Source organism: Mustela putorius, unplaced genomic scaffold, assembly GCF_011764305.1.
Source record: "Mustela putorius furo isolate JIRA1106 unplaced genomic scaffold, ASM1176430v1.1 tig00001094_pilon_pilon_pilon, whole genome shotgun sequence".
Lineage (NCBI taxonomy): Eukaryota > Metazoa > Chordata > Mammalia > Carnivora > Mustelidae > Mustela > Mustela putorius.
In genome coordinates this window covers 3239579-3311667 of record NW_025421566.1, presented here as the reverse complement: position 1 = coordinate 3311667, position 72089 = coordinate 3239579, and the positions used below count along the sequence as shown (strand labels likewise).

At 38.5% G+C, this 72089-nt stretch overlaps 1 protein-coding gene and 1 pseudogene across 1 annotated transcript; one reads left to right on the top strand and one right to left on the bottom strand.

The window, feature by feature from the left end:
• Positions 1-29631: 29631 nt before the first annotated feature.
• Positions 29632-29732, bottom strand: LOC123393975 (annotated as a pseudogene).
• Positions 29733-48413: 18681 nt separating this feature from the next.
• On the top strand, positions 48414-66957 carry LOC123393968 (ubiquitin-like modifier-activating enzyme 1). Its single transcript, XM_045087325.1, is given in 28 exon segments — positions 48414-48518; positions 49495-49619; positions 50368-50484; positions 50613-50671; positions 50773-50941; positions 51038-51172; positions 52143-52249; positions 52515-52605; positions 52718-52850; positions 54332-54429; positions 54512-54658; positions 54789-54965; positions 55096-55200; positions 55288-55368; positions 55737-55892; positions 57856-58021; positions 58134-58330; positions 60234-60298; positions 60495-60651; positions 60653-60691; positions 62932-63006; positions 63121-63310; positions 65029-65117; positions 65322-65414; positions 65541-65735; positions 66216-66317; positions 66412-66512; positions 66658-66957. Coding segments are annotated over 26 exon segments (3180 nt in total). The 5' UTR covers positions 48414-48518; positions 49495-49619; the 3' UTR covers positions 66794-66957.
• The last annotated feature ends 5132 nt before the right edge of the window (positions 66958-72089 follow it).

The following is a 72089-nucleotide window of genomic DNA, read 5'->3' as shown; positions in this document are numbered from 1 at the left end:
TTGTATAATTCATTACAGATACATTTATTATTGATATATAGTGATTTACTATTGCCATTTATTGCTTTGGGGTGTTTTGTAGCTTCCTGTTCTTTTATTCTCTTGGTGTGAGTGGTGGTGGTGTGTTTTTTGGTTTTGTTTTGTTTTGGTTTTGATTTTTAAATTGGTGGGTTTCTGTGGAGATATGTTATGATCTCTTTTATGAATCTATAGATTTTGCTTTGCAGTTACCATGAGACTTGCATAAAATATCTTATGGCCGTAACAGTCTTCTTTACACTGACAACATAAAATGTATCTATGTTTTCTATAACATGCAAAATCTATGCCCTTTTATTACTACCGTTCTGCATATAGTGTTGGGGTTTGCCTTTTGTTATACTGTGTATTTATTAACAAATTATATTAGCTTTAGTTATTTTTGATAAATTCATCTTTTTTTTTACTGTATTTAAGTAGGTATTGTGCCTCCTATACAATATTCATATTTCTCAATTTGGCTATATATATTTGCCTTTACCAATGTGTTATATATTTTTATAAGTTTTAATTACTAGTTAGTGTCCTTTAATTTCCACTTGAAGAACTCCTTCCATTTCCTGTGAGACAGGTCTAAGCAATGATGGGTTCTCCTAGTTCTATATGGGAAAGTATTTATCTTTTATTTGTAAAGGATAGTATTTCTATATAGAGTATTTGTGGTTGGCATCATTTTTTCTTTCAGCACTTTAAGAATATTATCCCACTTTCTCCTGGCTTAAAAGGTTTTCATGGAGAAATCTGCTTATAGTCAAATTTTTTATGTGTATATTACAATCTCCTTTCTCTTGCTGCCTTTAGGATCTCTCCTTGTCTTTGAGTCTGAGCGTTTTATTACAAAGTGTCCTGGAAAATTCATTTTATCTTTTGAAATGGGGTACTGGGTATCTTCATGAATTTGGAACTCAGATTTCTCTCCCGTAGGTGAAATTGCTCACCAACTATTTCTTTTCTTTTAAAGATTTTATTTATTTATTTGAGAGAGAGAAAGAGGAGAGAAAGCAGAAGCAGAGGGAGAGTCTGAGGTAGAGAGAAAGGGAGAAGCAGAAACTAAGCACAAGCAGTGGAAGGGGCAGTGGGAGAGAGAAAGAGAGCCCAATACACGACTTAATCCCAGGACCACATGATCATTGCCTGAGCTGAAGGCAGCCATTTATGCAACTGAACCACCCAGGCACCCCCATGCACTATTTCTTTAAATGAACTTTCTGGTGCTTCTCCTCCTCTTCCCCTTTAATATTTTGAGGGACTTGGATATTCTGGGTTTTTTCGTGATGTCTCATAGATCTAGCAGGCTTCCTTTATTCTTTTATTTAGCTCTTCACGTGGTTGTTTCAGAGTTCCTATCCTGTCTTACTAATTCTTTCTTCTGTTTGATCTGTTCTGCTGTTGATGCATTCTATTGCAATCTCTATTTCATTCATTTGAATTCTTCATCTCCAGAATTTCTATACTTGTTTTTATGATTTCTATCTTTCAATATTATATTTGCATTATGTATTTTTTGTTGTTGAACTTGAACAACTCATTTGAATTCCTAAGGTGTCTCTACTATTTTGCATTCCCACCAGCAGTCGTTCCTTTTTATCTATAGCCTCACCAACACTTTGTTTCTTGTGTTGTTGATTCAGTCATTCTGACAGGTGTAATGTCATATCTCATGGTGGTACTGATTTCTTTGCTGTTCCCTGGTGATGAGAGATGTTGAGCATGTTTTCATGTGTCTGGTGGCCATTGGGATGCATTTTTGGGAAACAAAAATGTCTATTCAGATCCTCTGTCCTCCTTTCTTTTCTTTTTTATTTTAGAAAAACATTTTTTTATTTTTTAAATTTATTTTCAGTGTTCCAGACTTCATTGTTTATGCACCACACCCAGTGTTCCATGCAATGTGTGCCCTCCATAATACCCACCATCAGGCTCACCCAAGCTCCCACTTCCCACCCCTCCAAAATCCTCAGATTGTATTTCAGAGTCCACAGTCTCTCATTGTTTGTCTCCCCTTCCAATTTTCCCGTATTTCCCTATCCTCTCCATCTCCTCATGCACTCCGTGTTATTTCTTATGCTCCACAAATAACTGAAACGATATGATAATTGATTCCCTCTGCTTGACTTATTTTAGTCCCATATTGATACAGAAGTAGGGTATTCATTCTTTCTGATGGAGGTATGATATTCCAAAGTATATATGAATCATACCTTCCTTATCCATTCATCTGTAGAAGGGCATCTTTTGTTCTTTCCATAGTTTGGAGACTGTACCCTTTGCTGCTATGAATATTGGGGTACAGATGGCCCTTCTTTTCACTACATCTGTATCTTTGGGATAAATACCCAATAGTGAAATTGCAGGGTCATAGGGAAGCTCTATTTTTAGTTTCTTAAGGAATCTCTACACTGTTTTCTAAAGTGTGCCAAATATATATATATATATAAAATAATCAGAAAAAAAGATGGCAAATTTCTTTACATCCATAGGTTGGGTAAAACCTTTCTAATGGCTCTGAACTCAAAAGCCAAAAGGAAAGACTTTACCAGTCAGATCCAGCAGAGCATTTGGGGTCCTATCAGACATTTCTTAGAGTAAGTGCTCACTTGAATAGTACATGCAGTTTCCCAGTAGAAGGTGCCTCTGTTCTCAAAACCCAGTAATCTTTTGCTTTTCTGTATCTGCGTTATAGAAAGCTATCTGATCTCTATTAAGTGGTGCTTTCTTGTTATCATTACAAGGTGTGGGTTCTGATATGAGTTGTATCTGTCTGAAAGTCATATGTGCAAGCTCTAAGTCCTAATGTGGCTGTATCTGGAGGTTAGGCCATTAGGAGGTAACTGATATCAAAATGAGGTCATAGAACCTATGGTTCTAATCCAATAGGAATGTGGCCTTATCTAAAAAAAAAAAAAAAGATAGATAGAAAAAAAGAAAAATCCCTCTCTTTCTGTCACATGAAAATCCAGTAAGAAGTTGGCCATCTTCCAAGTCATGAAAAGTGTCCTCACCAGAAATAGATAAACCAAGATCATAACTGGTACTTTCCATTGTCCAGAACTGTAAGAAATAGTTTATGTATCCAAGTCTTGTTTATTCAGTTAAGGTAGCTTGTAAAATAATACAGCACCCATGGATGCCCCATTCATTTTAGTGTTCCGAGTCAGCCACACATAAGACAGTCCCTTAATACAAATCTTGCAAAGCTAGAAGATTTGACATGCATTCCACTCTTGTTCTTTCCTTGTCTAGGGAGAAACTTATATTTTTTTCTCTTGACTTTACTTCAATTTTCTAAGTGAGGGTGCTATCACATGTGAATTCAACAAATTTTCTTACCTACTTCATTTCAGCTCTTTTTAACTACACTTTTCCTCACTACTGCAACCTCTGAACTGGCTCCTAGCATTCTCATAAAGCCAATTTATTCCATGTAATGTTAAGTCAGTGTCTCCATAGTGCAAATAAAACATAAGGGTTTCAATTCCTCTATCATGTGGAGTTCACTCAAGCTGTGTGGTCTTAATAATGTCTAAATAAAAATCATCTGCAGAATGGAGAGCCAACATTTATGGGTAAGTAGAAGATTGTATCCAATTGTTCATAAGGAATCTCAAGGGATCTCAAATAACTAAAGCCATTTGATACAGAAAAAATTATGTTGTCTTGAATTTTCCTGATTCCAAAATTTACCACAAAGCTACCGTAAGGAAAGCAGTGTGTTACTAGCATAAAGCAGATATGGAAAAGAACAGACAGTCCAGAAATAGACCATTTAATATGTGGCCTCTTATCTTCTACACATATTCTAAGACCATTCATGGGCTCGTACATCTCTTCATCCACAAATACAAGGAAAACTGCATATCCAGATACAAAAGAGTGAATTTGTACTCCTTTACCTTATGTCATCATAAAATATTCACCTTAGGAGGATTAAATACCTAAACATAAGACCTAAAACTAGAAAACTAGAAGAAAACATAGGGTGAGTCTGCATGAGATTTGATTTGGTAACCATTTCTTGGATAGCACATCCAAAGCACTGACAGTAAAAGGAAAAATAGGTGAAAGGGACTACATCAATTTCTATTCATCAAATGACAGAGCCAACAAGTGTGAAAAGAATGAGAAATTATTTGATAACTATTCTAATAAGGAATGAGCATGTATAATATATAGGAAATGTCTACAACTCAATGACAAAACACAAAGCAATTTTAAATTGGGCAAAAATCTTAAGACACTTCTACAGAAAAGATATTCAAATGGCCAAAAGTACATGAAGAGATGCTCAAAGTCACTATTAGGGAAATGAAATTGAAACAAGAATATCACCCCATGACCCTGGTATTAAAAGTAACACAAAAAGAAATTTTGTTTGAAGAAATTGGAACCTTGTGTACTACTGGTGGGAATGTGGAATGGAGTAGCTACTATGGAAAACAGTAGAATGGTTCCTCAAAAAATTAAAAATGAAATTACCATATAGTTCTATAGTCCTACTTCTGTATGTCTGTGAATCCAAAACAATATTAAGGAGATATTTGTGTTCCCATATTAATTTAATTATTGTTCACAATAGCCAAGATGTGGAAAATACCAAAATGTCTGTGATGGATCAAGGGATAAACAAAATATGGTATATTCCTCTGAATGGAATAATACTTATTCTTTAAAAGGGAAGAAATTCTGACACATGATACAATATATGCTTGAAATAAATGTGCTTGAAAATGTGCTCAGTGAGAAAAACTAGTTGCAGAAGTACAAATTGTATATGAGAGTAAAATAATGTTTGCCAGTAGTGATTAGGGGACTAACAGGGTTATGGGTAGAGAAAATTTCAGTTTGCAAAATGAAAGAAGTACTGTGGATGAATGCTTGGAGTGGTTGCAGAACATTGGGAGTGTACTTGATGTCACTGAACTGAATACCTAAAATTTTACATGGTTAATTTTATGTTACATATACATACATTTTATTTTTTTACGATTTTATTTATTTATTTGACAGAGATCACAAGTAGGCAGAGAGGAAGGCAGAGAAAGAGAGAGGAGGAAGTAGACTCCCTGCAGAACAGAGAGCCGATGTGGGGCTCAGTCCCAGGACCCTGGGATCATGAACTGAGCTGAAAGCAGAGGTTTTAACCCACTGAGCCACCCAGGCACCCCAATATACTTACATTTTAAATAATAGTTTAAAATTCTTTTTTAAAAAATTATTTATTTATTTATTTATTTATTTATTTTTTTAATTTCTTTTTTTTTATTTATTTTTTATAAACATATATTTTTATCCCCAGGGGTACAGGTCTGTGAATCACCAGGTTTACACACTTCACAGCACTCACCAAAGCACATACCCTCCCCAATGTCCATAATCCCACCCCCTTCTCCCAAACCCCCTCCCCCCCCGCACCCCTAAGTTTGTTTTGTGAGAGTCACTTATGGTTTGTTTCCTTCCCAATCCCATCTTGTTTCATTGATTCTTCTCCTACCCACTTAAGCCCCCATGTTGCATCACCACTTCCTCATATCAGGGAGATCATATGAAAGTTGTCTTTCTCTGCTTGACTTATTTTGCTAAGCATGATACGTTCTAGTTCCATCCATGTTGTCGCAAATGGCAAGATTTCATTTCTTTTGATGGCTGCATAGTATTCCATTGTGTATATATACCACTTCTTCTTGATCCATTCATCTGTTGATGGACATCTAGGTTCTTTCCATAGTTTGGCTATTGTGGACATTGCTGCTATAAACATTTGGGTGCATGTGCCCCTTTGGATCACTACATTTGTATCTTTAGGGTAAATACCCAGTAGTACAATTGCAGGGTCATAGGGAAGTTCTATTTTCTACATTTTGAGGAACGTCCATGCTGTTTTCCAGATGGCTGCACCAGCTTGCATTCCCACCAACAGTGTAGGAGGGTTCCCCTTTCTCCACATCCTCACCAGAATCTGTCATTTCCTGACTTGTTGATTTTTGCCATTCTGACTGGTGTGAGGTGATATCTCATTGTGGTTTTGACTTGTATTTCCCTGATGCCGAGTGATACAGAGCACTTTTTCATGTGTCTGTTGGCCATCTGGATGTCTTCTTTGCAGAAATGTCTGTTCATGTCCTCTGCCCATTTCTTGATTGGATTATTTGTTCTTTGGGTGTTGAGTTTGCTAAGTTCTTTATAGATTCTTGACACTAGTCCTTTATCTGATATGTTGTTTGCAAATATCTTCTCCCATTCAGTCAGTTGTCTTTTGATTTTGTTAACCGTTTCCTTTGCTGTGAAAAAGCTTTTGATCTTGATGAAATCCCAATAGTTCATTTTTGCCCTTGCTTGCCTTTGGCGTTGTTCCTAAGAAGATATTGCTGCGGCTGAGGTCAAAGAGGTTGCTGCCTGTGTTCTCCTCAAGGATTTTGATGGACTCCTTTCGCATTGAGGTCCTTCATCCATTTTGAGACTATTTTTGTGTGTGGTGTAAGGAAATGGTCCAGTTTGATTTTTCTGCATGTGGATGTCCAATTTTCCCAGCACCATTTATTGAAAAGGCTGTCTTTTTTCCATTGGACATTCTTTCCTGCTTTGTCGAAGATTAGTTGACTGTAGAGTTGAGGGTCTATTTCTGGGCTCTCTATTCTGTTCCATTGATTTATGTGTCTGTTTTTGTGCCAGTACCACGCTGTCTCGATGATGACAGCTTTGGAATAGAGCTTGAAGTCCGGAATTGTGCTGCCACCAACGTTGGCTTTCTTTTTCAATATCCCTTTGGCTATTCGAGGTCTTTTCTGGTTCCATATAAATTTTAGAATTATTTGTTCCATTTCTTTGAAAAAGATGGATGGTACTTTGATAGGAATTGCATTAAATGTGTAGATTGCTTTAGGTAGCATAGACATTTTCACAATATTTATTCTTCCAAGAGGTGCATGGAAAATTTTTCCATTTCATTGTGTCTTCCTCAATTTCTTTCATGAGTACTTTATAGTTTTCTGAGTATAGATTCTGTGTCTCTTTGGTTAGGTTTATTCCTAGGTATCTTATGGTTTTGGGTGCAATTGTAAATGGGATGACTTCTCAATTTCTCTTTCTTCTGTCTTGCTGTTGGTGTAGAGAAATGCAACTGATTTCTGTGCATTGATTTTATATCCTGACACTTTACTGAATTCCTGTACAAGTTCTAGCAGTTTTGGAGTGGAGTCTTTTGGGTTTTCCACATATAGTATCATATCATCTGCGAAGAGTGATAATTTGACTTCTTCTTTGCCAATTTGGATGCCCTTAATTTCCTTTTGTCGTCTGATTGCTGAGGTTAGGACCTCTAGTACTATGTTGAATAGCAGTGGTGATAATGGACATCCCTGCTGTGTTCCTGACCTTAGTGGAAAAGCTTGTGAATGATATTTGCGGTGGGTTTTTCATAGATGGCTTTGATGATATTGAGGTATGTGCCCTCTATCCCTACACTTTGAAGAGTTTTGATCAGGAAGGGTTGCTGTACTTTGTCAAATGCTTTTTCAGCATCTATTGAGAGTATCATATGGTTCTTGTTCTTTCTTTTATTGATGTGTTGTATCACATTGACTGATTTGTGGATGTTGAACCAACCTTGCAGTCCTTGAATAAATCCCACTTTGTCGTGGTGAATAATCTTTTTAATGTACTGTTGAATCCTATTGGCTAGTATTTTGTTGAGTATTTTCGCATCTGTGTTCATCAAGGATATTGGTCTATAGCTCTCCTTTTTTTATTTATTTTTTTAAAGATTTTATTTATTAATTTGACAGAGAGTAATCACAAGTAGATGGAGAGGCAGCCAGAGAGAGAGAGAGAGGGAAGCCGGCTCTCCGCTGAGCAGAGCGCCCGATGCGGGACTCGATCCCAGGACTCTGAGATCATGACCTGAGCCGAAGGCAGCGGCTTAACCCACTGAGCCACCCAGGCGCTCTATAGCTCTCTTTTTTGATGGGATCCTTGTCTGGTTTTGGGATCAAGGTGATGCTGGCCTCATAAAATGAGTTTGGAAGTTTTCCTTCCAATCTATTTTTTGGAACAGTTTCAGGAGAATAGGGATTAGTTCTTCTTTAAATGTTTGGTAGAATTCCCCCGGGAAGCCGTCTGGCCTTGGGCTTTTGTTTGTTTGGAGCTTTTTAATGACTATTTCAATCTCCTTACTGGTTATGAGTCTGGTCAGGCTTTCTATTTCTTCCTGGTTCAGTTGTGGTAGTTTATATGTTTCTAGAAATGCATCCATTTCTTCCAGATTGTCAAATTTATTGGCGTAGAGTTGCTCATAGTATGTTCTTATAAGAGTTTGTATTTCTTTGGTGTTAGTTGTGATCTCTCCTCTTTCATTCATGATTTTATTTATTTGGGTCCTTTCTCTTTTCTTTTTGATAAGTCGGGCCAGGGGTTTATCAATTTTATTAATTCTTTCAAAGAACCAGCTCCTACTTTCCTTGATTTGTTCTATTGTTTTTTTGGTTTCTATTTCATTGATTTCTGCTCAGATCTTTATGATTTCTCATCTCCTGCTGGGCTTAGGGTTTCTTTCTTGTTCTTTTCCAGCTCCTTTAGGTGTAGGGTTAGGTTGTGTACCTGAGACCTTTCTTGTTTTTTGAGAAAGGCTTGTACCGCTATATATTTTCCTCTCAGGACTGCCTTTGTTGTGTCCCACAGATTTTGAACCGTTGCATTTTCATTATCATTTGTTTCCATGATTTTTTTCAATTCTTCTTTAATTTCCCGGTTGACCCATTCATTCTTTAGAAGGATGCTGTTTAGTCTCCATGTATTTGGGTTCTTTCCAAACGTCCTTTTGTGGTTGAGTTCTAGCTTTAGAGCATTGTGGTCTGAAAATATGCAGGGAATGATCCCAATCTTTTGATACCGGTTGAGTCCTGATTTAGGACCGAGGATGTGATCTATTCTGGAGAATGTTCCATGTGCACTAGAGAAGAATGTGTATTCTGTGGCTTTGGGATGAAATGTTCTGAATATATCTTTGATGTCCATCTGGTCCAGTGTGTCGTTTAAGGCCTTTATTTCCTTGCTGATCTTTTGCTTGGATGATCTGTCCATTTCAGGGAGCGGAATGTTAAAGACCCCTACTATTATTGTATTATTGTTGATGTGTTTCTTTGATTTTATTATTAATTGGTTTATATAGTTGGCTGCTCCCACGTTGGGGGCATAGATATTTAAAATTGTTAAATCTTCTTGTTGGACAGACCCTTTGAGTATGATATATCGTCCTTCCTCATCTCTTATTATAGTCTTTGGCTTAAAATCTAATTGATCTGATATAAGGATTGCCACTCCTGCTTTCTTCTGATGTCCATTAGCATGGTAAATTCTTTTCCACCCCCTCACTTTAAATGTGGAGGTGTCTTCAGGCTTAAAATGAGTTTCTTGGAGGCAACATATAGATGGGTTTTGTTTTTTTTATCCATTCTGATAGCCTGTGTCTTTTGACAGGGGCATTTAGCCCATTCACATTTGGGTTACTATTGAGAGATATGAATTTAGTGCCATTGTATTGCCTGTAAGGCGACTGTTACTGTATATGGTCTCTGTTCCTCTCTGATCTACCACTTGTAGGCTCTCTCTTTGCTTAGAGGACCCCTTTCAATATTTCCTGTAGAGCTGGTTTGGTGTTTGCCAATTCTTTCAGTTTTTGTTTGTTCTGGAAGCTTTTAATCTCTCCTTTTATTTTCAATGATAGCCTAGCTGGATATAGTATTCCTAACTGCATGTTTTTCTCATTTAGTGCTCTGAAAATATCATGCCAGCTGTTTCTGGCCTGCCGGGTCTCTGTGGATAAGTCAGCTGCCAATCTAATATTTTTACCATTGTATGTTACAGACTTCTTTTCCCAGGCTTCTTTCAGGATTTTCTCTTTGTCACTGAGACTTGTAAATTTTACTATTAGGTGATGGGGTGTGGGCCTATTCTTATTGATTTTGAGAGGCATTCTCTGAACCTCCTGAATTTTGATGCTCGTTTCCTTTGCCATATTGGGGTAATTCTCCCCAATAATTCTCTCCAGTATACCTTCTGCTCCCCTCTCTCTTTCTTCTTCTTCTGGAATCCCAATTATTCTAATGTTGTTTCATCTTATGGTGTCACTTATCTCTCGAATTCTCCCCTCGTGGTCCAGTAGCTGTTTGTCCCTCTTTTGCTCAGCTTCTTTATTCTCTGTCATTTGGTCTTCTATATCACTAATTCTTTCTTCTGCCTCATTTATCCTAGCAGTGAGAGCCTCCATTTTTGATTGTACCTCATTAATAGCTTTTTTGATTTCAACTTGGATAGATTTTAGTTCTTTTATTTCTCCAGAAAGGGCTTTTATATCTCTCGAGAGGGTTTCTCTAATATCTTCCATTCCTTTTTCGAGCCCAGCTAGAACCTTGAGAATTGTCATTCTGAACTCTAGATCCGACATATTACCAATGTCTGTATTGTTTAGGTCCCTAGCCTTCGGTACTGCCTCTTGTTCTTTTTTTTGTGTTGAATATTTCTGTCTTGTCATTTTGTCCAGATAAGAGTATATGAAGGAGCAAGTAAAATACTAAAAGGGTGGCAACAGCCCCAGGAAAATATGCTTTAACCAAATTAGAAGTGATCCCAAATCGTGAGGGGGGGAAAGGGGATAAAAAGAGGTTCAAAAAGGAAGAAGAAAAAAAAAAAGAAAAAAAAAGAAAAAAAAGAAAAGAAAAGAATTAAAAAAAGAAAACAAGTAAGAAAAATATAAAAAAGAAAAGCTATATATATATTAGATAAACTAGTTTAAAAATTTTTAAAAAAGGAAAAGGTAGAAGTTAAAAAACAAATTTACCAGAAGGTGAAAAAAAAAAGAAAAAAAGAAAAACGAAAAAAATTAAAAGAAAAAAATTAAATTAAATTAACTGCAAGACTAATAAAAACCACAGGAAAAAAGCTATGAGTTCTGTGCTTTTTTTTCTCCTCCTCTGTAATTCTGCTGCTCTCCTTGGTATTGAGTCTGCACTCCTTGGTAGGTAAACTTGGTCTCATTTGGATTTCTTGTTATCTTCTGGGGGAGGGGCCTGTTGTAGTGATTCTCACGTGTCTTTGCCCCAGAGAGAATTGCACCCCCCTTACCACGAGCCAGGGTGAGTAATCCGCTCGGGTTTGCTTTCAGGAGCTTTTGTTCCCTGAGCGCTTTCCGTAGTGTTCCTGAGGACGGGAATACAAATGGCGGCCTCCTGGTCTCCGGCCCTGAGGAGCCAAGAGCCCAGGGCCACACTCCTCAGTGTGCCCTCAGAGAACAGTGACCAGTTACTCCAGTCTGCCTAACTTCCGGCCGCAGTCCGAGCTCACCGAGGCTGTGGCTGGTTCAAGGTAACACTGAGCTGTGAGCTTACTGTTGGCTCTGTCTCTGTAGCCGGCTTTCCCGTTCCAATACCCGCAAGCTCTGCAACACTCAGACACCCTCGATCCTTCTGTGACCCTGCAGGACTTGAGGCCACGCTGACCCCGCGTGGGCTTCGCCCCGGTTTAGCCTCTGGAGCAATGTTCCTCAGCGGAACAGACTTTTAAAAGTCCTGATTTTGTGCGCAGTTGCTCTGCCGCTTGCCAGCAGCCAGACCCTCCCCCTGGGGTCTATCTTCCTGTCGCTTTGGATTCACTTCTCTGCTGGTCCTATCTTTTAGAAAGTGGTTGTTTTTCTGTTTCCAGAATTGCTGTTCTTCTCTTCGATCTGCTGATAGATTTTCAGGTGTTTGCAATCTTTAGATAAGCTATCTAGCTGATCTCTTGCTAGCTGAAGTAGTCTCAGCCTGCTACTTCTCCGCCATCTTGACTCCTCCCCCTAGTTTAAAATTCTTTTTAAGACTTCATGTGATTGGGATTCTTCATTCTCATTTTGTTTTTCCTGTCATCCCAAATCAGTATCATAGATTTATATATCTATATCCTTTAACTATTTAGCTTATTAAAAAAATAATTATGTAGGTAGTGATCCTGTAAGATAGAATATTTGTTTCTAACTTGGTGTGCATTTATTTGTTTTCATAGAAGAAAACAAATGCTTCAATGTTAGGCTGTACCTAGTTTCTGATTTTTTAAGTTATTAAATTAGCCAACATATAAGGCATCATTAGTTTTTGATGTGGTGTTCAATGATTCATTAATTGGGTATAATACCCAGTCTTCATCACCACACATGTCCTCCTTAATACCCATCACTCTGTTACCCTCCCTTCTGTAGCCCTCATTTTGATTCCCAAAGTCAAAAGTCTTGCATGGTTTGTCTCCCTCTCTGAGTTCTTCCCTTTTAGTTTTCTCCTCCTTCACCTGTGGTCCATTACAATATTCCTTATCTTACATATATAAGTTAAACCATATGATTTTTAAGACTTCCTGTGATTAGGATTCTTCATTCTCATTTTGTTTTTCCTGTCATCCCAGGACTTGACTTATTTCAGTTAGCATAATCCCCCCAGTTCCACCCATGCTGATGTAAATGATGGATATTCTACCTTTCTGATGGCTGAGTAATATTCTATTGTATATATGGACCACATATTCTTTATCCATTCATCTGTTGAAGGCCTTCTCAGCTTATTCCACCATTTGGCCATTATGGACATTGCTGCTATGAACATTGGGGTGCATATGGCCCTGCATTTCACTACATCTGTATCTTTGGAGTAAATACCTAGTCATCCAGTTTCTTGGTCTTATGGTAGTTCTATTTTTAATGTTTTGAGTGACCTCAACACTTTTCCAGAGTGGTTTTACCAGTTTGCATTCACTCCATAAGTGTAAGAGGGTTCCCCTTTTTCTACATCCTCATCAACATTTATTGTTTTCTGACTTGTTAATTTTTGCCATTCTGACTGGTATAAGGTGGTATCTCAATGTAGTTTCAATTTGGATTTCCATGAAGGCTAGTGATGTTGAACATTTTCTTCTTGAGTCTGTTAGCCTTTTGTATGTCTGCTTTGGAGAAGTGTCTGTTCTTAGTTTCTGCCTGATTCCTGACTGGATTATTTGTTGTTGGGTGTTGAGTTTCATAAGTTCTTTATAGACCTTGGATACTAGTCCTTTATCAGTACTGACATTTGCAAATATTTTCTCCCATTCCACGGATTGCCTCTTAGTTTTATTGACTGTTTCCTTTCTGTGCAGAAGATTTATATCTTGATGAAGTTACTATTGCTATTGTTACTTTAAAAAGCTTTGGCCTTTTCCCTTCTATTTTTGGTCTTTCATTTTATTTTTCTTTTAAAACTCTTAAGCAAGTGGGCGGCACAGTCTCAGGTCATTATCTCTGAGTCCTGGGATTGAGCACTGCATCGGGATCAGGTCATTATCTCTGAGTCCTGGGATTGAGCACTGCATAGGGCTCCCTGCTCTGCTTCTTATTCCCTCTCTCTCTCTCTCTCTCTCTCCTTCTGTATCTCATGAATAAATAAAATATTAAAAAAAATTTGAGCTATCTTAGTGCTCAAAAGTGTTGGAGGCCGTGGCATAGTTGGAGTCATGGATCAAACCAGGCGCTGACTTGGGTCTCCTTTAAAGTAAGGACGCCTTTATAAGGGGTTAGGGGCAGGGAAGTTGAGTAACACTGAGAAAGGGTCTGTGCTATCTGTCATGCACTCGCCTACGTGTCTTCCCACATGCTCTCCCTACAGAAGGGAACAATGTGGTCATGGTCATGAATTCTTAGTTTGTCCTTGTTGTTCTTGTAATTCCCATAACCCACTCCCTGGTTGATTATCTTGCATCAGTGGTAGCTAATGGCATTAGCCGTGACTACCTGGCATTGTGAAATTTGTTTGTAGTTAATGTAAACTTGATATAGGACCTTGTGGTTGTCTGACTAGATACTGATGTATTACTCCTCCTATTGTGGTGTGCCTTATAAATGATTGTAAGATGTAGAATAAAATAAGCACTGTTGGACATCCTACTCAGTGCTTCTCCTGCTCCCATATCTTTGTCTCTTAATTTCCTTTCACCATCCTCTTACCCTCATGTTCCTGGTCGATTTATCACACTGGCCATGACACAAAAGTAATAACATATATAGACAGTTAAGATGGGGAAGGGGGTTAGTGGAATTTTATATTGGTATGTGTGTCTCTTTCTTTCAGTTAGCTAATAGAACCAGAGTATGAAATCTTGGCCAGTTGTATACCTGTCATGTGGCTCAGAAGCATCTGAAAATATATCAAAGCTTAAATGCATAACATTGATTAAGACTCTAGACTCCATAATTTATTTAATTTAACATGCTTAAAATATGAGTTGGAATGTACTGACAACATAGAATACCGCAGTCATTGGTTGCATGTAAGTACCTGCTATCATAACCCACCTATTCAGACTTGATCCCAATCCTATCTTTGAGCATGATTTTTTGTTCAGGGGCCCCGGACTGAAGAGCCTGGAAATTATCTTTGTCATTCTGTGCCTAGGGAGCTACTGAAAGGCAATGTCAGGGCTTTCCTGACATTTCTAAAATTAGCAAAACTGAAGTGTATTCGGTCTCTCACATTTCCAAAACAGTATTCCTTCATGATGGGACTGAAGGCTACATTCTCTCACTGAAGGACATGAATGGGAAGATTGTGTGCCTTCATGGGAACTCACCATAGTGAGTCTCAGTCTAGACTAACATTAGGCCTCATTTCTTCCCTTTCCACTATTTCCAGATTATCAGGGTTAGAGTGTTGGTCATTTCTCTCTATTAAAGTGCTGGGGTCCAGCTTCCAAGAGAGTGTATACAAATCATCCATGTTTGTATCCTGGTTCTTTAATAAATGGAGTAAACATTTGTTATTTTTTACGTTTTTATTTAAATTCGTTAGTGAACTATACAGTGTTATATTAGTTTCAGGTGTACAATTTAGTGATTCAATACATCCACACATTACTCAGTGTTCATAATGGTAAATGTACTCTTTATCTCCATCATCTATTTCACCCATCTGCCATCCACCTCCCCTCTGATAACGATTAGTGTGTTCTCTAGAGTTAAGGGTCTGTTTCTTGATTTATCTCTCTCTCTTTTCCCCTTTGTTTGTTTCTTAAATTCCACATATGAGTGAAGTCACATGGTATTTGTCTTTCTCTAACTGACTTGTATCTCTTAGCATAAACTCTCTATCTCCATCCATGTCACTGGAAATGGTAAAATTTCATTCTTTTTGATAAGTAACTCAGCCATATCTGTATACCACTTCCTCTCTAACTGTTTGTCAGTTGATGGACAACTAGGCTCTTGCAATAACTTATTGTTGGTGATGCTGCTATAAACTTTGGCATGCAAGTATCTCTTTGAATCTGCATTTTTATGTTCTTTGAGTAGATATCTAGTAGGGCAATTGCTGGGTCATAAGGTAGTTCTAGCTTTAACTTTTTGAGGAACTTCCTGCTGTTTTCAAGAGTGGCTTCACTAGTTTGCATCCCACCAACTGTGCAAAAGTTTTCATCTTTCCTCCACATCCTTGCCAGCACCTGTTGTTGATTGTGTTGTTAATTTTTAACCATTCTGAAGGTGTGAGATGATATGTCACTGGAGTTTTGATAATCTATATCTATACACACACACACACACACACACACACATGCGCACACAGGCACACACTGGGATATTAATCAGACATTAAAAAAAAACAAAATCTTGCAATTTGCGATGATGTGGTTGGTGCTCAATTCATACTACGTGAAATAAGTCAGAGAATGATAAATACCACATGATATCACTCTTATGCACAATTTAAGAATAAAAAAGATGTACATAGTTGAAGGGGGAGAAAGAGAGGGAAGCAAACCATAAGAAACTGATAATAATAGAGAACAAATTGAGGGTTGATGGAGAGAGAGGGATGGAGGATCGGCTGTATGGTTGATGGGTATTAAGCAATGCACCTGTTATTATGAACCCTGTGTGTTATATATAAGTGATGAATTAATAAGCTCTGGTCTAGAAGCCACTATTACCCAATATGTTAACTAAATAGAATTTAAACAATTTTTAATAGCTATTTAAAAAAAAAGAAACAAAAGAAATAACCAAATTTGATGAAAATCGTCAATTACACATCTGACCAGCTAAACAAGCTCAAAGTAAGGTAGAATTCAAAGGGATCCACAATAAGACATATTATAATTAAACTATTAAAATCAAAGACAAAGAGAGAGTCTTGGAGGCCACAAGAGAAGAATAATCCATCACAAACCAGATATTCTAAATTCGATTAACAACATATTTCTTATCAAAAATCATGCAGGCCAGAGGCACAGGGATGATATATTCTAAAACAGAAAGAAAAAAATGTCAACCCAAAATTTTAAATACAGCAAAATCATCTTTTGAAAATGAAGACAAATAGGTAATTATTGTTAATTTATCAGTTCATTATTGTTATTATTCTTTTGAAATGAAGACAAAATTGGGACAACCCAAGATAAACAAAAACAGAATCTTTATTAATATATCTGTTCTCCAAGAGGAAAAAACTCCTGAAGGGAGGGCTTCCTACATATTTGACAGTAACTTAGATTTACTAACAGAAAGAGCATCAGTAAAAGTGTATAGGTAAGTACAACTTAAATACAGCTTAAAAGTATTTTTTGTTTGAGCCATGGTAGACTGATTATAGACCCAAAATATGTCCACACTCTAGACTACAGATCCTGTGCATATTATCTAATCTGGCAAAAGGGATGTGACAAATATGTATAAGTTAAGAGCCTTGAGATGAGGAAATTATCTTGGGTTATTTGAGCAGTCTCAACATGTTCCTTGTAAGAGGAATGTAGGAGAAGCCATAGAAGAGAAAGACGTAAAAAGAAAAGAGCAATGGAGTGATTAAATTGAGAATAAAGAGGCCATGAAGGAAGGAATACAGGCAGCTACTAAATTGAAAGGGTCAAGAAAATGTGTTATCCCAGCAGAGACTCTAGATGAGCCAGTCATTCTGACACCTTGACTTCAGCCCAGTAAGATGGATTTTGAATTTCTGATATCCAGAACTGTTAAGAGAATAATTTGTTTTGTTTTAATCCTGTATATTTGTAGAAATTTGTTACAAGATTAAATTAATGCAGTAATTATATCTGTCTTATCTGATTTCAAATCTTGATGTATAAAGAAATAATTATAAATCTGTGTTAGTGGGAGTACAGTGAATAAAGATGTAATTTGTGATAACAAAGACAAAAAGCAAGGGTGAAGACAATCAAAGTTTTTGCATAGTTTTAAAATGAGGCTGGCATTAAACCAATCTAAGATGTCAATTTTAATCTCCAAGGCAAATCCTGATAGAATGACCCTAAAATATTTAGTAAGAAATCAAGACCTAAGACAACAAAAACAAACAAACAAACAAACAAACAAAGATATTTAAACAAACACTTAGATATTTAAAATGGTTTACTAGGAGATGTCCAACTAAAAGACAGAGATTGTCTATTCTCACTGTGTTTTTTCAACAATGCACTGAAAGTGCTAGCCATAGCAATCAAACAAGAGAAAGGAATAAAAGGCATCCTAATTGGTAAAAAAGAAAAAAAAATCCACTATTTGCAGATGAAAGAACACAAAACATTCCCCTCAAAAGCTAGTAAACTAATAAATGTATTAAATAAAAATTCAGGATACAAAGTTAATATACAGAAATTAGTTGCATTTCTTTTTTTTTAGTTTAATTTTTTTCATTGATATATGGTGTATTATTAGCCCCAGGGATACAGGTCTGTGAATCTCCAGGTTTACACACTTCACAGCATGAACATACTTTTCCCATGTTCATAATCCCACCACCCTCTTCATCCCCCACTCCCTGGCAACCCTCAGTTTGTTTCGTGAGATTAAGAGTCACTTATGGTTTATCTCCCTCCTGATCCCATCTTGTTTATTTTATTTTCCTACCCTTAAATCCCCTAAATTGCATCTCAACTTCCTCATATCAGAGAGATTATATGATAGTTGTATTTCTTTGAATGACTTATTTCACTAAGCATAATACACTCTAGTTCCATCCATGTCATCACAAATGGCAAGATGTCATTTCTTTTGATGGCTGCATAGTATTCTATTGTATAATATATACCACATCTTCTTTATTAATTCATCTATGGATGCACACCTAGGTTCTTTCCATAGTTTGGCTATTGTGGACATTGCTGCTAGAAACATTCGGGTGCATATGCCCCTTCGGATAGCTACATTTGTGTCTTTAGGGTAAATACCAAGTAATACAATTGCTGGGCCATAGGGTAGTTCTATTTTCAACTTTTTGAGGAATTTCCATGCTGTTTAATAGTATTGCTTCCTTAACTTCTCTTTCTACTACTTCATTATTAGTGTCTAGAAATGCAACAGATTTCTGCATATTGGTATTATATCCTGTGATACTGAATTCATGTGACAGTTCTAGAAGTTTTGTGGTGGAATCTTCTCAGTTTTATATACAGTGTATCATGTCACCTGCAAACAGTGAATGTTTTATTTCTTCCTTACAAATACAAATGCCTTTTTTTGGTCTGACTGCCTTAGATCTAGTATGACTTCTAATACTGTATTGACTTTAAGGCATGAGAGTGAATATCCATAACCTGTTCCTGATCATTGAAGAAATCAATATTCTGTTTTCATCATTATGTCAGCTGTGTATTTGTCACATATGGCTCTTATTATGTGGAGGCATATTTCCTCTAAATCTACTTTGTTGAGGGTGTTAATCATGAGTAGATATTGTACTTGGTCAAATGCTTTTTCTGTACCTTTTGAAATGATAATAGAGATTTCATTCTTTCTCTTATTGATGTGATATATCATATTGATTGATTTTCAAGTAATTACCAACCCTTGCATTTTGGGAATAAGTCCCACTTTCCTGTATAAATGATTTTTTAATGTATTGTTGGAATCAGTTTGCTAATATTTTGTTGAGGTTTCTTCCATTAAACATTGTCAGAGATATTAACCTGTAGTTCTCCATCATGTGGTTTTGTTTTATGGGGTTTTTATGTCATTTCGGTGTCAAGGTAATGCTGGTCTCAGATAATGAATTTGGAGGTCCTTCTTCTTTCTCTGGGAGTAGTTTGGTAATAGGTATTAACTCTTCTTTGAATGTTTGGTAGAATTTGTCTGTGAAGCCATCTGGCCCTGGACATTTTGTTTGTTGGGGGATTGTCATTTAAATCTCCTTGCAGAATATTGACCCTGTCAAATATTTTATGTCTTTCTGCTTCATATTGGGCATGCTATATTTCTAGGAATTTATCAATTTCTTTTAGGTTAATTTGTTTGCATAGTTTTTTTTTTTAGGATTTTTTTTTAAATTTATTTTTTACTTTCAGCATAATAGTATTCATTATTTTTGCACCACACCCAGTGCTCCATGCAACTCGTGCCCTCTATAATACCCACCACCTGGTACCCCGACCTCTCCCCCCGCACCTTCAAAACCCTCAGATTGTTTTTCAGAGTCCATAGTCTCTCATGATTCACCTCCCCTTCCAATTTCCCCCAACTCCCTTCTCCTCTCTAACTCTCTATGTCCTCCATGCTGTGTTATGCTTCACAAATAAGGGAAACCATATGATAGTTAACTATCTCTGCTTGACTTATTTCACTCAGCATAATCTCTTCCAGTCCCGTTCATGTTGCTACAAAAGTTGTATATTCATCCTTTCTGATGGAGGCATAATACTCCATAGTGTATATGGACCACATCTTCCTTATCCATTTGTCCTTTCAAGGGCATCTTGGTTCGTGCCATAGTTTGGCGACTGTGGCCATTGCTGCTATAAACATTGGGGGTACAGATGGCCCTTCTTTTCACATCTGCACCTTTGGGGGAAATACCCAGGAGTGCAATGACAGGTCATAGGGAAGTTCTATTTTTAATTTCTTGAGGAATCTCCACACTGTTCTCCAAAGAGGCTCCACCAACTTGCATTCCCACCATCAGTGTAAGAGGGTTCTCCTTTCTCCACATCTTCTCCGACACATGTTGTTTCCTGTCTTGCTAATTTTGGCCATTCTAACTGGTGTAAGGTGGTATCTCAATGTAGTTTTAATTAGAATCTCCCTGAGGGCTAGTGATGATGAACATTTTTTCATGTGTCTGATAGCCATTTGTTTGTCTATATTGGAGAAGTGTCTGTCCATATCTTCTGCCCATTTTTTGATATGTTTGCCTGTTTCGTGTGTGTTGAGTTTAAGGAGTTCATTATAGATCCTGGATATCAACCTTTTGTCTGTACTGTCATTTGCAAATATCTTCTCCCATTCCGTGGATTTCATCTTTGTTTTGTTGACTGTTTCCTTTGCTGCGCAGAAGCTTTTGATTTTGATGAAGTCCCAAGAGTTCATTTTCGCTTTAGTTTCCTTTGCATTTGGAAACATATCTTGAAAGAAGTTGCTGTGGCTGATATTGAAGATATTACTGCCTATGTTCTCCTCTAAGGCTCTGATTGATTCCTGTCTCATGTTGAGGTCATTTATCCATTTTGAGTTTATTTTTGTGTACAGTGTAAGAGAATGGTCAGATTTCATTCTTCCACATAAAGCTGTCCAGTTTTCCCAGAACAATTTATTGAAGAGACTGTCTTTTTTCCACTGTATATTTTTTCCTGTTTTGTCGAAGATTTTTTGATGATACAATTGAGGGTCCATATCTGGGTTCTCTTCTCTGTTCCACTGGTATATGTGTCTGTTTTTATGCCAGTACCATGCTGTCTTGGTGATCGCAGCTTTGTAGTAAAGCTTAAAATCAGGTAACGTGATGCCCCCCGTTTTATTTTTGTTTTTCAACATTTCATTAACAATTCGGGGTCTCTTCTGATCCCATACAAATTTTTGGATTATTTGCTCCAGCTCTTTGAAGAATACCAGTGGAATTTTGATCAGAATAGCATTAAAAGTATAGATTGCTCTAGGCAGTATAGACATTTTAACAATGTTTATTCTTCCAATTCAAGAGTATGGAATGGTCTTCCATCTTTTTGTGTCTGCTTCAATTACTTTTATAAGTGTTCTGCATTCCTTGAGAACAGATCCTTTACCTCTTTGGTTAGATTTATTCCCAGATATCTTATGGTTCTTGGTGCTATAGTAAATGGAATTGATTCTCTAATTTCCCTTTCTGTATTTTCATTGTTAGTGTATAACAAAGCCACTGATTTCTGTACACTGACTTTGAATCCTGCCCGTTGCTGAATTGTTGTATAAGTTCTAGTAGTTTGGGGGTGGAGTCTTTTGAGTTTTTCATATAAAGAATCATGTCATCTGTGAAGAGAGAGAGTTTGACTTCTTCATTACCAATTTGGATACCTTTTATTCCTCTTTGTTCTCTGATTGCTGTAGGACTTCTAATGCATAGTTTAAAAAAATTTTTTTTTCAATTTATTTATTTTTAGAAAAACAATATTCATTATTTTTTCACCACACCCAGTGCTCCATGCAATCTGTGCCCTCTATAATACCCACCACCTGGTACCACACCCTCCCACACCCCGCCACTTCAAACCCCTCAGATAGTTTTTCAGAGTCCATAGACTTATGATTCACTTCCCCTTCCAATTTACCCCAGCCCCTTTCTCCTAACACCCCTTGTCCTACATGATATTTGTTATGCTCCACAAATAAGTGAAACCATATGATAATTGACTCTCTCTGCTTGACTTCTTTCACTCAGCATAATCTCTTCCAGTCCCGTCCATGTAGCTACAAAAGTTGGGTATTCATCCTTTCTGATGGAGGCATAATCCCCCATAGTGTAGATGGACCACATATTCCTTATCCATTTGTCATTTGAAGGGCATCTTGTTTCTTTCCATAGTTTGGCGACCATGGCCATTGCTGCTATAAACATTGGGGGTACAGATGGCCCTTCTTTTCATGACATTAGTATCTTTGGGGAAAATACCCAGGAGTGCAATGACAGGGTCATAGGGAAGTTCTATTTTTAATTTCTTGAGGAATCTCCACACTGTTCTCCAAAGAGGCTGCACCATCTTACATTCCCACCAACAGTGTAAGAGGGTTCCCCTTTCTCCACATCCTCTTCAACACATGTTGCTTCCTGTCTTGCTAATTTTGGCCATTCTAAGTGGTGTAAGGTGATATCTTAATGTGTTTTTAATTTGAATCTCCCTGAGGGCTAGTGATGATGAACATTTTTTCATGTGTCTGATAGCCATTTGTATGTCTTCATTGGAGAAGTATCTGTTCATATCTTCTTCCCATTTTTTGATATGTTTGCCTGTTTCGTGTGTGTTGAGTTTGAGGAGTTCATTATAGATCCTGGATATCAACCTTTTGTCTGTACTGTCATTTGCAAATATCTTCTCCCATTCTGTGGGTTGCCTCTTTGTTTTGTTGACTGTTTCCTTTGCTGTGCAGAACCTTTTAATTTTGATGAAGTACCAAAAGTTTATTTTCGCTTTAGTTTCATTTGCATTTGGAAACATGTCTTGAAAGAAGTTGCTGTGGCTGATATCGAAGAGATTACTGCCTATGTTCTCCTCTAGGATTCTGATGGATTCCTGTCTCACATTGAGGTCTTTTATCCATTTTGAGTTGATCTTTGTGTATGGTGTAAGAGAATGGCTGAGCTTCATTCTTCCACATATAGCTGGATATATCTTATGGTTCTTGGTGCTAGATTAAATGGAATTGATTCTCTAATTTCCATTTTTGTATTTTCATTGTTAGTGTATAAGAAAGCCACTGATTTCTGCACATTGACTTTGTATCCTGCGACCTTGCTGAATTGTTGTATGGGTTCTTAGTATGGGTTTGGAGTCTTTGGGTCTTCCATATAAAGAATCATGTCATCTGTGAAGAGAGAGAGTTTGACTTCTTCATTACCAATTTGTATACCTTTTATTTCTCTTTGTTTTCTCATTGCTGTTTCTAGGACTTCTAATACTATGTTGAACAAGAGTGGTGAAATTGGGCATCCTTGTCTTGTTCCTGATCTCAACAGGAAGGCTTCAAGCTTTTTCCCATTGAGGATAATATTTGCTGTGGGTCTTTCATAGATAGATTTGATGAGGTTCAGGAATGTTCCCTCTATTCCTATACTTTGAAGCGGTTTCATCAGGAGCGGATGCTGGATTTTGTCAAATGATTTTTCTGCATCAATTGAGAGGACCCTGTTTCTTCTCTCTTCTCATATTAATTTGTTGTATCACATTGATTGATTTGCGAATGTTGAACCATCCGTGTAGCCCAGGGATGAATCCCTCCTGGTCATGGTGGATAATGTTTTTAATGTGTTGTTGGATCCTGTTGGCTAGGATCTTGTTGAGAAAATTAGCATCCATATTCATCAGTATATTGGTTTGAAATTCTCCTTTTTGGTGGAGTCTTTGCGTGGTTTGGGGATCACGGTAATGCTGGCTTCATGGAAAGAGTCTAGAAGTTTCCCTTCTGCTTCAGTTTTTTGAAACAGCTTCAGGAGAATAGGTGTTATTTCTTCTTTGAAGGTTTGGTAGAATACCCCAGGGAATCCATCAGGTGTTGGGCTCTTGTTTTTTGGGAGGTTTTGATCACTGCTTCAATCTCGTTATTAGATATCAGTCTATTCAGGTTGTCGATTTCTTCCTGGTTCAATTTTGGTAGTTTATATTTTTCCAGGAATGCGTCCATTTCATCTAGGTTGCTAAGCTTATTGGAATATAACTGTTGATAATAACTTCTGATGATTGTTTCTACTTCCTTGTTGTTAGTTGTGATCTCTCCCTTTTCATTCATAATTTTATGAATTTGGGATTTCTCTCTTTACTTTTGGATTAATGTGGCCAATTGTTTATCAATCTTATTGATTCTTTCAAAAAACCACCTTCTAGTGTCATTGATATGTTCTACTGTATCTCTGATTTCTATCTCATTGATCTCTAATTTCTATCTCATTGAGCTCTAATCTTGATGATTTCCCTTCTTATGTGTGGAGTTGGTTTGATTTGTTATTGATTCTCCAGTTCTTTAAGGTGTATAGACAGCTGGTGTATTCTGGATTTTTCATTTTTTTTTGAGGGAGTCTTGGATGGCTATATATTTCCCTCTTAGAACCACATTTGCTGTATCCCATAGGTTTTGGACCGAAGTGTCTTAATTCCATTGGTTTCTATGGATTGTTTCAGTTCTTCTTTGATCTCCTGGTTGATCCAAAAATTAAGCAAGGTGGTCTTTAGCTTCCAGGTGTTTGAGTTCCTTCGGAACTTTTCCTTGTGATTGAGTTCCTGTTTCAAAGCATTGTGATCTTAGAATGTGCAGGGAATCATCTCAGTGTTTTGATATCGGTTGAGTCCTGATTTGTGACCCAGAATGTGATCTATTCTGGAGAAGGTTCCATGTGCACTTGAGAAGAATGAGTATTCTGTTGTTTTAGGGTGGAATTCTGTATATATCTATGAGGTCCATCTGGTCCAATGTGTCATTCAATGCTCTTGTTTTTTATTGATTTTCTGCTTCGATGATCTGTCTATTTCTGAGAGAGGTGTTTTAAGATCTCCTATGATTAGTGTATTCATATCAATATGACTCTTTATCTTGGTTAACAGTTTTCTTAAGTAATTGGCTGCTCCCATATTGGGGGCATAGATATTTACAATTGTTAGATCATCTTGGTGGATAGTCCCTTTAAGGATTATGTAGTGTCCTTCTGTATCTCTGACCACAGTCTTTAGTTTGAAGTCTAATTTATCTAATATGAGAATCGCTACCCCAGCCTTCTTTTGAGGCCCATTGGCATGAAAGATGCTTCTCCATCCCTTCACTTTGAGTCTGGGTGTATCTTTATGTTCAAAAAGAGTCTATTGTAGACAGCATATGGACGGGTCATGTCGTTTTATATATCTGCAACCCGGTGCCATTTTATGGGTGCATTTAGGCCATTCATATTGAGAGTGATTATTGATAGATATATTTTTATTGACATCGAGTTACCATTGAAGTCTTTCTTTCTGTAGATTGTCTCTATATTTCTGTTCAATGCTTTTCTTTGAGATTGTTCCTCTTTTATAGAACCCCCCTTAATATTTCCTGCAGTGTTGGCTTGGTGTTTGCAAAATCTTTAAGCCTTGCCGGTCTTGAAGACTCTTTATCTCTCTATCCATTTTGAATGTCAGTCCTGCTGGATAAAGTATTCTTGGATGAATGTTCTTCTCATTTAGTGTCCTGAATATATCTTGCCAGCCTCTTCTGGCTTGCCAGGTCTCTGTGGACAGGTCTGACATTATTCTGATGGGCTTCCCTCTGTAAGTAAGGAGCCTCGTTGCCCTGGCAGCTTTCCAGAGATTATACCTACAATTACAATTCCTCAATTTGACTATCAGGTGTCGTGATGTTTTTTTTGGAATGTATAATCTTGGGTGGAGACCGTTCAGCCTCTAGTACATGAACGCTGGTTCCATTCGCAAGGTTGGGAAAATTTTAATGAAGCACTAGTTCCACAATATCTTCTTTCTTTCTTCTCCCCTTCAGGGATTCCAATAATTCTGATGTTGGAACACTTCATTGCATTATTTCCCTGATTCTGTTTTCATGGTTTCTAAGCTGTTTGTTCCAGGTTTTCTCCTGATCCTTTCTCTCTATCTGTTTGTCTTCCATATAACTAATTCTATTTTCTGTCTCAGTTGCCCTAGCTTTGAGAGAGTTTAGATTAGATTGGAACTCATTGAAAGCATTGTGGACCTCCTCCCTGGTAGCTTTAATCTCTTCCCTAACATTGTGAACATCCTGTATGGTCGCTTTCAGTTCGGCCTTACTCAATTCTGTTTGGTCATCCATGGCTTTCTCCAACCTAGCTATTGCCTGGATAATTGTTAGCCGGAATTCTCTTTCCGACATATTGTCTATGTTGATATCCATTACCTCTGTTGCAGAAGGTCTATTCTCTGTATTTTTGTTCTGTTGGGCATTCCTCCTCCTAGTCAATTTGGTGGAAGATGACTGAACAGATGTAGCTGGATGTATCAATGGTGGTGCAGTCAAGGTACATCCTGGAATACTTCTGAGCAATCAGGATTCCCCACCCAAACGAGGGACAAAAGAAAAGAAAAAGAAAAAGAAAGAAAAGAAAAACAAGAGAGAGAGAAAGAGAGAGAGAGAGAAAGGAAAGAAAGGGAAGATGAAAAAGAAAGTTCATCCCAGATGGGCCTCAAGGTAAGATTTATGAAGTAGACAAGCAAAAAGAGATAAAATGTCTGATACAAGTATATGACAAGAGAAAAAAAAATATATGCAAATAAAGAAAGAACCTCGTCAAAAAGAACCCCAAGTGCAAAATTTATATGCTATCAGGACAAGCACAGCAAACACAGAAACACTGGTGGAAGAAGATGGGAGAGTTCTTATAAATTCTCAGTGTGTGTGAGGAAGGTTGTTTTGATTCTTCCTGGATGTATCTTGATATCTTTGTTAAAGAACTCAGCTTTCCTAAGATAAAGGGGATTAAAAATTGGTTTACCTATAGGGGTAGTATTGATTGGTGAAAGGGGATTACTTTGAAGTTTAGCTCTATATGAATATTAAAGGATAAAAATATAAAGGAATAAAGTAGACTAAACTAAACTAAAATTTTAAAAATTAATTTAAAAAAATAAAAAAATAAAAAATGGAATTCAAAAAATAAAAATGCAAAAGAAAAACATAGGTGTATGTATCCAAAAATTAAAAGGTATTATGGAATTTGATGTACTGTACAGCTTGCTGTGATGGTAAATAGGTTAAAAAATGATCTATGTGTTAAAAAAAATTAACTGGAATAGTGGAAACGAGTGAACAATACAAGTTTTCCTATGAAGTAGTGGTTGTTCTCTTGTAGTCCTTTTTTTTCCCTCTTTTTTTTTCTTTCTTTGTTTTGTGGGGGAGGGGCCTGCCACTTGGGTTGTCAGTCAGTGTTGTTTCCTGAGTTAAGTCCTCCAGCCCCCCCTCAAGGGGGTGGGCTCTGAGGAAACTGTTTTTTTTTTTTTTTCCTTAGGCTTTTGTTCTCTTGTGGTCTTTATGTTTGTTCACTTTTTTTTTTCTCTCACCTTGACCGCCTTTGATGGTTTTGTAGTTTTAGAGAAAAACAAACCACACACTGAGCTCAGTCTCAGAGAGAAGCCTCAGCCTGGGTGCAGAGCCAAAATAAGTTCCTCTTTGGCTGCTGGCAGAGCAGGTTCCAAGTTGCAGACCCTGTGGGTGTAGGATCTTTTGCTTGTACCCAAAGCCAAGGCAGTGGCGGCTGTCTGGGAGATCCGAACCGCCAGAGAGGTTCCAAGCAGTGATTGCACACAGATTTTGCCACTGGCCTGGGCTTGGAGTGCCCTGCTTGTGCGCACCTCTTTCAGAGGTGGCTATGGGTTACGCGTGAGTCTCAGGCACTGAGATCAGGGCACAGGCCTGTAAGCACCAGGCTTGGCTTTTGCGCACCTCTGTCAGGGAAGAGTTTGGGGTGTGCGGCCTAGGCTTTTAAACAATGGCGTGGGTCAAAGAGCACCAGCTCGGCCTTTGTAACTCAGGGGAGCATGAGGGATATGGGCACCTATCTCAAGGTTTGTGGTAGGGCTCGCGCATTCTGCCGACTAGTGTGGCTCCCATACCCTCACAGGAGTTAGAACCCATGCATTCTTGGGCACGCTGGTGGCTTAGGGACCAAGAGTTAGTGTCTCGGCCACACTATCTCTGCCTCAGCGCCGGGGAGACTTATCAACCGGGGACTTAAGCCCCTGTCCCTAGCCACCTTGATTCCCACAATTTCCCCCCAAGATCCTTTGCTCTTTTGGAGTGCTTTCAACCAGTCTCCAAGTTAATGCTGGTCCCCAGACGCAGGGCACTCTCACTTGTATTGGGGTATTACTTTCCAACCAGTCGCCTCTGGTGGCTCCCTCCCCCTTTTGTTTATCTTCCAATATCAGTCACTGTTCCCACTCCACTTTACCTGCCCACTGGCGTCTTCTTCCCCTGTAGAGATCCAGATGTTTATAATTCTGATCTCAGGCTGATTTCATGGGTGATTGGAGTTCTTTGGTAGGTAATCAGCTCACTTTGGGGTACCGGTTGAAAAGGTGCCTCCTCCTACTCCCCCGCCATCTTCACCTTCCTAATGCATACTTTTTCATAATATTCTCTTACAGTTGTATTTCTGTGATAATGGATTTTCTCCACTTTGTGATTTTGAGTTCCTTCCTTCCTTTTTCTCGTTCCTTTCTTCCTCTCTTCCTCCCTCCCTTGGCCCCCCATTTTTTTTTTAATGAGTTGTTGGAGATAAATCATTTTTTTTTGATCTTTTCAAAGAACCATTTCCTGATTTTGATGATCTGTTCTATTTTGTTTAGTTCCTCTATCATTTATTTTTGCCTGAATCCTTATTATTTTTTTCCTTTTGCTGGTATGGGTTTTGTTTGTTGTTCATTTTCTGATCTTCTTTAGATAGAATTCTAGGCTGTTTACTTGGCATTTGTCTTGCTTCTTAAGGTAGGTCTGTAATACTAGGTACTTCCCTTTAAGGACCAACTTTCTTGCGTTCCAATAGTTTTGGATGATTGTATTTTAATTTTTGTTTCTTTCCATGTACTTTTTGATTTCTTCTTTGATTTCTTGGTTTATTAGCATGATAAATAAACTCCGTGTACTAGTGGGCCTTCCAGATTTCTTCTTGTGTTTTATTTCTGGTTTCATAGCATTATGGTGAAAAAAAAAAAACATAGTATGACTTTTATCTTTCTGAATATTTTGAGATTGGTTTTGTGACCCTGTATGTGATTGATTCTGGAGAATGCTCCATGTGCACGTGCAAAGAATGTGTATTCGGCTGTTTCAGGATGGACTATTCACAGTGTACCTCTTAAGTCCACTTGGTCCAATGTATCATTCAAAGCCATTGTTCCCTTGTTGATTTTCAGTTCGGGTGATGTGTAAGTCCCCAACACATCAGGTGATGTGTTGAAGACCCCTACTATTGTTGTACTATAAAGGGTTAGTTCCTTTATGTTTGTTATTAACTACTTATGTCTTGGGGTGCTTCCATGTTGAATGCCTAACTATTTACAATTGTTATATATAATCTTGTTGAACTGTCTCCTTTTTATTTTATTTTATAGTGTTATTTTATTTTACTTTATGGTGTTATTTATAGTGTCCCTATTTTTTTATAGCCATTATTTTATTGAATTCTCAAAAACTATGGATTTGGTATCACTTTCTTTAAATTTATTTTTTATTTATTTTCAGCATAACAGTATTCATATTTTTGCACCACACCCAGAGCTCCATGCAATCTGTGCCCTCTATAATACCCACCACCTGGTACCCTGACCTCCCACCCCCCGCCCCTTCAAAACCCTCAGATTATTTTCCAGGATTCATAGTCTCTCATGGTTCACCTTCCCTTCCAATTTCCCCCAAATTCCTTCTCCTCTCTGTATATAGTGTCTCTAGGTAGAGTTTTTTCCCCATTGCATGGAATCTGCACATGTCTTTAAGTCTAAAATAAGTCTCTTTTAGGCAGAATATTTTGGGGTCTTACTTTTGTATTCCATCTGTCATCATATGACTTTTGATTGGAGCAGTTTGTCCATTCACATTCAAAGTAACAATAGGTAAGTATGTTTTTGTTGTCATTTAAAAAAATGGAGCTCTTCATGAATTTTCATGTCATCCTTTTGTAGGGGTATGCTAATCTTCTTTGTCTTTTCTCTTTTTAGTGTGTATGCTGTCAAAGCAACCATTGTATTGTTTCTTACATGACTCATTTCTTCCCTTCCTTAATATATTGTATCTTAATATATATTGTATTTCTCTATATATTACATATGGAATAAAAATAGTGGTTTTATATATATTTGCATTCATGTTATATATTGTATTATTTTGTACTTTCTTTTTGGATTTGGATTAGAGTTTGCAATATACATTTATAATTCATACAAATCTACTTTTAAATAATGAATTCACTTCACAGGCATTGCAAATTCTTTATAATTTTGTATTATATTCTTTATAATAAAATTTCCTAATTCCTCACTCTCCCATCTAGTTCTAGTGTTCTCCTTCATTTAACTTATACACTAGCTTACATAATCAAATACATTATCCCCTATTATTAATTTGGTAAACTGTTATCTATTACATCATGTAGAAAGATGAGTTATTTTACCCTCACTTATACACTTCATATGACATTCTAATATGCTTTCTTTGTGAAGATCTGTTTCAAGAAAATATCATTTTTCCTCCTTCTAAAAACAAAACAAAACTAACAAAAAAAAAAAAAAGAAATCCTCCAAGGTAAATCTACTGAGAACTGCCTTCAATTTTTGAGAAATTATTTACCCTTTACTTTTGAAGAATTTTACATGGCACAAAATTCTAGGCTGGTGGTACTTCTTTCTTGCTTGTATGTTTTCTGAAAAGATTAATGTAATTCCTATATTACTCTTCCATAGGTAATTCTGTGCTCTGACTTCTTTCAATAATTCTTATCTTTAAAATTTTGCAGTTGAATATAATGGGCCTAGAAGTAAGCTCAGAGCACTTTGGGATTTTTGTCTTGTGTTTGGCATAAATGGGGGGAAGGTGAACAAGATACATCATAATTATTTCAAATATTGCTTGTATTCCTCCCATCCCTTTTTTCTTGTAATCATTTATACCTATGTTATACCTTTTGTATATGTCCCAGTTTTTGGATATGCTATTCTCTTTCTTTATTTCCTCCCCTTTTCTATTTTCATCTTGGTTTTCAATTAGGATCTTTCTATCATCAAATGCTCAATCTCCAATATTCTTTTCAGTCATGTACACTAATCAATCCACCATAGGCATTCTTTATTTTGTCTGTAATAATTTTGACTTCTAGAATTTTTTTCTTAGAATTTTTATCTGTTACATTATCCATTTGTTCTCACATTTTCTTGACTTTTACCATAATGATCTTAGCATATTAATTACAGGCTTTTAAATTCCCTGGTCTAATAATATCAACATTCCAGCCATATTCGTTGTGGCTTTTGTTTTTTAAAACTGTGATTTTGGCCTTTTGGTACTCCTTCTAAGTTTTTGTTGAATGATGTACATGATATATTAGCTAAAGCTGCAGTGACTAGCATTTTAAGTCATTTGGTGGTAAAGTCTGTGGACAACCATTCAACAGTTCTATGATGAAAACTCAGTGCTTTGGTGAGCTTATTTCTCTATATTGTTCATTTTCACAATGCCTCTCATTCATCACCCTCCTCACTGTTTCTTTTTAAGGACTGCATGGTTACAGGTGGTTGGGATTAAACATTTGCCTTCTTAGTGTTGGTTAGGCACTGATAAAATCCCAGCATGTTAAAATAGTTTCTTATTAAGAAAAGAATATTTTTATGTATTAAAAATGGTTATATTTCTGTGATATTCATTGAGGACGTAATAGAATTCCTGAAGATAATACAAAAATTTGGGCTTCCCTCTTAAGTAAGCCCTTGCAAGTTCTTTGTTTGTTTTTGTACTATTTGCTCACCTTTTTACTTACTTTTTAACTCTATGTCATCCACACTGAATCCCTGGCAATTTTTTAACTATAGTGCAGTTTTTCTACCCTAGGATTTGTTTTCAAAGTGTTTAGTTTTTGTGGAACTTACCCGAATAAGTTTCATTTTCCACATTAGTAGCCTGGTCTGTGACCTTGTTTCCCTGATGGATCTGTGAAGAGGTGATGGTTTTTCAGTCTGTCCAGTTTTTTTACTTGTTAGCACGATGTGGTCAGTAGAAGTTGCTCTTTTTGGAAATTGATTATGAGCAAAATATTTAAATACAAGTTCCTTGAATAGGTTAAAATGAGAGTCAGCCATATACATACTAAGTTAATCCTTAATGAAATTCCAAAAACACAGGTCTAAATCAGAGATCAACCAAATATAGCCACATCCAACCCATTATCTGATTTTTCTAAGTACAGTTTTAGAACAATGAGGTCATGTTGATTAAAAAAAAAAAAACCCAAACAAACAAATCAACAAACTATGGTGGTGTTTGTTTCCACAAACAACAACAGAGTTGAGCAGATGTGACAGAGAGCACTAATATTCCCTGTAAAAGATAACATATTTATAATCTGACCCTTTAGAGACAAAAGTCTGTTGAGCCCTGATCAAAACTTTTAGTGATATATCAGGAAATGATTTAAGAGGTACAAAATGAGAGAAAATGACTTCTTCATCATTACATATTATTATCTTATATCAAGAAATATGATTTTGACCCTTAATGGCATTTAATTTTACTATAATGTATCAGGTGATAGCATAAAAATCTCTGAGACAAGGCTGTAGAAACTGGTGGAATAACTCAATATTATATACATGTGTATGTATGTATATGTTTAAACACCATACATTTTTGTTTTTGGCAAATTATTGAGAAAAGAAATTCATAAGGATTTTTAAATAGTAAAACTAAAGCCTTCCAAGATGATGTTTACTCAAATTCTACATCATAATTATTTTTTAAAAAATTTCATTTCAGCGTAACAGTATTCATTGTTTTTGCACCACACCCAGTGCTCAATACAAACCATGCCCTCCCTAATACCCACCACCTGGTTCCCCAAACCTCCCACCCCACCCCTTCAAAACCTTCAGGTTGTTTTTCAGAATCCATAGTCTCTCATGGTTCACCTCCCCTTCCAATATCCCTCAACTCTCTTCTCCTCTCCATCTCCCCATGTCCTTTATGTTAATTTTAATGTTCCACTGAGAAATGAAACCTTATGATAATTGACTCTCTCTGCTTGACTTATTTCACTCAGCATAATCTCTTCTAGTCCTGTCCATGTTGCTATAAAAGTTGGGTGTTCATCCTTTCTGATGGAGGCATAATACTCCATAGTCTATATGAACCACATCTTCCTTATCCATTCGTCCATTGAAGGACATCTTGGTTCTTTCCACAGTTTGGTGATTGTGTACATTGCTGTTATGAACATTGTGTGAATATATCCCTTCTTTTCACTGCATCTGAATCTTTGGGTTAGATACCTAGTAGTGTAATTCCTGGGTTTTAGGTAGCTGTGTTTTTAATATATTTTTTAAATGTAGGTAGCTCTACTTTATTTTTAATGAGGAACTTGCATACTGTTTTCCAGAGTGGCAGTTATATTTTCATTTTCATTTGTATCAAGCTATTTACTCCTAGCTTCTCTTCTGTTTGCTTCTTGGATACATTCGTTGTTTAAAATTTGGTTTCAATTTCCACGTACTTGCAATTTCTCCATTCTTCATGAATTCCATTATTGCGTAAGATATGTGATATAATTTCTTGGGCGCCTGGGTGGCTCAGTGGGTTAAGCCGCTGCCTTCGGCTCAGGTCATGATCTCAGAGTCCTGGGATCGAGTCCCGCATCGGGCTCTCTGCTTAGCAGAGAGCCTGCTTCCCTCTCTCTCTCTCTCTGGCTGCCTCTCCGTCTACTTGTGTGATTTCTCTCTGTCAAATTAATAAATAAAATCTTTAAAAAAAAAGATATGTGATATAATTTCAAATTGCTGAATAAAACTTTTCTTTTTTTAAAATGATATTATTTATTTTACTTGAAATACAGATTACAAGTAAGCAGAGAGAGAGAGAGGAAGCAGGCTCCCCACTGAGCAGAGAGCCCAATGCAGGGTTAACCCTGAATAAAATTTTTCTAAAAGTATTTGTTATTACAAATGATGGTGATTATATTATGAAAAATGGTGTCATGTGCATGTGCATGTAAGTAAACACAAAAGAAATTATAAGTAGAGAGTCTTAATAAAATGTGATAATATATGAACAATGTTAACTTCATTTGATTCTTTGCTATGTTTTTTTCAGTTATTGTTTTATACATACAGCTGCCCTTGTTTTTGTTGAAGGTTAACACCTTTATTTATTTTTATAAATAAATAAATTCCCCATTTGGATTGTCCTTTTTATTATTATGTAGTATCTTTCTTTTTCTCTTGTAATCTTTGTTTTAAAGTTTTTATTGTCTGATATAAATGTTGTTACTCCAGCTTTCATTGTATGTGATTTAGCATGAAAGATGTTTTCTCCATACCCTCACTTTCAGTCTGAAGGTGTCCTAGGTCTAAAAGGAGTCTCCTGTATGTAGCAACTACATGTCCTTTAAAAAAAGAGATTTTATTTGACAGAGAGAGATCACAAGTAGGCAGAGAGGAAGGCACAGAGGGGGATGTAGGCTCCTTGCTGAGCAGAGAGCCTGATGGGGGGCTCAATCCCAGGACCCTTAAATTATAACCTGAACCAAAGGCAGAGGTTTAACCCACTAGGCCACCCAGGTAACCCCTACATGGTCTTTTTTTATTTTTTAGAAAGACTTTTTTTTTTCAAGATTTTATTTATTTATTTGACAGAGAGAGATCATAAGTAGGCAGAGAGGCAGGCAGAGAGAAAGGGAAGCAGACTCTTTGCTAAGCAGAGAGCTCAATGTGGGGCTTGATCCCAGGACTCTGAGATCATGACCTGAGCCAAAGGCAGGGGCTTAACCCACTGAGCCACCCAGGCACCCATTTTTAAAAATCCATTCCAATATGCTGTGTCTTTTGATTGGAGCACCTAGTTCAATTATGTTCAGACTAATTATTGATAGGTGTGTGTTTAGTGTCATTTTATTACTTGCTTTGTCATTGTGCCTGGAGATTTTCTCTGTGACCCTGTGGACTTTTTCACTTCAGGTGTCTTCATTTCACTCAAAAAGTCCCATTCATATTTCTTGCAGGGCTGGTTCAGTGCTCACAAATTCTTTTATCTTTTGTTTGTCTAGAAGAGTCTTTATGCCTCCTCCTATTCTGATCGATAGCCTTGCTGGATAGAACATTCTTGGCTGCAGATTTTTTTCCCATTACATATTTTGTATGTCTCACACCCCTGCCTCCTGGTCTACCAAGATTCTATGGACAGATCAGCTGCTAACCTTATATGCCTTCCCTTATCAGCCAGCCAGTGGCTTTGTGGAAATGTCATCCTTGTGCGTTGCTCTATGTGCTTTTGTCTCATTCATACTTCTCTGTAGTCATGGCTCCCTCCCTTCTGCACCACCTGCAATCTGTTCCCGCCATAAACCATGCCTCTGCACTTCCTGCTTTCTTTAATGTGGCTTCTTCTTTCCCTTTAGTTGTGCAGTTTATTTTCTTGTCTTCAGGTTTACTTCTGGGTGTTTAGGATGATTTTATAATTACCTGGTTTTCTGTTCATGGGAATGGGTGAGCTTAGGGTCCTCCCTCTCTGCTGCCTTCTTCCTCTCTGCCACATGAAAGCTATTTGATTACTGAATAAATATTATTTGTTATTGATCTGCTCATATTTTCTATTTTCCTATAAGTCAGTCTCAGTAGTTGTACGTTCAACGATTTATCCATTTTAATAGGCTATCTAATTTGCTTTTATATAATTGTGTAGAGTAGACCCATGGTCCTATTTCTGGGTATTGGTTGTAATGTTTCATCCTTCATTTCAGAGTATTTTTTAGTTGAATATTCTTCATTATCCTTAATCTAACTAAAATATTGTGTATTAAAAATTGAGATCTTTGTTTTGTGGATCTGTTCTTTATTCGTTCCTGTTTAAATTACATTAGCCAATATTTTATTTTATATTATTATATTTAATTTATTTTTTCATTTTTTAATTTATTTCCAGCGTAACAGTATTCATTGTTTTTGTACCACACACAGTGCTCCATGCAACCTGTGCCCTCTCCAATATCCACCACCAGTTTCTCCCAACCTCCCACTCGCCACCCCTTCAAAACCCTCAGATTGTTTTTCAGAGTTCATAGTCTCTCATGGTTCACCACCTCTTCCAATTTCCTTCAACTCCCTTTTCCTCTCTAACTCCCCTTGTCCTCTATGCTCTTTGTTATGCTCCACAAGTAAGTGAAATCATATGATAATTGACTCTCTCTGCTTGACTTATTTCACTCAGCGTAATCTCTTCCAGTCCCGTCCATGTTGCTACAAAAGTTGGGTATTCGTCCTTTCTGATGGAGGCATCATACTCCATTGTATATATGGATCACATCTTCCTTATCCATTCGTCTGTTGAAGGACATCGTGGTTCCTTCCACAGTTTGGCAACCGTGGCATTGGCGCTATAAACACTGGGGTACAGATGGCCCTTCTTTTCACTCCATCTGTATCTTTGGGGTAAATACCCAGGAGTGCAATTGCAGGATCATAGGGAATTTCTATTTTTAATTTCTTGAGGAATCTCCGCACTGTTTTCCAAAGTGGCTGCACCAACTTGCATTCCCACCAACAGTGAAGAGGGTTCCACTTTCTCCACATCTCCTCCAACACATGTTGTTTTCTGTCTTGTTAATTTTGACCATTCTAACTGGTGTAAGGTGGTATCTCAATGTGTTCTTTTTATTTATTTTTAATTTATTTTCAGCATAACAGTATTTATTATTTTTGCACCACACCCAGTGCTCCATGCAATTCATGCCATCCCTTCAATGTGGTTTGAATTTGAATCTCCATGAAGGCTAGTGATGATGAGCATGTTTTCATGTGTCTGATAGTCATTTGTATGTCTTCATTGGAGAAGTGTCTATTTATATCTTCTGCCAATTTTTTGATATGATTATTTGTTTTGTGTGTGTGGAGATTCAGGAGTTCTCTATAGATCCTGTTATCAACCTTTTGTCTGTACTGTCATTTGCAAATATCTTCTGCCATTCCGTGTGTTGCCTCTTTGTTTTGTTGACTGTTTCCTTTGCTGAGCAGAAGCTTTTGAGCTTGATGAAGTCCCAAAAGTTCATTTCACTTTTGTTCTATATATATAGAACAAAAGTATATATATTTTGTTATATACCCAAATATATATATATATATATATATATATATATATAAACAAACTTTAGTTTTATCAGCAGATTTGGTTTTATCAGCAGATTTATCAGCAGATTTCTCCATAAAAAGCATCTTAATGGAGAGAGTATATATATACTCTCTTTTATGGAGAAATCTGCTGATAGTCAATATATTTTTGTGTATAATCTCCTTTTCACTTGCTGCCTTTAGGATCTCTCTTTGTCTTTGAGTCTGAGAGTTTTATTACAAAGTGTCCTGGAAAATTCATTTGAACTGTTGAAATGAGGTAGTGTGTACCTTCATGAACTTGGAATTCAGATCTCTCCCCAGGATGTGAAATTGCTCACCCACTATTTCTTTTTATTTAAGATTTTATTTATTTATTTGAGAGAGAGAGAAAGAGAGAGAGAGTAAGCAGAAGCAGAGGGAAAGTCAGTAGGAGAGAGAAAGGGAGCTCAGTGTAGAACTCAGTCCCAGGACGCCAGGATCATGGCCTGAGCTGAAGACAGCCATTTAACCAACTGACCCACCCAGGCTTCCATACACTCTATTACTTTAAATGAATTTTCTGATGCTTCTCCCTCTCTTCACCTTTCAGATTTCCAGGTATTTGGCTTTTTTTGTGTGTGTGTGTGACGTCTCATACATCTAGCAGGCTTCCTTTAATCCTTTTATTTATCTTTTCATACATGGTTATATCATATTTCATCTCCTGTTTTATTGATTCTTTCTTCTGTTTGGTCTGTTCTATTGTTGATGCTTTCTATTGCAGTCTCTATTTCATTAATTTGAGTTCTTCATTTCCAGAATTTCTATGCTTGTTTTTTTATGGTTTCTATCTCTTTTAATATCATATTTGCGTTGTGTATTTTTTGTTGTTGATGTCAATGAGTTTTCTTGTTGTGATGTTTTGTACCCTATCATTTTACTGTAATAACTCATTTGAATCCCTTGGCTGACTGTACTATTTTGCATTTCACCAGCAGTGGTTTCTTTTTCTCCATAGTCTCACCAACACTTTGTTTCTTGTGTTGTCCATCTCAGCCATTCTGACAGATGCAATGTGATATCTCATGATAGTGTTGATTTATTTACATTTCCCTGATGATGAGAGATGTTTATCACGTTTTCATGTGTCTTTTGGCCATTGGGATGTATTCTTTTGAAGGAATGTCTATTCAGATCATCTGCCCTCCTTTCAATCAAGTCATTAGTCTTATTGACATTGAATTATGTAAGTTCTTTGCATATTTTGGGTATTAACCCTTATTGGATATATCACCTGCAAATATCTTCTTTCACTAAGTAGACCAACTTTCTTATTTGTTTATAGTTTCCTTCTATGTGCAAAAGCTCTTTAGTTTTTGTATAGTTTCCAAGAGTTTGATTTTGCTTTTTTTTTCTTTGTTACAGGAAACTGAGAGTTTTTAATCATGAATACATGTTTGGGATTCATCATCTGATTTTTATCCATTTTTCTTATGTAGTGTATCACATTAATAGATGATTAATTTGCAAATATTAAACCATGCTTGCATCCCCTATATAAGTGCCACTGCTTGTGTTGAATGATCCCACTGGACTTCCACAGTTTTTTTTTTTTTTTTATTAAATTTTTTTATTTTTATAAACATATATTTTTATCCCCAGGGGTACAGGTCTGTGAATCACCAGGTTTACACACTTCACAGCACTCACCAAATCACATACCCTCCCCAATGTCCATAATCCCACCCCCTTCTCCCAAACCCCCTCCCCCCGGCAGTTTTTATATTTCTTTGATGGTGTCCTGTAAATCCCTTTGGTTCTGTTTACTTTTCTATTTCTCTTGCTTCTTTGACCTAAAAGTGCAAAATACTTGTCTTTGTGTTCATTGATTCTTTCTTCTGCTTGACAAATTTGAGGCCAAAAGTTTCTAGTAAATTTTTCAGTTATTATATTTTCATGACAATGTTTCTGCTTAGTTCTTATATAGTTTCTCTTTGTTGCTGTGTTCTCATTTTTTATATGCATCATTCCTGATTTCATTCTATAATCTGCCTCTTCTTTTTGCTGATTGTTCACCTCTGAAATGGTTATTTTGGATACGTTTTCAGGAATTTCTTTTCTTAAGCCTTTTCTTTAGGGTTATTTCCTGGAGATTATTTTATTCTTTTTTATTGAGCCAGGTATTCTTCTTTGTGTGTACACATTTTTCATGATATTTTATTGGCACTTCATCTCTTGGGAAAAACAGCCATCTCTCTCCATCTTTTCAGACTGAATTCATACAAGGAAAGACTTTACTGGTCAGGTCCAGTAGAGCATCTGGGGTCCTATCAGAATTGTCTGAGACTAAGTGTTCATTTGAATTGTACATGTCAATTTTAATCTCCAAGGCAACTCCTATTAGAATGTCAATAGAATGTCAATAAAATATTTAGTAAGAAATCAAGACCTAAGACAACAAAAGCAAACAAAAAAATCTAAGATATTTAAACAAACCCTTAGATGCTTAAAATGGTTTACTAGGATATTTCTAATTAAAAGACAGAGATTGTCTATTCTCACTGTGTTTACTCAACAATGTACTGAAAGTACTAGCCATAGCAATCAAACAATGAAAGGAATAAAGGCATCCAAGTTGGTAAAAAAGAAAAAAATTTCACTATTTGCAGATGACATGATACTACATAGAGAGCACACAAAAGACTCCCCCCAAAAGCTAGCAAACTAGTTCAGTAAAATTGAAGGATACAAAGTTAATATACAGAAATTAGTTACATTTCTTTTTTAAATTTTTTTGAAATTTGTATTGACATATAATGTATTATTTGCCCCAGGGGTACAGGTCTATGAATCATCAGGGTTAGACACTTCACAGCATTCACCATAGAACATACCTTCCCCAATGTCCATAACTTCACCACACTCTCCTCCCCCCACTCCCGAGCAACCTTCAGTTTGTTTTGTGAGATTAAGAGTCACTTGTGATTTGTCTCCCTCCCCACTCCATCTTGTTTCATTTATTCTTTTCCTACCCCCTCCGAAAACCCCCCCACGTTGCATCTCCACTTCCTCATATCAGGGAGATCCTATGATAGTTGTCTTTCTGTGACTGACTTATCTGGCTAAGAATAATACCCTCCAGTTCTATTCATGTAATTGCAAATGGCAAGATTTCATTTCTTTTGATGGCTGCATAGTATTCCATTTGTGTGTGTGTGTGTGTGTGTGTGTGTGTGTGTGTGTGTACAGCATATTATTTATTCATTCATCTGTTGATGGGCACCTAGTTTCTTTCCATAGTTTGGCTATTGTGGACATTGCTCCTAGAAACATTCCAGTGTACATGCCCCTTCGGATCACTACGTTTGTATCTTTAGGGTAAATACCCAATAGTGCGATTGATGGGTCATAGAGTAGCTCTATTTTCAACTTTTTGATGAACCTCCATGCTGTTTTCCAGAGTGGCTCTACAAGCTTGCATTACCACCAACTGTGTAGGAGGGTTCCCCTTTCTCTGCATCCTTGCCAGCCTCTGTCCTTTCCTGACTTGTTAATTTTAGCCATTCTGACTGGCATGAGGTGGTATCTCATTGTGGTTTTGATCTGGTATTTCCCTGTTGCCAAGTGATGGGGAGTACTTTTTCATGTGTCTGTTGGTCATCTGGATGTATTCTTTGAAGAAATGTTGGCTCATGTCCTGTGCCCATTTCTTGATTGGATTATTGGGTCTTTGGGTGTTGAGTTGGTAAGTTCTTTATAGATTTTGAATACTAGCCCTTTTTCTGATATGTAATTTGCAAATATCTTCTCCCATTCTGTCAGTTGTCTTTTGGTTTTGTTAACTGTTTCCTATGCTGTGCAAAAGCTTTTGATCTTGATGGAGTCCCAATAGTTCATTTTTACCCTTGTTTCCTTTGCCTTTGCCTAGAAAGAAGTTGTTGCGGCTGAGGTCGAAGAGGTTGCTGCTTGTGTTCTCCTCAATAACTTTGATGGATTCCTTTCTCACATTGAGGTCCTACACCCATTTTTAGTCTATTTTTGTGTGTGGTATAAGGAAATGGTCCAATTTCATTTTTCTGCATGTGGCTGTCCAATTTTCCCAACATCATTTGTTGAAGAGGCCCTTTGTCCCATTGGATATTTTTTCCTGATTTGTCAAAGATTAGTTGACAATAGAGTTGAGGGTCTATTTCTGGGCTCTCCATTCTGTTTTATTGATCTGTGTGTCTGTTTTTGTGCCAGTACCATACTGTCTTAATGATGACAGTTTGGTAATAGAGCCTGAAGTCTGGAATTGTGATGCCACCAACGTTGGCTTTCTTTTTCAATATTCCTTTGTCTATGCAAGGACTTTCTGGTTCCATATAAATTTTAGGATTATAATTTGTTCCATTTATTTGAAAAAAAAAGGATGGGATTTTTGATAGGGATTTCAGTAAATGTGTAGATTGCTTTAGGCAGCATAGACATTTTCACAATATTTGCTCTTCCAATCCAGGAGCAGGGAAAATTTTTCTATTTCTTTGTGTCTTCCTCAAGTTCTTTCATGAGTGCTTTCTAGTTTTCTGAGTATGATTCTTTGTCTCTTTGGCTGGGTCTATTCCTATGTACCTTATGGTTTTGGGAGCAATTGTAAATGGAATTGACTCCTTAATTTCTCTTTCTTCTGCTTTGGTGTAAGGAAATACAACTGATTTCTGTGCCTTGATTTTATATCCTAACACTATACTGAATTCCTCTACAAGTTCTAGCAGATTTGGAGTGAGTTTTTGGGTTTTCCACATATATATCATATCATCTGCAAAGAGTGATAGTTTGACTTCTTTGTTAATTTGGATGCCTTTAATTTCTTTTTTTTTTTTTTCTGATTGCTAAGACTATGTACTATGTTGAATGGCAGTGGTGCAAATGGGCATCCCTGCTGAGTTCCTGACCTTAGCAAAAAGCTCTCGGTTTTTCTTTATTGAGAATGATATTCGTGGTAGGTTTTTTATAGATCACTTTGATGATATTGAGATATATATCCTCTATCCCTATACTTTAAAGAGTTTTGATCAGGAAGGGATTTTGTACTTATTCAAATGCTTTTTTGGCATCTATTGAGAGTATCATATGGTTCTTGTTCTTTCTTTTATTCATGTATTGTATCACATTGTTCTATTTGCGGATGTTGAACCAGCCTTGCAACCCTGGATTAAATCACACTTGGCTGCAGGGAATACTTCTTAATGTACTGTTGGATCCTATTGTCTAGGACTTTAATGGGAATTTTTGCATCTCTGCTTATCAAGGATATTGGTCTCCTATTCTTTTTGATGGGATCCTTGTCTGGTTTTGATATCAAGGTAATGCTGGTCTCATAAAATGAGTTTGTAAGTTTTCCTTCCATTTCTATTTTTGGAACAATTTTGGGAGAATAGGTATTAATTTTTATTTAAATGTTTGGTAGAATCCCCTGGGAAGCCATCTGGCCCTGGGCTCTTGTTTGTTGGGAGATTTTTTGATGACTGCTTCAATCTCCTTACTGGTTATGGGTCTGTTCAGGTTTTCTATTTCTTCCTGTTTCAGTTTTGGTAGTTTATATGTCTCTAGGAATGCATCCATTTGTTCCAGATTGTCAAATTTGCTGGCATATAGTTGCTCAGAATATGTTCTTATAATTGTATTTCCTTGTTGTGGTTGCAATCTTTCCTCTCATGCATGATTTTCTTTAGTTGAGTCATTTCTCTTTTCTTTTTAATAAGTGTTGCAAGGGGTTTATCAATCTTATTAATTCTTTCTAAGAACCAGCTGCTTTTTTTGTTAATTTATTCTATTATTATTTCTTTCCCGGTTTCTATTTTATTGATTTCTTCTCTGATCTTTATTATTTCTCTTCTCCTGCTGGGTTTAGGCTTTCTTTGTTGTTCTTTCTACAGCTCCTTTAGGTGTAGGGTTAGGTTGTGTATTTAGACCTTTCTTGTCTTTTGAGAAAAGCTTGTATCACTATATTTTCCTCACAGGACTGCCTTTGCTGTTTCCCATAGATTTTGAACCATTGTGTTTTCATTATTATTTGTTTCCATGAATTTTTTTCAATTATTCTTTAATTTCCTGGTTGACCATTCGTTCTTTAGAAGGGTGCTCTATAGTCTCCATGTATTTGGGTTCTTTCCAAATTTCCTCTTCTGGTTGAATTCTAGCTTCAGAGCATTGTAGTCTGAAAACTTGCAGGAAATGATCCCAATCTTTTGATACCAGTTGAGACCTGATTTGTGACCCAGGATGCGATCTATTCTGCAGAATGTTCCATGTGCACTAAAGAAGAATGTGTATTCTCTGTTGCTTTGGGATGGAATGTTCTGAATATATCTATGATGTCCATCTGGTTCAATGTGTCATTTAAGGCCTTTATTTCCTTGTTGATCTTTTGCTTGGGTGATCTGTCCATTTCAGTGAGGGGAGTGTTAAAATACCCTACTATTATTATATTATTGTCGATGTGTTCTTTGGTTTTGTTATTAATTGGTTTTATAGTTGGCTGCTCCTATGTTAGGGGCATAGATATTTAAAATTGTTAGATCTTCTTGTTGAACAGATCCTTTGAGTATGAGATAGTTTTCTTCATCATCTCTTATTATAGTTTTTAGCTTAAAATCTAATTGATCAGATATAAAGATCACCACTGAATCTTTCTTTTGATGTCCATTAGTGTGGTAAATTGCTTCCCACCCCCTCACTTTAAATCTGGAGGTGCTTTGGGTCTAAAATGAGTTTCTTGTAGACAGCATATTGATGGGCCTTGTTTTGTTTTTTATTCATTCTGATACCCTATGTCTTTTAATTGGGGTATTTGGCCCATTTACATTCAGGGTAACTATAGATAGGTATATATTTAGTGCCATTGTATTGCCTGTAAGGTGACTATTACTGTATGTTGTTTATGTTCCTTTCTGTTCTACTACTTTTAGGCTCTCTCTTTGCTTAGAGGACCTCTTTCAATATTCCTGTAGAGCTGGTTTGTTGTTTACAAATTCTTTGTTTTGTTTGTCCTGGAAACTTTTTATCTCTCTTTCTATTTTCAGTGATAGCCCCACTGGATATAGTGTTCTTGGCTGCATGTTTTTATCCTTTAGTGCTCTGAATATATTATGCCAGTCCTTTCTGGCCTGACATGTCTCTGTGGATAAGTCTGTGGCCAATCTATTATTTTTACCATTTTATGTTACAGACATTTTGTCCTGAAATCAGTTGCATTTCTGTACACAAAGTGGCAGAAAAAGAAATTTAGAAAATAATCTCCATTTGCAATCACACTAAAAAGAATAAAATGCTTAGAAATGAAGTTAAGAAAAGGTGAAAGGCCTGTACTCTGAAAACTGTAAGAACACTGATGAAAGAAATTGGAGGCACATATTGTGTGGAGCATTGCGTGTTGTACATAAGCAATAAATCTTGGAACACTGTATCAAAAACTAATGATATTTTATGGTGACTAACATAAGACAATTAAAAAAAGAAAGAGATAAAATGAAGACAATGCAAACAAATGCAAAGATACTCCATGCTCATGATAGGATAGGATAGGATAGGGTAGGAAGAATTAATATTGCTAAAATGCCCATACTACCTATGACAACCAACAGATTGAATATAATCCCTATCAATCCAATAACATTTTCACATGACTAGGATAATCCTAAAATTTTTATGGAACCTAAAACATCCTGATTAACCCCAAACAATCTTGAGAAAGAAGAACAAAGATGGAGGCTTCACAATGTCAGATTTCATGGTATAATACAAAGTTATGGAAACAGTATGGTAGTGGCACAAAAAATCCACATAGGTCAATGGGACAATTTAGAGATACCAAAAATAAACCCACAGCTGTATGGCCAATTATTCTACAAGGCAGAAAGTGAGAATATATGATAGAGAAAAGACAGTCACACCAATGTGTGTTGTTTGGAAAACTGGACAGCTACTTGAAAAAGAATGAATCTTGTCCACTTACACCATACAAAATAACAAGCTCAAAATGGATGAAAGTCCAAATGTGAGACCTAGCATCATAAAATTCAGAGAAGAAAAGATAGGGAGTAATCCCTTGGGCCCAGACTTTAACAATGTGATGTGTCTTTAGGCAAAGGGAACAAAAGCAAAAATAAACTTTTGGGATGACACCACACTAAAAGTTTTGTTTCACAAATGAGACCTCCAATAAAATGAAGAAGCAACCCACAGAATGGAAGGGGGCATTTTCAAATGATATAACTGATAAAAAATATACAAAGAACTCATACAACTAAACAACAATAACACAACTACCCCAATTCAAAGAGAGAGAGAGAGAGAGAGAGAGAGGAGCTGAATAGATATTTTTCCAAAGAAGGCATACAAATATCCAACAGGCACAGGAAAAGATGCTCAACATTACTCATCATCACAGAAATGCAAATCAAAACCACAATGAGATACCACCTCACATTTGTCAGAATGGCTAAAATCAACAACACAGGAGACAGCAAATGTTGGCAGAGTTGTGGAGAAAAAGGAATCTTTAGATACTGTTGGTGGAAATGAAAACCAGTGTAGCCACTATGGAAAATGGAATAGATGCAGAGTGTATTATGTTAAGGGGAATCAGTCAGAAAGAGAAAGACGAAGGTCATATGATATCCCTTATATGTGAAATCTGAAAAGAGCTAACTAACAAAAACCAGAATAGTGTTGTTAGTACAGAGAACAAACTAATGGAGGGGATTTGGGCAGATGGGTAAAACAGGTGAAGGGTATTAAGAGGTAGAAAAGTTCAATCATAAAATAAATAAGCCACAGAGATGAAAATTATAGCATAGGGAATATAATCAATATTATAATAATCTTGTATGATGATGGGGTAACTATGCTTATCTGGGTGAGTACCATGTAAGGTATAGAATTGCCAAATCACTATACTACACACCTGAAAGTAATATAATATTGTATATCAATAATAATTCTATAAAACGAAGAACTGTGTATCTGTTCAAGAGAGAAAAAAATGTAAATGAAAGACTAAGATTGGTAGAATGGGTGTTCCAACTACATGCTGTCTACAACAAATGGCAGAGTCAGACAAATAGGTTAAGCTAAAAAGATGTTATAAAAAAATCCCAAGAAAGTAGTAATCAAAGGAAAGTGGTGGTGGGTATATTTTTAGCAGACTAAACAGACTTTACATAAAATATTTTACTATACAGAAGGACATTATGTATTAGTAAAAATGTTTGTCAAAAGATACAAGAATTATAAATGTGCCCATGTATCAACAGAGTTCCAAATCTCTGATTCAAAAACAGACAAAATTTGCGAGGGAAACAGTTAACTATATCCAAAGAAGGATACAAGAAGAAAAGATCACAAAGGAATTAGAAGATATAAACAATACTATAACCCATTGAACCTAACAGGTATATACAAAACCTATCACCAACAATAGATTACACATTTTTTTAAATGAAACAAAATCGGATCAGCAGGAAGACAAACCATAAGTGACTCTTTCTCACAGAACAAACTGAGGGTTGCTGGAGGAAGGGGGGGTCTAGAGAGGGGAGTGCAGTTATGGACATTGGGGAGGGTATGTGCTATGGTGAGTGCTGTGAAGTGTGTAAACCTGGCGATTCACAGACGAGTACCCCTGGGGATAAAAATACATTATATGTTTATAAAATAATAATAACAATTAATTAAAAATTAATTTAAAAAAGAATACACAACTACTCAAATGTACATTCAGTATTTTTCCAGATGGATGGTACGATAGGTCATACACAACTTTCAATAATTTAAATGGATTGAAAGTATGGAAAATATGTTCTCTGACCACATTGGAATGAATCTAGAAATCAGTAATGGAGGGAAAGTTTGGAAATTTAGATACATGTGTAAATTAAACAACCATCCTTAAATATTCAGTGGGTCAAAAAAGAATTCACAGGGAAATTAGAAAACACCTTGAAATAAATGAAAATGAAAAGACAATATGAAAAACAGCATGGGGTGCAACAAAAGCAGTATTCAGAAAGAAATATGCAGCTGTAAATGCCTACATAAGGAAAAAAGATCTCAATCACTTACCTAATCTCACAACTCAAGAAACTAAACAAAAAGAAAGAGGAGAATAACAAAGACTAAGATGGAATTAAAAATTACAAGATAGTAAACATAGCAGAGAAAATGAAAAAAAAATCAAAAGTTGATTTTGATAAGCAACGTGAGTATCTGCTCTTTAAAGACTCATAGGTGGGGTGCAGGTGGTTGGTAAGAGAGTGCAGTTTGTTAACTATTTAAGCTCCTTTCTAGCTAAGCCATAGAACATTTGTTCCCCCTCTTCAAAATTAACAGAACTGACAAACACTAGTGAGACTAAATGAGAAAAAAAATAGAGAGGACTCTATTAAAACCAGAATGAATAAGGACTTTATTAAAAAATATTAAAAGAATATAATAGGTACCCTTATATGTTCACAAATTCCTTAACCTAGGTAAAATATCCAAATTACTAAAGAAACACAAGCCACTGGAAACTATTTTTTTGAAAATATAAAATTTGAATAGACCTATGAACAATAAAGTGATTGCCTTGTTAATCAGAATTTCCACAGGAAAAAGCCTGGGGCCAGATGTTTTTTGGGATTAATTTCATCAAATGTTTCCCTGAGGGCCTTAATGGAAATATATTTTCGATACAGGGTTTGTCATCTAGTAGCAATCAGTCAATATGACATTTCTTATTATTCATCAGAAATGCATTGTGTACTTATCCTGTGCCTTGAATTTTGTGACTTCGTGGTGCCTTTGATGGTCTAGTTAGTATCTGTGTTTCTTGTTTAATGGACACTGATAACATTGATCACTTTGCTTTCCAGTATCCTCAGAAAGTGTGTTTCAAGGCCTTAAAATGATACAATGCCTAGGAGTGAAGATTTCTCAGATGACTGGGTACATCCTCACCATAAATATTTCTTTGTGAGCATGAAAAAAAAAAAAAGAGTTTTACATAAAAAAAAATACAAAAGTACCATTTCATGTATACAGTATATAAGACAATGATGTAAAGTTTTTAGGTAACACCGTACTTTTCATTTTATTATATTCAAATGTTATGACTCACATTGAGCTAACGTGACAGATGTTGTTATCACAGTTGTTCAGAAGGGGAAAGTGAGGCACTGGTCTGTAGTCAAGTGTGCAGTTCAAGGGGTGGAGTGGAAATTTTCTGACAGCAGATTGGAAATTTTAGTCTTGAATTTCACAGCTCTTCAAAACCTAAGAGTCATTGTGGGAACCTCTATCACGGCTTCAGTTTTTCGCCTGCCTGCTCGGTCGAATTTTCGGCACTGACTTGATCTGAATTCTGTGTTAGGCAGTGTCATGCTTAATTCGTGAGCAAAACACGGCAGCTTTACGTGAACTTTGCTCTTTTCCCGGAGCTCTTCAGCGCCGGAATTATGTGTATCCTAAATTATACCCATTTTACCAGAGGCAGCCACCAGACGGAGTCGCGCTCCTCCGGCCTGCAGCCTGCAGCAGGCATACTGAGTCGCACAAAGGCTGCTGACGTCATACGTGATTCACTATCAGGCGCGACGGGAGTAGAACCAAACGACTCCTTTGAGCCTCGGGCTCAGCGGCTGCCATCTTGTTTCGGCGGTAAGGTAAAGGAGGCGTCGTTCGTGGAAGGGACTGCCAGGAGACGGGGAAGGCTGTGACAGTGCGACTCTCCGCTAGCCAGTCCGTGGGGGAGGAGTTGGAAAAGGAGAGCGGCGGCTGGGCTTGGCTTCCGCTGCAGGAGGAGTGGGCTCCGGGGCGACCGGTGGAGGCGGTGCTGGTAACTAAGGGCCTTTGAAGGCGCCTCCCGCGCCGAGGACATGATTTTCTGGGGACTTTGCCAGGGCCTGAGCTGGGTCTCTGTAGTGCCAGCGGATGGGTTGATCCTGGGGCGGGGCCCACATTTCTTTTTTAAAATGTGACCTAGTGTTTCCCGAGGCCCGGTACCAGCTTTTAAGTTAGGTTTCAGGTCAGACACAAATCTCATTCCTTTGCTGACATAGCGGCTAAAGTCAGCAGCAGTTCGAACGTACCTAGTGAACATATGCCATTCAGGGTTAAACCAAAGTTATCCATTAGTCCACCAGCAGTTCTCTCAGCCTCCAAAGGGACCAGACCGCGCCCTCCGAATTTCTATCTGACTTTCATTTCCCCCAGAAAAGGTTTTTTGTAGCATTTTGTTTTCAGACAGCCCATCGCTTTCTGACCTCGTCTTTCCAGTCCCCTTGCAAAGCTAAAAAAAAAGAAAAAGAGACTCTGCAGAGCATCGAGGCCTGGCTCTCTGTCAGAGACTCCCTCCTCACATCTCTGATTACAGCTTCTTCTGTCAGAGATCCTCCGGATCCAGCGTTTCTATTCAGATATGTGTGGCTTTGTTTTAACATTCGATTTTACTACCCAGTCCTAAAGACGTCTTCCTTTCTGGATCCCCTTCTAGACCCAGCATTTGTAATTAATGCCCCCCTCCCCAACTCCTCAAACCTTAGCATCATCCATCAGAAACTTCATTGGGCCCCACATTGCCATTAAGTGACAAGCCCTTAGTATCTACTTTTGAAGAACCTCCTTTTTTTATGGCCCCAGTATTCTTTCCAGATAACCCTGAACTATCTTCCCTCTGAGCCTCGTCACTGGCAAACATCACACAGGAACTGTTTGTGCAATGCTGTCCTCCATCAGAGGATTCTCCCAGTGCTGCCTTCATTCCCGTAAGCATCTGCCCATATAGATTTTGGTCCTAACCGCCTCTTCCCGGAACAAGTCTTCCCAGCCTCATCCTAGGCCTGCCTGTTTGTGAATTCAAAGTCAGCAGCTGCCCTGTCAGATTTTCGGCTTCACTGGGGGTCCCTTGAATGCATGTCACACATTTTAGTCTGCCCTGAGAGCCTTTCACATGTTCCCTCAGGAGCCCTCACCTTCTTTCTGCTTCGTGGGATCCCTTACCATTATCAGATATCCCTTTCCCCATGATTTCCACCAGAGTAGATTGCGCTCTCAGCATCTACTGACTCTGTATGCTCAGAGTTACTGACTGACCAGACAACTTCAGATTCTAGCTAGCCTCTTCTCAGTCCTTTCGGCCTGTACCGTCTTTTCTTTCTTGCTTGCTTGCTTGCTTGCTTGCTTTCTTTCTTTCTTTCGTCCTTCCTTCCTTCCTTTTTTTTTTTTTTTTTCGCATTCCCTTGGAATGGGGAGTGAGGGAGGCATGCTGGGGGTTAGCAGGAATGGAACTTAAAAGTTAAAACTGGCACTCTCTTACCAACCACCCTGCACCTGCATCTGAGCTTTGCCTGATCTTTTACTTCCTCACAGCAGCCCCAACACGTAGCAGGTCTTCTTTATCTTTCTCTTATTTACAAAGGGCTGCTAGTAGTTAAGGCCTTCCCTCCTCCAAACATGCCACCAAGAAGAAAGGCTACCCACCACAGAGGGCTCACCTCTTGCCCTTTCTTTCAGATGTCCAGCTCGCCACTAGCCAAGAAATGCTGTGTGCCTGGGTCTGATCCCACCCCGAGTTCTGACTGCTCTTCTGCCTGTTCAGTAATGTTTAAAGTGCCCTCGGGACCAACCAACGTGAGTATCTGCTCCTTAAAGACTCATAGGTGGGGTGCAGGTGGTTGGTAAGAGTGTGCAGTTTGTTAACTATTTAAGCTCCTTTCTAGCTAAGCCATGGAACATTTTTTTCCCCTCTTCATTCCTAGGGAATGCCAAAAAAAGAGAGTGAAACAGACATAGATGAGGCTCTTTACTCCCGACAGCTGTAAGTCTGGCTAAGTATGGGGATGTGGAGTGGGAAAGGACACAGAAAAGATGGTGTTGAGTGGGTCAAGTCCTGACCCAGACTCTCCCCCGACCTGGCAGGTATGTGCTTGGCCATGAGGCAATGAAGCATCTCCAGACATCCAGTGTACTGGTATCAGGCCTCCGGGGCCTAGGGGTGGAAATTGCCAAAAATCTTATCCTTGGCGGGGTCAAAGCTGTCATCCTGCATGACCAGGGCACTGCCCAATGGGCTGACCTCTCGTCCCAGGTACCTAACTCTTCCTGGCTCCTTTACTACCTTTGCCAAGATACCACCCTCCCCCTTGAGTTTTGCATTTACTTCTCTTCCTATACCCTGTTGTAGTTCTACCTGAGGGAAGAGGACATTGGTAAAAACCGGGCTGAGGTCTCACAGCCCCGCCTTGCTGAGCTCAACAGCTATGTGCCAGTCACCACCTATACTGGGGCCCTCACTGAGGAATTCCTTAGTGGTTTCCAGGTACCTTGCTGCATCGTGCTTCTTGCCTACTTTTGTCGGATTCTGTTTCTGATTGGTCTATTGAGGATTTACTAAATAGGCTATCCCAGTGTTTAGGTTTCATGGGGGGAGCCTCAGGGATGTAGGCAGGAATTAGATCCTGGACACTGTCCTGGGGGAGCTCACAGCTTTTCAGAATGGAAGGAATGGCCAAATACTGTGATACAGTGTTTGTGAACATTGAACTCTGAAGGCAATATACCTTGGTGGGTGGGTATCTCGCTCTTGCAGTTGCCTGGCAGTGAACAAGAAAATTAGTTTATCTGTCTTTATTTTTGTATCTGTAGAATGGGAATGATAGCAACAACGACTTCAAAGTTTTTGCGATGGTTAAATACTTAGAAGAGCAGTTGTCACAAAGGGTGTTCCAAATGTGTGTTTGTTAAACAGCTAGACCGGAAAGAGGGGACTGTGGGTACTGATATACTTGTGTAGGGTTTCCCAGAGGAGAGGGGTAGTGGAATTCCTGGTATAGGACTAGGGAACAACAGACACAAATCCCCACAGACCAGATCTGAGCAAGTGTTTTATTTAATTTTTAATTGAAGAAAGTGAGGGTGGAATATGGGGGTATAAACTCAGACTTTGGGACCAGAGTATGATTCATTTCTGTCTCCCCTGCTACTGTTAGGCGGTGTGAAAGCAGGGTTTTGTGTTTTGCCAAATAAAAGAGTTTGTTGGTCTTTTCAGGACCTCTTTACTTTTCTTATCTGAGTCTGGGGATTCCTGTTTCCCATCAGTGAGCTTGCTCTCACGGAGCATGACACAGATAGATACTTTATAAATAGAAGACAAAGTTTAAATTCTGACAGCCCACCAGTGCTGGACTGCATGATGCTTCTCCCACCCCAGTCTGCGTATCTCCTTTATTATCGTAACTCTCCTGCACCCCACTGCCAAGCCTTCTGTATGATCCTCCTTCTCTGTATAGGTGGTGGTCCTCACCAACACTCCCTTGGAGGACCAGCTGCAGGTGGGTGAGTTCTGCCATAGCCATGGAATCAAGCTGGTCGTGGCAGACACACGTGGCCTGTTTGGGTGAGTGCCTGCCTCTCACTTTCTCCCAAGCACCTGCCAGGCTCAGGCAAGATCCTTTTGCTCCCACTGAACTCATACTACTCCCAGCCAAGCCAAGCCTAGGTTTTGATTCTGTAAATTTAGCTTTCCTTACTTGGCATGAGTGCCATCTGATTGCCAGCAGTAAGGGACTGAGTTTGCTTAGCAGTTACTCACTGCATCTTGAAGGACACATAGAGTTACTGGATGCATGGGTTTTAGGCTCTAGCCTTGTTGTCTCCTACAGGCAGCTGTTCTGTGACTTTGGAGAGGAAATGATCCTTACAGATTCCAATGGGGAGCAGCCTCTCAGTGCTATGGTATCTATGGTTACAAAGGTAAGGAGATCATCCCCAAGGGTTCTGGCAGGCAGGTGGGCAGCAGTAATTCTCTCTGTCTCCTCATGGTAACCTGAGCCTACCCCTGAGGCTTACTTTTTCTTTCCACTAGGATAGCCCAGGTGTTGTCACCTGCCTGGATGATGCCCGGCATGGATTTGAGAGCGGTGACTTTGTCTCCTTCACAGAAGTCCAGGGCATGAATGAACTCAATGATACCTACCCCATAGAGATCACAGTCCTGGGTATGTCAAAGCTGGGCACAAGATCATACAGACTGCCTGGACCAAAGGGAGTGCCGTGGGCTGATCGAGAGGCCAAAATTTGACAAATAACTGTAGCATGAATTAGATCAAAGGCCAAGAAGACATGCCCTTCAAAACCTGAGCTAACACTTAGGAGAGATGTGTCCATGGGACCTTACCAAATAGATGTGCGCTGAACTATAGAGGCAGAAGTTTATGCCACTAATGTTGATTATATTTCCTGCTTAGTTGTTCACTGTATCTCTTTCTGTTTGCATTAGAATTTATAATACAGAACTTCATGTATATTTAGTGTATAGTCTCTAAGTAACACTTTATCACCTCATGTGAAAAAAAAAAAAAAAAAACACCAAAAAACAGCCTTACAACAGTATATTCCCAGTTCCTGATTCCCCATGTGTATGTTATGTCTGTCATAAACTTCTCACTACCTTTGCTTGGATTTAAAACCTGTTGCTTTAAAGACCCTTGTGGGGCGCCTGGGTGCCTCAGTGGGCTTAGCACTGAGCTCAGGTCATGATGTCAGAGTCCTGGGATTGAGACCCTATTGGACTCTCTGCTTTCCCCTCTCTCTCTCTGCTTGCCTCTCTGCCTACTTGTGATCTCTCTGTCAAATAAATAAAACCTTAGAAAAAGAGAGAGAGACTTGAAGGAATTAAAAGTTTTTTTCTTTTCATCCATTTTACATTTTCTCTTCTCTTCAGGTCTGAGCCTAATAGTCTAAAAAAATTATTTTAATTTAAAATCCAGTTTTTACATCCAGTATAGTTTTTCTTTCTACCTGAGGGATGCCCTTTACCATTTGTTGTACTCATGAGATTTGATGTGGTAATTCTTCTAGTTAGCCGGTGATTTAAATTTTCTTTACTTTGCCTGTGTTTTTGAAAGACATTTTTGTGGAATTTCAAATTCTGATTTGATGTTTTTTTTTTCTTTTCTTTTGAAAGATGTTGCTGTATTTTTTGCTTCCATGTTTTTCCACCAGAAGTATGCTTTCATTCTTTTCCCTGTTCCTTATGTATGTAATGTTCTTATTTTCTCTACCACTAACGATAAACAACGTATGCGATCATGACAATGCACCTTAGTGCATTTTTCTCTAGTTTCTTTTGTTTGGGTTTATTTAACTACATTATTTGTGGGCTTACAGTGGTATCAGGTTTGGAAAATTACTGGGCATAGTTTTTCAAAATACTACACTTTCTTCTTCCCTCCCCTTCCCTCCCCTCCCCATCCTCTGGGACTTCCCAGAACTCCAGTTAGGTGCATATTGAGCTACTTGACTTATTTTGTGTTTGTTTGTTTGCCCTCCGTGTTGTATTTTGAATAGTTAGTTTTGGTGTAGACTGGGTCAAGATGGAATTTTCATTCTTGTTTTGATGGTGCTATTGATTCTCTGTGGTGGGGCTAAGAGGAATGGTCATTGAAGTAACAGACACTCTGTTCTTTTCCTCCCTTAGGTCCCTATACCTTTAGTATCTGTGACACTTCTAGCTTCTCTGAGTACACCCGGGGAGGCATTGTCAGTCAGGTTAAAGTACCTAAGAAGATCAGCTTTGTAAGTATGTGTGGAGGTGGGTATAGGGTTCTACAGCTCTAGGATTTTCATGTCTCTGGTGCTGATATCCCTCTCTCCACAGAAATCTTTGCTAGTCTCACTGGCGGAGCCAGACTTTGTGGTAACGGATTTTTCCAAGTTTTCTCGCCCTGGTCAGCTGCACATTGGCTTCCAGGCCCTGCACCGCTTCTGTGCTCAGCATGGTCGGTCTCCTCGGCCCCACAATGAGGTAGGATGAGTGGGCAAGCCCGCCTGCATTTTTGGCCCAAAGCCTCCCCTGCTCTCCCATCTACTGTCTCCCTGTCTCATTCCCACTATTGGCCTGACTGGTCCTTTCTTGGATCTCTTTGCCTTTCCAGGAGGATGCAACAGCACTGGTGGCCTTAGCCCAGGCTGTGAATGCCCGAGCCCTGCCAGTGGTGCAGCAGGACCCCCTGGATGAGGACCTCATTAGAAAACTCTCATATGTGGCTGCTGGGGATCTGGCACCCATAAACGCCTTTATTGGGGGCTTGGCTGCCCAGGAAGTTATGAAGGTCAGTGTGGTTAAAGAAGGGCAGAGCTGAGGACAGGCCAGGTGCCCTCCTGATTCCAGTACTGGCTGTCCATCTGGGTCAGATTGCTATTAAGCACTGATGACCTCCCATTTCTTACCATCCTTCCCAGGCTTGCTCTGGGAAGTTTACACCTATTATGCAGTGGCTGTACTTTGATGCACTTGAGTGTCTCCCTGAGGACAGACAGGCCCTCACAGAGGACAGATGTCGCCCGGTATGTGAAGGGACCCCATGGGTAGGTGTTATTTTGGGTCTCTGCATGGCAGCTCATCTCTGATCCTCTTCCCTTCACATGACACAGTGCCAGAGCCGTTATGATGGGCAGGTGGCTGTATTTGGCTCAGACCTGCAAGAGAAGCTGGGCAAGCAAAATTACTTCTTGGTGAGTGATGCCTTGGGGCACCAGCTCCATCATCTTGACTTGCCTCTGGCCAATCTTTTCTAGAGGCTCCTGCCTCACTAAGGCAGTTAATTGTGGGTTTTTTTTTTTTTTTGTATTTTGTGGGGTTTTTTGCCCTCATCTCTGCCCTTTCTCCATTTTCTTCATACTCGGAAAAGCCTCATAATGTGCCTTTATTCCCCCATCTGGGGCCTCCTTTCTTAGATGACAGTGGGTGTTTATGGCTCTAGGATTTGAATGTGTAATACAGGACCCCCTTACCCTCTATGTATCTTCAGGGGTAGTGAGGACTAACAGGTTTCTTTTCTTCTCTTTCACACTTTGTGTCTCTCTTCTTGGTAACCTCTCAGGTGGGTGCAGGGGCCATTGGCTGTGAACTCCTCAAGAACTTTGCCATGATTGGCCTAGGCTGTGGGGAGAATGGGGCAATCACTGTTACAGACATGGACACCATTGAGAAGTCCAATCTCAACCGACAGTTTCTGTTCCGGCCCTGGGATGTCACGGTGAGTCTGTATACCTGGTAACTGGATGAGCTGCTTCTCTCTCTTTTCTCCTTTCTTGTTGCTTCTCTCTCTTTTCTCCTTTCTTGTCCTTAAGCTTAATAGCTTAGTTCTTTTTGCCTCTATCTTTCTGCTTTTCTCTTCTCTCTCTTTTTCTACCACTCATTCTTTCCAAAGATATTTGAATACTTACCATGTCTTTTCATGTCATTCATCATTTTATACCTACCCCCACTTTCTCTTTTTTTCTCTATATATCTTTGGTAGCTGCTAATGTAGGACTATGGAAGCTAGGTATATGGAAGGATCAATATGAACAGTCTTCTGTTATTTTTGCCTAACTCAGGGATTTGTTTCATTTTGTCGTCCTGCTACTCTGCACTGCCGTAGATTATTTGAAATACATTAAATAGCAAAGAAGATCTTTCTGCCCTTGTCTAGTGAGAAAAGTCTGGAGGTCCACAACACTTTTTATCAAGTCCCCAAGGTCATAATTGTTTTAAGACTACCAAGACATCATTTGCCTTTTTACTCTTACTTTGTCAGTAGAAATTTCCATGCTACTTTAGGAAGGCATCTCTAACTCAGAAACACTTTTTTTTTTTTTTTTCAAACGAACAAGTACGAAATGGTACAAAAGACATAAATACCTAAGGACCCATTCAAAATGCAAAACCAGTAGATACTGGTATAGATTGAAGATCTTACCTTGCAACTACACTTTAAAACGTTATTTCTCAGGTTTTAATTTTTTTTTTTTAGAATCCATGATTATCTGAAAATACTATTAAAATATTGTGTGAAACAGTATTTCTTTAAAATGCTATTAAAATATTGTGTGAAAGGTTTAACAGATTAAATGTGGTAGAGAAGAGAATCCAGCTGCCTCTTAAGAGATTCAATAACTTAAAACATTTGCAAATATGTACGTATAATTTGGGTTTTGTGACTGACATTTTTGTATTGGAAAACATTTTTCATGTTTATATTTATACTACGTAATGGAATCATTCCATTTCAAATCAACTAATAATAACAAAATTTTACCAGTTTAATTTTTTTTATAATTGTTAGTCACTATACAGTACGTCATTAGTTTTTTGAGGTAGTTTAAATTCCTAATACTTGAAACCTGGTCGCTGTAATCCAACATAGCAGCTGTTCTTCTTAAGATCCTCATATTTGAGGATGATTGCAATGAACAGTAATTTACAATAGCCAACTACACGGCTGGTGTTAAGAAGGTACAATGAAACATGAAAAACCAGGATGAGATGGAAGGGCCATAGAGAGCGGTTTACACTGTGATAAAGGAAGTCCTCAGCGGAAGGGTGGCATTTCCTTCCTTGGATGATAGAGGAGAATGTGAAGGTAATTCAGGAAGGAGTGTATAGGGTAAAGGCAACAGCCTGAGCAAAATTCTGATGTTGGAATATCACTCATTGTGTAAGGAACAGAGTGGTCATTCAGAAGGGACCACGGTAGGAGATGAGGTTATAGAAGTAACATGGGCCAGCTCATAGCCTAAGAGAAAGTGAGAGCTAGTGGAGGTTTTTGAGCAAAAGAAGAATGTGACCTGACTTGGCTTTCAGAGGATACTGTTTATAATTGTACAAGGACCTTGGCTTTATTTGGGTAATGGCATCCCAACTCTGGATGCTCTCAGTCAAAAAGCAATAAATGTTGCAGATACCTGGTGCATTGTCTCCTACTTGGTTTATGTAGTTTAAATTCCTAGGGTTTTCCTAGAAATTCCTAAGTTCCTTTTCTGCTAGCTATCAGGTCTGTTTGCCACAGCCTCAGTCGTGTGACATTTGTCATAAACTACTGCTAAATCAGGGAGCCCCCCTGAACTCAGAGTGTAGATCTTGCCTACCATTAGATAAACCAGTTGTCAGAACAACTCTGTAACGGTTTATTGGGTGAAATGTATGAATGACTGCTGCATCTCCATCTCTCTACCCAGAAAATGAAATCTGACACAGCTGTTGCAGCTGTGCGCCAGATAAATCCTTACATCCGGGTAATGAGCCATCAGAATCGTGTTGGCCCTGACACAGAGCATATCTATGATGATAGCTTCTTTCAGAACCTTGATGGTATTGCGACTGCCCTGGACAATATGGATGCTCGTGAGTTTGGGGGTGGGGGTGAGGACGAGGGCAGAGTAATATGTGTCTCTTTGGGGGTGTATCTGTTCTCCTGTCGTATCCTAATGTTATCACCCCCTGTCATCTTCTCAAGGCATGTACGTGGACCGCCGCTGTGTGTACTACCGTAAACCACTGCTGGAGTCAGGCACACTGGGCACCAAGGGCAATGTGCAGGTGGTTATCCCCTTCCTGACAGAGTCCTACAACTCCAGCCAGGACCCTCCTGAGAAGTCCATCCCTATCTGCACACTGAAGAACTTCCCTAATGCCATCGAACACACACTGCAGGTGATCACTTTTGGAGGGAGGGAGAGGTAGGAGAGACAGGCACCTAGGCAGCCTCTCAGCCACCAGACTTATCATTCAGGTGATGGAAGTTTCAGTTAACATGTACCTTTTCTTCAAGTCTCTTTAGAAGTCTAAGCTTTACTAAAGTCTAAGCTTTACTAAATGATTCATTTCTTTTAACTTAAAAATGTTTAGTTTGTAAACACAGAGATGGATATTCATATAATATGTAATGTATTTTATTAACTTGTATGAGAAATGAAGTTGTGAGCTTGTGTTTATTATATATATATTGAAGATTATATTCCTTATAAAAGATTATAATATATATAGAAGATTATATTCCAGCTAAAAAATTAATTTCTTAGCATTATCTCTGCTAGTTATTTAATTACTTGTAATATTTAGCCCATATTTGGATTTACCTAACTGTTGCACTAAAGAATTGATTAAGAATTGTTTAATTCAATTGTTTAAGAATTGGCATCTCAGCATAGGCAGAGAATTATCACAGTGTACACATTGGTGTACATATCATCTAAGTGGACAAAGTAAACATACCTACTTAACCAATACCCAGCTCCTAACTCAAATTCCAGTGTTCTTTGAACTCAAGGATGACCACTCTATTATGTATTAATTCGGTGTCATGCTTCTTAATGCCGTCCTTAAAGACCATATTTTAGAGTACGGGAGTACGAGGAAGCTAAGCAGAAAAACAGAACACAGTTTGAACTACTTGCTTCCAACCCAGCAGTTACCAACTGGATGTATTTAAACTGATAAATACACCGGAGTGTAAATGTGTCTCCATCTCACCATGTGTATATGCATATGTAGATGTACACACTGTGTATGTTTATAGACATATACGTGTGGGTGTGTCCATACTTGTAACCTTTATTAGATAATTACTCTATTGCCATGCCACTGCACATATGCAGAAGGACTATAAAACTGCTCTTAAAATAAATTCAGTATGTGACTCTTGAACTGAACCTCCTCACATCTCAGATTCCTTTTGTGTAAAATAGGAGGAGAGAAGAGACTTCTCTCTCAAGGCTTTGTAATGTATTTACCATTTAAAGAGTGCTTGACACTAAGTAAGCTTTACATATGTATGTCTATGGTCATTTCAACATATATCAACCCATGAGTTATAGATATGTCATTTACAGAATACATTTTCAGAATAAGGATACATAGATAAAGGCATTACCTTGTATGCCACAGCACTGTGGCTGAGCCGGCCTTTGAACCTGGACCTCCAGATTCCAGATCACTTCACCAGGGACTGTATTTACTGACCTTATAGTTTGCAGAGAGCAAAACTTGTATCTTATTCTCTGTCCAGTCCCCTTGACCTGTATGGATCATTCATGTTTTGTGTTTGGTGAGAGCTCCGTTCTTTCTTCTTGAAACATACTACATCTGGATTAGGGCATACCTAGCGTAAGAATAAGATATGCATATATATTTGTGTAACCACTGCCCAGATCAAGGTCATTGGTTTTCAAATTGGGATGGTATGTGTTGGAAGCTTGAGGAGCCCCATTTAAGGGGTTTCTTCTTTTGTTCTCTGTGGTCGCCATGTTTTTCCTAATAGCTTCATTTACTGATGGTCTGTCTTTTTTAAATATATATGTATCTATTTATATATATATATTTTACTTACTTTTTTTTTTGTCAGAGAGAGAGAGCAGGCAGAGGGAAGGGAGAGCAGGCAGAGGGAGAAACAACCTCCCCGCTGAGCAGAGAACCTGGTATGGGACTTGATCACAGAACTCTGGTATCATGACCTGAGCTGAAGGCAGATGCTCAATTGACTGAGCTACCCAGTCTAGTGCCAACAAAAGGCCACTTTACGTTTCAGGCCCTTGTAATCTCTTTGCTTTGTCTGCAGTGGGCTCGGGATGAGTTTGAAGGTCTCTTTAAGCACCCAGCAGAAAATGTCAACCAGTATCTCACGTGAGTAATTCTATCCAAATGTTCTCTCACTTCTCTGCCTAGTCAAGCATACCGTAACCACTCTATGGCTCAGCACCAGCCACATGTTACCATGGGCCTTCTGCCACTGGAGAGTCGGGACCAGCTCTCCATGTAGTTAAGCCCTCTCCTATGGCCTCTGTATAATTTTGCCCATTTTTGCTGTGATTCCTGTCAGAGACTCCAAGTTTGTGGAACAGACACTGCGCCTGGCAGGCACCCAACCACTGGAAATGCTGGAGGCCTTGCAGCGTACCTTGGTGCTACAGCGGCCACAGACCTGGGCTGACTGTGTGACCTGGGCTTACCACCACTGGCACACTCAGTACTCCAACAAACATTTGCCAGCTTTTGCACAACTTTCCACCTGACCAGGTATTCTATACTTGCTGAGTTCATTTGGCAGAATGTATTTTCTAGAAGCAGGTAGTGTTCTGAGAGCTCTTGTTGTAGCTAATTCAGCTATGGCAGGCACACCAAGAACATTTTATAAGACCTCAAGAAAAACTAAACAAGTGCTTTGGGATACCCAGGTGGCTCAGTTGTTTAAGTGTTTTCCTGTAGCTCAGGTCATGATCTCAGGGACCTGGGATGGAGTTCTGCATGAGGCTCCCTGCTCTGTGGGGAGTCCTTCTCAACCTACACCCACACTGTCACTCCCCCTACTGTGTGTTCTCTCACACCGAAATAAAATCTTAAAAAAAAGGTTCTCCCCCTCTGCCCTTCCGCCTCTCAAATGAATAAATCTTTAAGTTTTTTATTTAATTATAGTTAGATATGCCATGCAGTGTGGTATTAGTTTCAAGAGCACAATAAAGTGAGTATTCTACTCTTCCACATGATACGCACTCATCACAAATATACTCCTTTATCCCCATGTCCTGTTTACCCACCCCCCCCCATGGCCCCTGGTAACCATTAGTTTTTGTTCTCTAGAGTTAAGAGAGTCTTTTTTTTTTTTATTGTCTCTCTCTTTTTACCCACTTTGCTCATCTACTAAATTCCACATATGTTGAAATCATAGGGTATTTGTCTTTCTCTGACTTATTCAGTTAACTTAACAGTCCCTAGCTCTATGCATGCCATTACCAAGGGCACGATTTCATTCCTTTTTATGGCCAAGTAATATTCTCTTGTAAACATATACCATATCTTCTATCTATGAAGTTATCATTAAATAACTCTTGGGTGTTTCAATAATTTGGCTATTGTAGATAATGCTGTGATTTAGTATTAGTATTAGTATTTGTATGTATTAGTATTAGTGTTATACTAATATGTATATATAATAATACTAATTTGTATTAGTATTAGTGTTATACTAATATGTATCTGTAATAATACTAATATGTATCAGTATTAGCATTAGTATGTTTGCATGTATGTATGTATGTATGTAGTTGGAATTAGTATTTTTGTATTCTTTGGGTAAATACCTAGTAGTGCAATTGCTAGTTTATGGGGTAGTTCCCTTTTTAACTTTCTGAGGAAACTCCATAAACTTTTCCCCAGGGGCGGCACCACTTTGCATTTCCATCAACAATGCCTGATTGTTCCTTTTTCTCCACAGCTTTACCAAAAGTTGTTTCTGATGTAGTTGATTTTAGCCGTTTTGATGGATGTGGGATGATATCTCATTGTAGTTTTGATTTGTATTTCCCTGATGATGACTGGTGTTGAACATCTTTTCATGTGTCTGTTGGCCGTGTGTATGTTTTTTTTTGGAAAAATATCTATTCATGTGTTCTGCCCATTTTTTAATTAGGTTATTTGTTGTTTGGGTGTTAAGTTTTACAATTTTTTAAAGATTTTATTTATTTATTTTAACTTTTTTTATTATATTATGTTAGTCACCGTACAGTACATCAAAATAATGATGATCCTGGGATCAGGTGGAAACAGTACATCATTAGTTTTTGATGTAATGTTGCCTGATTGTTTGCATATAACACCCAGTGCTCCCTGCAGTGCATTCCTTCCGTAATACCCATCACCCGACACAAACCTCAGTTTGATTTGCAAAGTCCACAGTGTCTTATGGTTCATCTCCTCCTCTGATTTCCCCCCTTCCTTCTCCTCCTGATGTCTTCCATGCTATTCCCTATGTTCCCAATTATAAGTGAAACCATGTGATAATTGTCTTTCTGTTTGACTTATTTCACTTAGCCTAAGACTGTTTCTCCATCTCCCTCTGCCTCCTGCCCTGCCCCTCAAAATAAAATATAAATCATTAAAAAAGAGAGAGAGAGTACAAACGGTTCACTTTCCAACTTCATTTGACCTTAGAGCCCATGATGTATATTGTCTTGGCATCTTAATATCTTCATCTGTGAATAATGATGACCTAATTCTTGGGAGGTTTGGGGGGATTAATTTGTATTTATTAAGTTATTGAAGTTGATATAATGCCTGAGAATTCTTAAACATTCTGAAATATATTAATATTTATCAGTATCTTTTATATACATATATATGTATATAAATATACACACACACACAAATATATATATAGTGAATGACCAGGGATAGTGAGTTGGGACGTCTGGGTCTGAGATGAGGAGTCAGGATTGGCTCCTCTCAGGCCCTGATCCCTCAAACCCTTTCTGTCTTCTTAGCTTACAAGCTCTGGAGCCCTATTCTGGTCTGGGCCCAAACGTTGTCCACACCCACTTATCTTCAGTGTCAACAATGTAAGTCACCCCTTAGGGTATCCTGGGATCAGGTGGAAAGTGGTGGCTGAGAAGAAGGCTTGAGGTTCCAGGGTGAGGACTGATCTGCTCACTAGTCCATATCTTGCCTTTTAGCCCCTGCATCTGGATTATGTGATGGCTGCTGCCAATCTTTTTGCCCAGACGTATGGGCTGATGGGGTCTCAGGACCGAGCTGCTGTGGCCATACTTCTACAGTCTGTGGACATCCCTGAATTCACCCCCAAGTCTGGGGTCAAGATCCACGTCTCTGACAGGGAACTTCAAAATACCAGTGCCTCTGCTGGTGAGGGTGCTTAATCCAATTGGCTCAGAGCACCATTCCATTTATCTTATGTCCATGCTTCTAACTAGTTGTCCTGGTTTCTCTGCCCTGAGTTCCCAGGCCTGAGTTTTACCCATGCTTTCCTGTGGTCTTTGTTTCCTCCAGTGTTAAGATGGGTGGTTAAGGTAAATTCTTTCATGTATTCCTCCTTTCTCTTCTCATTTTTCTTGTTCCCATTCTGGCTCTCAGAATCAATTGTACATCTTCTTTCTGTGTGTGTGTTTGCATTTTGTTCTTTCCTCCATTTTCTTCTTCCTCTGTTTTACAGACTATGGCAATTAGTTTGCCTTGATGTCTTCCCTGGGTCAGTTCCTTCTTGATATCCCCATCCATATCCTCAACTTCCACCTGTATGTATGTTCAATGTATGTATTGACCTCCATGTCTGTCTTCATTTCCTCTCAAGGTCTTCCTCCTCATCTAACCATCTGTAACTACCTTCCAACTCCCAGCTTCCATCTCCCTCTATCTGTCCGATTCTCTCTAAGTCCCCCCTCTATTTTGTATATTTCCTGTATGTATCTTTCCATTTTTTCCTCTGTATATCTGTCCCCATCCTGCTCTTTTCCAAATACTTCATCTCTCTTGATCCTCTCTGTGTTTCTTTGTGTATCTCTAGAGTTGTCAATGCTGTGTGTATTTCTTCCTAGCTCATCCTCCATGTGTAATTGTTATCTCTGCTATTCTTATTCATCTTACTTTTTTTATTTTATCCTGTCCACATTTCTCTCCTCTTCCTGTTTTTCCCTATGGTTGCTTCTCGTATTTTCTTCCCCTCTTTTCTTCCTTTCTCTCTCATCCACGTCTCTCTTTCTGTCTGTGGCACTCTTTAAAATCTCCTATCTTTGTATCATAGCCTACATTTGTTTAAAATTAAAATAGAAATACCGAAGACTTACAGTGTTAAATGCTTTAAATAAGAAAAAAAGTAATTTATTTATTTGGCAGAGAGAGAGCATGCACATGTTCAGCAGGGGGAGTAGCAGACAAGGGGGAGGGAGAAGGAGGTTCCTGTGGGGCTTGAGCCCAGGTCCCTGAGCCAAAAGCAGACACCTAACCAATGGAGCTACCCTTGAGTCCCCAGTGTTACCTATTTTTCAGTATTCTGTTTAGCAGGATTCAATATATCAACACTGTTGTGAAAAATCTCTAGGACTTTCTCACCTTTCATGTAAGAAATCTGTCCACACTAAAATAACTCCCCAGTCTCCTGCCCAGGCTCTGGCAACCACTGCTCTATCTTCTGAGTCTAGGAAGTTGGATTCTTATAGATACATATCTCAAGTATGTGGATTTCATTCTTTGATAGCTGAGAAATATCCCTTTGCGTGGACACGTGACTTTATTAACCTTCCATTGATGAATGGACCCTTGGACTGCTTCTGCCTCTTACCTGTTCTGAATAGTGTTACTGTCTACATCCATTATTATTGCTATTATCTTTGTTCAGCATCTCCATTTATATCTCTCTTTATGGTCCTACTCCTGTCTACATCTTTCTTTCTTGTGTGCAGTATTTTATGCTCCATGTTTCCCAGCTCCCGCAGCTCTTTCCCACAGTGTGTCTCCTATTCAGGTCCTTGATCTGTCTGAAATCTCTGCCCCATTCTAGTGTCCTCCTTTCTCCTTATACCCTGGCCTGGAATTTAAAGGACTAACATGCCCCTCTCTTTGTACAGATGATAACCGCCTACAGGAGGTCAGAGCCATGCTTCCCAGCCCAGAGAAGCTCCGTGGGTTCAAGATGTACCCTATCAACTTTGAAAAGGTGCTGGGGAGGGTTGGGACCCTCAACACAGTAGGAGTATGGGCTGATACATCATAGGATTCTTTGGGATTAGGACTGCCAGATTCCTTGGCTGGTCTGCAATGTAATTGAGGTGCAAATATAGTTGAATCTTGAGTAGCCAGGAAACCTTGTTTTCCTCTAACTCGCTCTTCCATACTGGTCCTCTCTTCTCATTCACAACAGGATGATAATACCAACTTTCATATGGATTTCATTGTGGCTGCATCCAACCTCCGAGCAGAAAATTATAATATTCCCCCGGCAGATCGGCATAAGGTAATGATAGTATAGAGCTTAAGCTTTCACCCTTTCCCAAGGGTGAGTCTCTCCCACATTTGTCCTCCTCTGCAGACCCTGAACCTCTCTAATGATGGCCTCTGCTGGTCATCTTCTCTCTGGCAGAGCAAGCTGATTGCAGGGAAGATCATCATCCCTGCAATTGCCACAACTACAGCAGCTATAGTTGGCCTCGTGTGTCTGGAGCTATATAAAGTGGTGCAGGGATACCGGCAGCTTAAATCTTACAAGAACAGCTTTATGAACTTGGCCCTGCCCTTCTTCAGCTTCTCTGAACCCCTTGCCCCACCTCGGCACCAGGTAGGGGCCTGCTTATATGAAAACCTTTGGTTTTGCCCATTAGTGCATGAGGCAGTGTGTAGTGGGGGTACATGTTCGTGTGTGTGTATCTCTGGACAACTGACTCATAGTAGATGGTGCTCGTATGTTTGGGTGTCATACTCTGTATACCATTTGTCCATTCATTATATAGTTTTTGCATTGTGCCAAGTACAAATGTGACTGGCATCTTTGAGAAGTAATGAGAAGCTCAGGATAGTTAGACGATATTAAATAGGAAGGTAATGGGAAGTGGAAGGTGTGTGAAGAAGATAGCAGGTTTGCCTTATTGTGGAGACACATAGGTCAATATAAAAATATCGCTTGCACACAATGATATGGGGCCCCAGGAGGGTTAGGACAAAGGGAAGTTATGATTGATCTGTCTTAATGAAGTTGAGTGGTTAGGCTAGGATCATCTGGGTTACCCATATTTCCACTCCCCTGTGTTTCGTCCTACAGTACTATAACCAAGAGTGGACATTGTGGGATCGCTTTGAGGTACAGGGGATACAGCCTAATGGTAAAGAGATGACTCTCAGACAGTTCCTTGACTACTTTAAGGTGAGGCTTTCTACACTCACTTCCCCTAGGGGTGGTGATTGTATTCTCCTTTTCTATGACACCATTGTATGTCTGTCCTTCCCACCCTCTCCAGACAGAGCACAAATTAGAGATTACCATGCTGTCCCAAGGTGTATCCATGTTGTACTCCTTTTTCATGCCAGCTACCAAACTCAAGGAACGGTTGGATCAGCCGTGAGTTGGCCACAGGGCAGACTAAGGAAAGCCCTGTGAGGGGTGGACAACCTTACTGCTTATGTTCATGGCTTTCCCTACCTTCTTTAATGCCATATGCCTCTCTTCCCTGTTATGTCCCTGACCCTCTCCTCTCTCTTCCCAGGATGACAGAAATTGTGACTCATGTGTCGAAACGAAAGCTGGGCCACCATGTGCGGGCACTGGTGCTTGAGCTGTGCTGCAACGATGATACTGGCGAGGATGTCGAGGTTCCCTATGTACGCTACACCATCCGCTGACTCCCCAGACCCCAAACAGTTTACTTTCAGATCTCGTCGAGTTGTGCCAAAACATGTGCCTGGCTAGGCACATAAACGTTACATCCTTTTGAGAACTTTTTTTTGTGGTTGCCTTCTACTCTTTAGAATTGGAATTGTTAATAAAGACTTAACGCAGGTTGGCATGTCCTGGTTTGGCAATGGTTCATGGCTTGTTTCCCCTGGGAAATGATGGGCTACCGATACCTTTGTTCAGGTCATAATTCAAAGAGTTCAGTCCCATCCCAGAAACAGGGAATGCATCCCAAATCCAAGGTTATGAGACAGAAGATTAATTGTAGCTCCTCTAATAAATAAGAGGTTTGATTCCTTTTCCTCCTGTCTTACGTCCTCAAGAAAAAAAGACCTGTTTTAGGCTACAGAGAAAGGTCTGCCTTTATCCTATGTTAAATTTCACTCACTTTCTAATCCTATCTTTGCTACCTCCAATTACCTGCCATACTATTTTGAGATATAGTAGGCATCCTGGACCCAGACTGTGGTCTGAATACTAAGCCTTATATTATGTTCTCACATTCTTTAATTCTTTTGTGGAAAAAAAAAAAAAAGGGAGTGAAGGATTAAGGCATTTACTGTCTTTAAGGTTGCATATGGTACATGTTGTACCTATAAATACTGTTATTTTTGAAGGTATGTTAGCTACTCTAAACTTCTTTTTTCCTATGAGAATGTGGTCCCATCCCACCTGACTTGATGCATTGATACTGTCCACAAAATGAGTACCACGAGTTCCATGAGGAACTCCTGAGTAACTCACAGAGCGCTCCTGGGCTGTGATGCCAGTGCCTTAAGATATATTATACACTTACTAATGAAATTAATTTGGCAGAGCACATCCACAGAACAAAGGTTCCTTCTTGCTCCACCCCAGCTCCCTTTACCCTAGGACTCCTTGCTCTTTTCCTCAAAAGGCCTCCTACCATTGAGGAGAGAGCTTGCTTCTGAGACTGAGGGGGTTTCATATGTTAAATCTGACAGCAGGAGTTTCCCAGCTGTCCCTACAAGTAATGCAAGGAACATAACTTTCTCCACATAGCAGAAGACAGAGTCTTCTGGTGGCATGTCCACATCTGTGTCTTCTCCATTGGTACCGTTTGGTTGGTGAAGGATACCACCCAAACCTCAGCCAGGACTGTTCAACATTTTGCCCGCTGGAGGATTTTCTTTCATCCCCTGTCCAGAGAGCAGCTGTGCTGTTGCAGCTGTCTGCTTTTAGGTGGTGTCTACCGATAGTGCAGAACTATCTGAAACCAGGCCTGAGTTTTTCTCAGTCAACTGATCATAGGAACCCCCAGAGGCCAGCAGTTCAGGTTGAGAATAAAAGATAGTGTAGCACGAGTGGGGATTACAGACATTTGAGCCATAAAGTCATCTAATTTCCTTGTGCTTTTACAACTTCTTTGGGCCAGATCTCAGGTGTACCACTTCCATTCGATGACGTAGTGTTGCTGTCCATGCCCAACTTTATGGTCTAATGGGTCAGATAACCCAGTTCATAATGGGCATGTGAAATTGCATCGTTACTCCACTGCCTATATGGTAGTCTCTGCTAATGCCCAGTAATAGACCAAAGGCTGGTTCTCAAACGTGAAGTAAGGATGGCAGGGGTTTGAAAAGAACTCTAAGGGCCTCTGCTGCAGGTCATGTGTACGACCCTATCAAAGTCTCCAGAGTATCCCTAGCTGCCACTAAGCACCGTTGAATCTGCTAGATGGTATGTCTCACATGGCAGAGCACTTTGCATGGCTGTCTGGAACTGTTGGCGTACTTTCTGCTGCTCTGGGCTCTCCTAAAACTAGCAACTTCTTGGGCCACCCAACGAACAGATTGGAGTAACACACCCAAAAGAGTAATTGGCCTCTCAAATTCAGACTAAATAGATATGATGAATCCTATTCTAGTTAAAAGACGGACCCCGTGCAACTCTTCATTACTCACCTTAGGAGAGAGATATCAACATGCTTCATTCACATAAACTTGTGAAGGCTGAGAAATCCAAGCTCTGTTGTCCAGATCTGCATACTAAGACTCAAGATGGCCAACAGTTTAGTGTAAGTCCAAAGGCATGAGAATCAAGAAAGCTGTACCAGATGGAGTCTGAGTCCAAAGCAAGGCAAGATCTGTGTCCAACTAACACAGGCTGAGGCAATTCTTTAAGCCCAGCGTTTTTGTTCAATTCAGGTTATCAACAAGTTGGCTGAGGCTTACCCATGTTAAAAAAAAAAAAAAAAAAAAAAAAAGAAGACACTCTGCCTCTTAGTCTACAAATCCAAATGGTAAACTCATCCAGAAACACGTTCTCAAACACCTCTGAAAATCATGTTTAACCAAATCTGTAGGCATCCTGAGGACCACTTAATTTGACACATAAATCCAACATCTCAGTAAGTGCTCAGGGTTACAGGAGAGGTTTGATGAGGTTGAGATTTAAAAGATGGTGCTCATGGATTTTGACACCTGAGTCAAGGTGAGTCCTTTCTCTGCTCAAAATTTTGCCATGGTCTCCGTTCTTAATAGTGTAATTACCTAAATCCTTGATGAAATCCCCCCAAACTCATAATCATATTCCATTTATCCTTCTATCTTCACTTCTGCTACTGCCTGCTCTACTCATTCTTTTTAACTTTTTACACATTCCTTACAAGGTGAAAAAGTTGTACATGAACAGGTATTGGGAGATGGGGTGCCCAAAACTTGGTTTGAAACCAGGCTCTTTTGTTCCTAACATAGACTTGAGAGTAATAAGGTTATCCTCACTAATTTACTTCTAGTAAGTTACTAATTAGGCTTCTATAGGCAAATAAACCCAAGTTGGATCTGGGGTGAGGATAAGAGTGTGATGGGGTAAGGATACAATGACCTCCCTACTACACTCATTTCAGGTTACAATTCTATCTCTTTAGATTCCAAGAAACATGTGTCCTCAGTTTAAAGGAATAAATTCACAAATTTCTGGATGATCCCTGAAACTAGGGAATTAGAAGGCCAGTGGAAAACTGGGGGGTTGTGTCTGTTGCAGACAAATTGTAGATTATATCAGGCTCGGGATATGCAGATGCTTCTGGTTTCATAGGTTGATATTGATGTTGTAGAAAATCAGGTTTAATATACAGGGATTTTCTTTTGTTTTAGATTTTAACCTTTTACCTTTAACTATAAAATTTTATTATGAAAGTTTACAAACTCTCTGAACAACCCATTCCATGTTATTTTTCCATTTTAATAAAATTGTGATAAAATAGATGTAACATAAATTTACCATCTTAACTATGTGTAAGTCTTTGGCTCAGTGACATTAAGTATATTCACATTTGGGGGCAAACATCGCCACCATCCATATAAGGAACTTTATCTCTTCAAAGTGCCCTTTCTCCAGTCCCTGGAAACCACTATTCTATTCTCTATGAATGTGATTACTTTAAACTCATGTAAGTGGAACTGTACAGTAGCATTTGTTAGAACTTACTTTCCTTTTAAGGTTGGACAGTAGTCCTTTGTGTACCGGCTTTGTTTGTCCATTATCTATGGATGGACACTTACTCATTACTTTTGAAGTAAAGTTGAAACATGTTGTTAAATTCATCAAAACATTAAAAAAGCAAAAAATATAAAAGTACAGCTTGAAGAATTCTTTAAAATGTAATACACTCATGCATCACTATTGCAATACACTATAGCTATCTTTCCAGATCTTTTGATGCTCCTTATTAGATACTAAATCCTTAGAGTTTTGCTAGATGTAAAGTTTTGCCTGTTTTTAACGTATAAGGAAATAGCAACACGACATACTTTTTTTCAGTTAATTTTTTAAACCTTATTTAAATTCTAGTTAACACATCTGGTAATACTTGTTTCTGGTGTAGAATTTAGTGATTCATCATTTACATAAAACACCCAGTGCTCATTATAACAAGTGTCCTCCTTAATACTTATCACCCACTTAGCCCACCCCTGCCTACCTCTCATACATATTTATATTCTACATAATAATAATAAAAAAATGGGGCAATTGTGTGGCTCAGTTGTTAAACATCTGCTTTTGGCTCAGGTAATAATTCCAGGGTCCTGGATCGAACCCCCCATTGGGCTCCCTGTTAGGTGGGAAGCCTGCTTCTTTCTCTCCCAATCCCCTTGCTTGTGTTCCTTCTCTCAGTGTGTATCTCTCTATTAAATAGAGAGTATATATATATAGAGTATATATAGAGAGTATATATATATAGAGTATATATATATATTATATATATATATATATTAATTTTGTGTATATATTTGACACAGGGAGAGATCACAACTAAGCAGAGAGGCAGGAAGAGAGAGAGGGGAAGCAGGCTCCCTGCTGAGCAGAGAGCCCAGTATGGGGCTCAAACCCAGGACCCTGAGATCATGACCTGAACCAATGGCAAAGGTTTAACCCACTGACCTCCCAGGCACCCCAAATAAATAAATCTTTAAAAAGAAATTATGGGACACATGGCTGACTCAGTTGGTAGAGCATGCAACTCTTAATCTGGGGGTTGTGAGTTTGAGTCCCATGTTGTGAGTAAAGGTTACTTACAATATTATTTTTTTAATTTAAACAATAAAAAATTATGGGCATTTATAAAGAATTGTCATGACAATCATAGTACAATGAGCTCCATATATCCATCAGGGAGTTTCAATAACCTTAAAGTCATGGCCAGTTTGGTTAATAGCACTGTATAACATTGAAATCAAGTTGGAACACCATATTATATTTTTAAGTTCTTCAATATGTTTCTCTAAAACAAAGACTCTACATCCACAAAACAATACCATCACTAACAAAACTATTTAAAATAGTTTAAAAATCCTCTTTTCATTCATGTAGGGGCATTAAAATAATTAGACTTCAGTTAGTATTTCGTCATATTTGTCATAGTTGTAATTTTTTTTTCTTTTCCCTTGGAATAGCTTTAAACTATGTGACATGTAACACAATGCTTATACTGCTTTAATTTGAATCTGTGAAAAGTAACCCTGTTACATAGCTGTAATTCTATCATTACACTTAAACTTAATGTCTTGTTTTCGTAAGGTAGGCTGTATTTGTTTGTCCTAAACTGCAGCCACCTTCTCTGAATTTGTTTGGCAGGTGAAATTCAGGTCTCTCAAAGAATGAATAAATTTTCTTCCCAAAAGGCGCTAAATACGGGGTGACACTGTTTAGTCACATTGGATATTTCTCACCTCTTCTATATCCATAGACACTTTTGTATTTGTGCTAAACAAAATTTGG